Genomic DNA, 72,089 nt, shown 5'->3' with positions numbered 1-72,089 from the left:
AATGTATCATACCTAATTTTCTTTTCCCAGTGGCTCACTAAACTCAAAATTCCACATGGTAGGAAAGTGAGCCAATTTCTCTCAAATCCAGAGGTTTCTGACTTCACCATCTGTGAAAAGAATTTAAATAGAACAGTTCCCCATCCTTGTAGCTGAGTAAAGGCTGATAATTTAAACACACTGGATTTTTAAGAAATGCAAAGGAGAAGAAGAAAGAAAGAGTGAGAGAGAGAAAAAAAGAAAAAGGTTAACATGATGTGAGCTAGAAACCTAGCTCTAAGGTAGGACTAATATATGTAACTGTGTGTGGAAGTTTAACATCTCTTCAGGTAATGTGAAATAGGATCCAATCCTCATTACAAATCTCCCATAAAATTCAGGCTTTCTCAAATTGTTTCAACGATTCCTTCAAGAAATTTTTTGAAATTCTACTAAGTGCCAGTTACTGTTCAAAATGCTGACAATGTTATCAGTGAACAAAACAAAATCTCTTCCCTACCAAGAATTTATATTCTAGTGAATGACAAGGATATAAATATCAGATATATTAATTGAGCAACTACTATTTGGTGTCTATCTGATTTAATCCTAAAAATAACCCTAAGATGTATAAATATTATTATCCCTATTTTATGGATGAAGAAAGTGAGGCTAAGCAAGAGCTGAATAACTTCCTCAGGGTCACAGGTCATGTACCTAGTAAGAGTTGCAGCTTGGATTCTATACAGGTTGCTTCTCTCTCTTTCTCTCTCTCTCTTTTTTAGGAGGTACCAGGGATAGAACCAGGGACATCATATAAGCAAAGCTGGTGCTCAACCACTGAGCATACCTACTTCCTGGAGCTTGAATTCTAAATCACATTTGACTGATTGCTAAGAAGTATGGATAAAATTGACTTTAAGTACCAGAGTTGCTAAATTTACGTAGTCAAGGTGTTATGTGTTGTAGTGAAAAGTCAAGCTGGGCCAGGTTTGGCTCTTGGTACCTTAAATTAATTTTATAGCATGAGTTTTATTTTATGTATACCTGTTAGGGAGAATTTGGCTGAGTATCAGCTTTCACATTAAACCCTTTACCTATTAAACAAATATAACTTATGGCAGCTTCCTGCAGTGTTGGTAACCATCTATAAAGACAGCATTTTGCTCATCTGCAAAGCAGAATTTCAAAACATTTATAAAACTCTTCAAGTGAAAAGTTATTGATCAGAAAAGACTGGTTACTGCTTCCTCCCTCTGAGCTCTCTGGTTTTCCTTCAGTTTGGTTCTCACCTATCAGCTCTAAGAGGCATCTGAGCCTTGGTCCCCAGAAGCCACCAGTGTGGCAGTACTAGGGCTCACCGCTAGGTGGAAGACTAGAAGCTGTGGGTGCCATCGTTTTAGAGGTTTCAAAATTGTGGGGATTCCTTTATATGGACAAGTGCACTGATGTTTCAGAAGGATTCATGAGAATTTCACAAAGGGGGTGGGATTTTATATTCTAGTGGAGGAAGGGAAAATATTTTGAAATATCCAAGTCAGTCAACAAGCTACACATATAATTAGAGAATTAGAGCTATGAAACCCCTGGGGGAATCTGTAATAACTAGTAGCACTTTCCCTCCTCTAAGGGCAGTTTCTTTTCAGAAGTCATGTATTATAACATGTGTTTGTAAGTGTGACTTGTGGAACCAACCTGCCTGGGTTAGAATCCTGGCCTACAAATTTCTAATTGTGTGACCTTGGGTGGGTCTGTAACCTCTTGTGCTGTAGTTTCCTTACGTAAAGTGGGAATAGTATTTCCCCCATAGCATTGTTGTGAGTGCTGAATGAGTTTTTATAGAGAGAGAGATAGATGTGTGCATAAATATATTGAGAGCTAGGAAGGACTTGTATTCCATGCACATACAAAGAGCTTATAAGAGGCCTTGGCAATGGTTAGGGCTATAGTTAGTAAGTGCTGTGCCTACCTGCTTTTATAGTCTGCTTGACTTAAAGACAGATATGAAGATTGAGATTCCCTGTTGTAATAGTAATAATAATGATTCACTTATACTGAATATTTAATGTGAAAATGGGACACATCTTATTTAATTCTCACAACCACCTTATGAAGTAGATACCATTTTAAATTTCATTTAAATGTAAAGAAAACAAGGTTGAGAGGTTTAAATAACTTGTCAAAGACGCAAACTTAGATCTGTTTGTTCTTCTGGAATCCATTTTCTGTCATGCTCTATTGTCTCCTCGTTTTAACCATGAAAGACTGTCAGGGAGAATGTTATAGCATTGGAGATGGGATGTGGCACTAAAAGAAAATCGGCAAATGGGTAGAGGAGGAAATTGAACAGCTCTCTTAATTTTACAGTCAAAAGCAATTGAAGTGTTGATGTTATCAGCAGAGTTCTGTGGTCTCTAAACTTTGAAAATCTGAAGTAGCACACATTAGAAGTCCAGTCAGATTATGTTTCCCATTTCTAAAGTTCACTTCACTAATATTTATAAGAGCAGGAAGAAGGAATTAAAAAGGCAGAGATTTTGAAACCAGAGTTACTGGAATAGAACTCGAATTTGATCAGAGAAATGTAAATGCAGATGGAGCGATCAGAAATCTGATGATGAAGGGAAGAGGGAGAGAAGGGGATCTGTGATCAGGACAGGCAGGTGGACAGCTTTAGAGCAGCAGGTGGTCCTCTAAAATTGGTGAAGATACCCTCTGTGGTCAATCCCATCTAGCTCTAACAAGTCACTATCCTCCTTGAAAATAGAACTAGCTCCACTTACAGAAGAATTGAGAAAATATTGACAGTTTATTCAGTCCTTTGGGGCCGATGGAAAAAAATAATAGGTTTATAAAAACTGCCGATGTATTATGCTAGGAAAACTTCTGCAAGGATGCACAGATGGGTTTCAAATTGGACAACTCTGTTGCTGCATATTAAAAGCCTTTGATTTTAATATCCAATAATGAATAAAACTACTGGTGGGTGTCCTCCTGAGTCATAATGTAATCAGAGTAGAATAGCTGAGTCTGGCTCTCATTTCTTTTCACTATTGAATATTTGCTCTCAGCCAGATGTACCTAAGCTGAGAACACAACAATGAATCATTGTCTATGTAGTGGAGGAGACCAAGGGGATTTTGTCAGAAGGGAAACAAGAACTGATTAGAGTCAAATGAAACCGTGGTTTTGAAATTATTGGATATTGGATTTTTCTAGAAAAAATAAACCCTAGACATCCATGGTCCTCCAAGTAATCTGAAACTTGTCTTCAATAAAACACAGTTTATGAAGAAGAATCACTCCAGCTCTCTACCTGAAGGACCAACTCCATCCTGATCATAGATCATTCTAAAGGCAGGGCTTAGCATTTGGATTTAGTAGTACCTACCTTTGCAGATAACTCTGTGCTGGCAGCTGATCACCCAGTCTAGTTTCTGAGTTAGTTTTTCTCTTTATGATCCTGGAGACTTGTCATCTGAAAGGCATGTGGTATTTATAGGTACTTTGCATTCTATATCTTTCTTAGTTGGCAAACTTCATTGTTTTAGTTGAATTGGTTTGAGACCAAATTCCCATTACCTTAGGTTTCTATTCCAACTTACAATCATTGCGTAGCCCCAATTCTTTACCCTGTCCTCTGTCCACACTGTTCTCAATGTGATTTTGCAAATCCTCCACCCTTAGATTGTGGGCTTTTTTTTTTTTTTTCACTTTTTTCCCCCAACAGATTGTGGAAGAAGCATATGTATATAATGTCAGTTAGAAATTTAGACCTTGGGTCATGAATACTTTGGCTTTCTCAATTGCTCCTCTGCCTACATGGAGCAGAGCCGAGTAAGCTCACTGTCCCATCCAAAGTTCCAGAGAGAGTTCAGCCAAAATCAGCAAAGCTGACCTGAAACTGAAATGATTGAGCTCCACTGACAAGCAAAACAGCCTGAAAGACCTGATAACACTTGGGAAATTTAAAAGATAGTTGTTTCAAGCCACTAAGATTTGGAGTTTTTTGTTACATGGTAATAGCTAACAGATACAAATGCCATGGCTTATCCCAGTTCTGAGCTTTGATATAGCCCCTGCCTGAATGGAAGTTTGAATCCGCAGCTCCTAGAAGAGTATCTGGAATTCAGTGCTTCCCATACATAACTAAATAAATGAACTCACATTGATGAACACAGATTGTTTTTTAATTTTGTTAGATCTAAGTTTATTTTTCTTCTTAATCAGCATCCTATTTGCACTCTTTATATTCTTAATCTGTTCTCCTCTCTGTTTCTTTATCACTTTCATATAGACAGAAATTATTAAACTTGAAGATAAGGAGCAATAACCCAAAAGCAAATGAGAATGGGAGATTTGCCTTGATCTTATGAATCTGATGATGAAATTCTAAATCACAATTCTTAAGCATATTACTATGTAACATCAAATCCTTATATTTTTATTTATGCGATTTCAAATAGTTGCTACCTGTCCTATGCTTTATTTACTATGATAATCTTTTAATTTTCCTGGAAACTTCATTCAAAAGACCAGTCATTAGAAGTAATTATAAATCTTTTATTCAGTGACATATGGAATTCAGGCTGTTATTAAATTTTACCCTGCCTTCTAACACTGTAGGAACTTCACCAAAGGAACCACTTTTTATTTTAATGACTATCATTAACACCAATTACAAAGCATTTATAACTCTTGCTTTTGTGAGCATGAAATCTTCAAAAAGAGCATAGTACAAAGGTAAGATGCATAAGACTAGACAGACACCACTATTCTTGTGTATTTTTTCTCCTTCAGGATAAAATCCATCAAGACCCATATTAGCTTTGTGCTGTAGACAGCATTCTAAAGCAGTGAGTACAATGGCATAAAAAAACTATTGTGTTCTACAGGAAGACTGTGGATGCTGTTCACACAGTGTAGTTGAATACTGGCTATGCATTCCTCCTTTCAATAGAGACTGGTGGGTTAGACTCGAAATGGGCAGCCCCAAAAAGATAGAAGAAGAAGTGGTCTTAATTGTCATATTCGGCAGGGGCCATTTAATAAGGTTTGGCACTGGGTTGTGTTCCTTGTCTCCTGAGATGTAAAAGCATCACCTATCATGGCCTGGGTGTGAATGCAAACATGCTGTGTAATCCTTCTTCTTGTTTCATCCTCTCTTAATTATTGCATCTTCATACATTCTAACATTCTAATAAAAAATATTCCATTCCTAAATTAAGCATTACCAAGTAGGTTAGGGAAGGGTCATCATTGCACAATCTGTCCTCATTTATTTCAATGCTTCAATAACTCGACTATATTATTTTGGGTATTAGGTGGCCCCTGTACTGCTTCATCCTTACCTTCTATTAATTCAACAATGCTTCTTTTCACACACACTTGAGTTCTTGAAATATTCAAACCCCTGGAAAGAGACTTTAAAGGGTACAAAAGAGAAGTCTTGATACCCTTCTTAAAGGAACATGTCTCTCTAGAAGGAGGGATGTTAGAAGAAACCTGATGAAGAAAAGTATTACTATTACTAAGGTAAGAAAAGAAGACTTAAGTAAAGGCCTGGAATTCTAGGGGGAACTTTAGAGGGGCTTGTGTCATTAACAATTTGTTAAGCTCTTTATTTAATTTTATATACTTTCCTTTAGCTTGGTTATATTTGCAGATAAAAATACCAATAAAATGGAAGTATATTCATAAGGGTTCAAAGGGAGAGACATGGGGGATAGTTACAAAAAAAAAAAAAAAAGACTGGATGTTCTTAGGAAGCTAAAGACAGTTCATTTCCAGAAAAGCAATTAAATTGGCACCTAAGTATAAACAAGACCCATGCTGAGAATAGAAGATATTCAGGCATGATTCTTCTCACCAAAGAATAAAAATCAGGCCTGTGTATAGACGTCATCAATTAGCTTTCTCCTATACCCTACTTTAAATGCAATCTGTCCACATTAACTTTTTTTTAATTGAATATTTGATCAATTAGAACATTGTTTCATTTAATATGAAACAAATATCTGTCTGTCCTATACAATTGATTTTTTAAAATTTAAATCCAGGTCTTTATATAATTTCTGAGTAAATTTGATCTGTATAATTCCAATCTATCAAAATTATTTTTTAAAATTGCGATTTTGTGTCAATTATTTATTCTTCCTTGAAAGGTATTTATATCACCATTGATTCAATCACTCAACAAATATTTATTGAATGCCTACTATGTGCTGGACACTATTTTGGATTTTGAAGATGTAACTGTAAACAAGACAAAGTTGCCTGATTCCTGGAATTAAGTTATGGGAAAGGAGACTGATAATATAGACAGGAAATAGATACTATGCTGGGTGGTAATTTAAAAAAATTGCAGAGACAAAGTATGGGAAAGGGAGTGCTGACATTTCTAGGCCCTGGGACCAACCTAGGAGTTTTGAAGGAATGACAAAAAACATCAGCCACTATAGCAGAGTGAAGGAGAGAGGTAGGAAATTAATACAAAGATAGAGGAAAAAGCCATAATCTTCAGGGCCCTGTGGCTCATGAACAGGCTTTAGCTTTTAGCCTGTGTAAAATAAGAAGTCATTGGAGGGTTCTGAGACAAGTTGTGCCATAACCTAATCTACCTTTTAAAAGATCACTCTGGTTGCTGTGTTGAGACAAGACTAAGTGGAAACAATCAGAGCTGTTGAAAGACTATTGCAGTAACCCAACCACAAGTTGATATTGCCTTAGACCAGGTGGTAAGAATGAAAGTGATGAGAAGTGGTTACATTCTGAATGTGTTTTCAAGGTGAAATAAAAAGATTTCCTGCTGACTGGATGTTAGGTATGAGAGAAAAAGAAGTCCATGTTGAGTCCATCGTTTGGGGTCTGCACAATTGAAAGGATGTAGCTGTTATTTGCAGAGGTGGGGAAATTGCAGAGAGCAAATTTGAGTGTGGGGATCAGGAGGTGAGTGGTAGATAAATTATATACATAGGCTATATTATATTTATCTTAGCAGCCATATAAGTGGAGATGTCATGTAAAGTGTTGAATAAATGAGTCTAGAGTTCAGGGGGAGAAGTCCTGGTTAGAAATATAAATCTGGAAGTCATAAGCATATGGGTGGTTTTCAAAATCAAGGAACTGAATGGAAGCATGTAGGAAGAGTGTAGATAGAACAAAGATGCTATACCAGGACAAAGCTCTGGAGAATGCCAGTGTTGAGGGATCCAGGAGCTGAAGAAGATTCAGCAAGAGACTTAGGGGCAGTCGAGGATTTGCTACATGTTCTCCCTACTTGATCAGGGGGCTCACTATTTTAGTTAGCTAATGACTGCCAAGGTAATAAACCAGAAGTGGGTTGGTTTTTACAATAAGGATGTATTAACTTATAAGTTTATAGTTCCAAGGCAGAGAAAAATGTCCAAATCATGGCATCAGGCGAACCTCTCTCCCTGAAGACATGGCTGCCAGTGATTCTGGACTCCTGTCACATGGCAGGGCACAATAGCGGCATATGCTGTCTCTCCCTTCTCCTCCAGGTCTCGTTGCTTTCAGCTTCTAGTTCCTTCCAGCTTTCTCTCTGCTCCTGTGGCTTTCTCTCTCCCAGGTTCCACAGATTTCAGCTTCTGGCTTCTGGGACTTTCTCTCTCAGCTTCTGTGGGTTTCTCTCTGTCTCTGTGGCTTCCTCTCTCCATATTCATCCCATTTATAAAGGACTCCAGTAAGAAGATTAAGACCCATCCTGGGTCATGCCCTACTGAACTACCTATCAAAAGGATAGGGTTCCCATCTGCAATAGTTTCACACCCACAGGAATGCATTAGCTCTAAGGACAGGATCTTTTCCTTAAAAAGCCTCAAACTGCCACACTCACTGTGCCTTCAGTTTTGTTTTTTTTTTTTAAGATTTAATTATATTTGTTTAAAATAGAACATAATAAAAATACACATAACCATCTGTGCTTTATTGAATCCTTGATATTTTTTAAACACCACCACATCACAGCACAAGTAGAAACCTCTTTATACCCTGATTCCTATCCACTCCATTCCCCCTTCCTCCAGGGCTCATAACTCTTTTGAAGCTAATGTTTATTGTTCTCATGTTTTTCATTCTTTCACATATAAGTATATGTAAACTTTAAATTGTTTAGTGTATATGTGTGTATATGTACAACTATAAACAGAATGTATTTTCCAGGTTTTTTTTTTTAACTTTTTGTACAATCTGTACATTGTCTTCAACACATTTTCTTTTTCACCTAAATTTTAGTATATTACTACATGTACTTTTAAATCATTTATGATTCTGTAGCACATTTCATTTTAATAATATACCACAACAAAATAAAACAAAAAAAAAATAAATAAAAATATAAACAAAAAATATGTAAAACAAGAATATATCACAAAAATTTTTTCCAAACATTTTATGCTGGACATTTAGATTTATCTGATAATTTGCTACTTCCCACAATGATGCTATAAATCTTTCCTTATGCACAAATGTGTGCCTTTTTCTCTAGGACATAAATCTAGAAGTGGAATTGTTAGTGATACGGTATGTGCATCTTTCACAGTATTAAATATCACCAAATTGCTCTTCAATTCATACTCCTAACAATAGTCTACAAGAATTCCCTTTGCTGGATATTCAGGGAAATCTTTAAATCAGGTATGAAAATAGCATCCCAATGTTGTTTTTAATATTCCTTTTCCTGATTACACATGCAGTTAAATTCATTCATTTTCTCAAATGTTTATTAGCCTTTTGGGGTGCCTCTACTGTGAGTGGCCTGATCATATCATTGCCCACCTTGCTATTTGGTTTGTTAATGTTTTACAACTGAAAAAATCCACATTCACCTTTTTTTTTCTTTCCTGAGAGAAAAAAAAAGGATCTGGTGGTAGTTTTGAACTTTTTCAGAAGGCAATGGTTGATAGGAACTCTTGAGCTAGAGCATACATACTTTTTATTTTGTCATAGTCCCAACCACCCTTTACTCATTACCACCGATCTATTTATTTATCTGCCTGATCCTTAAAAGCATTTGAATTTGAGTTTCTTATCCTAGAACCATCTGAACCAGGTTAGGAATCCATGATTTGAGTGGATTACTCTTGAAAATATTGCTTGACAAGTTAAGCATTGGCTTAAATGATACATTGGTTTAAATGATACATACAGGGATGCCAGTCTTAAAATTTATGTTATAAACATATCCCTGTTTTAAGTAATTCCAAAGCATGAAAATCCAAATTTTTACAAACAATTTAAAGGGTGATTATTCTCCATGTTCTACCTAAATAATTCTGTATATGGATATGTTAAAATGTTCCTAAAACTTACTATGGGAATTCTTTTGCAAAGCCAGCTCTCCTAATGCACTTAAATATTATTCAGCCAAAATATATTTAACAATGTACCATTGCAAGCCACTTTTAAAAAGTGTCTACTGCATAAAGGGAATTAAATGTAAACTTTGTGACAACATTTTCACCTCATTTAAAAAATGCGTCCATAAGCACCTGCCTTCCTTGAGTGATGGCAACTCTGGCAGAATAATAGCACAACTAGAAATGTGAGGGAGAGAGAAAATGTGAGAGGTTTTGAGTGGAGATCAACAAAAAATATATTCTGGAGCAATTCTTCACTGATGAGGATCTGGGATGCAAGGCTGATCTGAAGGAAGTGAATTATTTCCCCAGAGCACTATGTCTGTTCTTCTGGTATCTGCTACACATAAATATTAATGCCTGTTTCCGATAACACAGTCTCAATGACTATGCTCACTTTGGGCAGGGGTAATGCAGAAAAACAAAAAGATATAATCCATTATTAATGTCCTAATGTTCTTTATACAAAATATGAATCTTTGAAATGATTATACCTAAACTTACTCAATTTCTACTTGGATTGATATTAGAATATATTATTATTAGAGCAAAGTATGAAAAAAACCCTAAGTTCAAATTGGACATTCTTATTATCATGTACTTTTTCTTCCTTCAACAAATATTTTAGCACCTACTAGAAATAAAAGCCAAACATCTGTTTTGTAGAGATGATACCAAGCTCACATAGCCCATGTTTTGTTTATTGTCACCCATGAGCATGTATTCAGATCTCTCCTCAGATACTGCTTCCCCAGCACATCGTACTACTCTTAGAAGCTTAATGTTCAGTTTCCTTTGGTCTCTCTTTCTGTCATCACTCAGCCAATCCCAAACAGTGGCAGAATTAGGAGGACTGTGAAATGTGGGGAGTACATTCTCTAAAAGTGGTGCCATTTCAAAAAGATACATAAATAAAGACAATATGTTGATACTGTGCTGCTTAGTAATATGATAAAATAATTAGAGGAAACAGTGTGGAAAAAAGGATCAGCATATTGAAGATTTAGTGTAAACAAGAGTGGAAGTCCCATGGGGTAGGAAGTGAGTTTAGTCAAAAGTTGGCAGTTTTTTCTTTGCTAGAGCATCCTCAACCTAGCCTGGCCTTGAACTAAAGACCCATATCTAGTGAGTCTCACTTATTGGTCAAAAGGTAAACCCTTGTTAAATGTGCCTGCACTTATTAGGATCTGGTATTGGATGGTTGGGTTTTAAGTATTCCCCTCTACCTTTCAGAAAAGTGACTGTACAGAGGTTTTCTCATTTCTATACATACTGTGGGTTTATCTAGAAACTCTGAAGCATTCCTGGGTATTTAAAAAATCTATCATTTGTATTCTATGTAGCATATCCATACAGCAAGGTTTGGAAATCACTATTCAAAGCAAACTCCTCTACAAATATGAATGACCTAACTTTAATGTTCAGACAATACAGAGGCTTTTCTTTTAGATGGGAAACAAATGTTTCAATATTCAACTATTTTGAACTTAATATATTATAGAGTAATATACATGTATACATTAGCATACATGTCTAAATCCTGATGTTTATCAATTTCTGAATTGCCATATTAAGGACTGTGTAAAATCTATGGATGTCAAAAGTGGGAAAAGAAATGAAGGCCTGTTTCAACTTTCCAAAATCTTCAGACACTTAAGCATTCAAAAATATTTACACTGATAGGTCAAAGAAACAATAGACCATTGTTAGTTCCCACACAAGAGACAGATGCCTGTTAGCATCCTCTATTACCCTACGTGATTGTGTCCCATACTTGGTTGAGGGAGCATGCTCATCTCTGATAGCTTTTATTTTATCCCACAGAAGGATTATTGGTCCATTTCTTGTCATACTCCAAATACTTGTACCTCAATTTGTACAAACAAGACTTCAGAAAGGCACTGCTGTGTAGACATTATTTGAAACAAGGCTGTTTGGGTGCAGTAGCTTGATTTTTACTCTATAATTCCAACAATGCTTCTCAAAGTCAATAGAAGACACAGAAAAACAAAATGGGAAGAAAGCCAAAGGAAAGGAAAGTGGAAGGATACAGAGGGAAGTACACAAACAGCAGATAATAAAGCAATTGTGAAGATCAAGGAGAGCAGCAATGGCAATATTGAATTAGCATTGAATTGGGCTGGTGGCAGAAGCAAGATGCCCATGGCCCCATAACTGACAGTGAAGCTTACCAGTTCCTTAATGGAGAAAAGCCAGAAGTAAAAAAACAAAAAGAAAACAACAACAAAACTGAGTGTTGTGTTTCCCAAAATGCATTTGATTTAGTATCTGAATAAATAACTGCCTGTATAGAAATGCTTGACAGAAGGTAAACAGCATCATTTTTAAAAGGATGGCTGAGGTTTTAGAGAAGAAGGGATAATCTTTAGCAACCAAAAGTTCTCAGGAGGGGAACGGACTTTGGCCCAGTGGTTAGGGCGTCCGTCTACCACATGGGAGGTCTGCGGTTCAAGCCCTGGGCCTCCTTGACCCGTGTGGAGCTGGCCCATGTGCAGTGCTGATGCGCGCAAGGAATGCTGTGCTACACAGGGGTGTCCCCCGCGTAGGGGAGCCCCACACGCAAGGAGTGCACCCATAAGGAGAGCCGCCCAGCGCGAAGGAGGGAGCAGCCTGCCGAGGAATGGCCCCGCCCACACTTCCCCTGCCGCTGACGACAACAGAAGCAGACAGAGAAACAAGACGCAGCAAAAAGACACAGAAAACAGACAACCGGGGAAGGGGAGGGAAATTAATAAATAAAAATAAATCTTTAAAAAAAAAAAAAAAGTTCCCAGGAATCATGAATCCAGAAAGATAAATAAATGCTGGAGCAGGTATTTATTATGGAGACATCTGAAAATAGCTGGTAGTCTAGAACTTAGGTTTTAAAGTGCCATCATGTGGGACAAAAGGCAAACGTGCAGGCCAGAAGAGAGACCTCCAGAAGGAAATCGATGGGGATACTGACTAACTTGCTTAACTCAGTTTTGGCTCCAGGCAAAGCAGGCAAACAAATAAGCATATAAATAAATAAGCTCTCTCCATGTGTAGCAATTTGAGACTATTTTATGAACCCCATAAAGAGAAAGATTATGTTTGTAAATGAATCTATTCCACCTGGTGTGGTAGTTTTGATTGCATTAGATTCAGCTAAGGGGCCTTTGATTGGATTACTTGATAGGATTGCTTTGGGGCTTTTGATTCGACTAAGTCAGTGAGGACTTACTTAGGTTGAGGCCCCATCCCCTTGCTGAGTCTGATATAAATGAACTCACATGGACAGACAAACAGAGGAAAAAGGAAGCCACCATGTTTGATCCTGCCATGTAAGAGAGGATCACTTAAGCACGAAGCCGCCAAGAGCCCGGGCCCATGAGCAGTCTAAGAGACCAACCCTGCTATATCCCTAATAGCTTAATATGGGAAGAGAGAACTGAGCCTCTCTTGAGCCCAGAGACACAAGACTGATGCCTGGTTGTGCAAAGCTGAGCTCCAAGAGACAGTAGATTCTGGAGAAGTAGGCTGAAACCTCCGCAGAGATCAGAGGCCATCTTGCTTCATCACTTGGCAAAACACTAGGATCAACAGTAGCTGACTTTGATGAGAAATCATCTCTGATGGTACACAGTTTCGAATTTTCATGGCCGTGGAACTATAAGATTTTATCCCAAATTTATTCCCATTATAAGAGTCAACAGATTTCTGGTACTTTGCATTGGCACCCCTTCGGCAAACTAAAACTCCATGGAAAATGACTAACCATATAACCATATACATCCCCCAAATAAATTTGGAGCTAGAATTCATAGTAATTGTATTATCAAAAAACAAACAAACAAAACCCTCAAGTAAACGTTAATTATATGTAGTCCCAGATTGGTAGCATGCAGAAGTCAAAGTAACTATTCCCTGGAGGAACACACATTAAGCCAAGTCTTCAACAAATTCACCAAAGTAATGCTCTCAGCAAAATGGAGTTCTCAAAAAAGAAATCATTGACACAAAGAAAATAACCCACCATGATTCAATGTTAGTAGAAAAAAAAAGAACATAGACTCAGATGTTCAAACATGATAAATAATGGAAAATTAGGCACAGAATATAATTATGTTTTATGTATTTCAAGAAATAGATATGGACATATAATGAAGGAAAAAAGAATATTAAATTAATAGATTTAAGAAACAAAACAGAAGTAAAAAATATGAGTGCAATTAGAAATTCTACAGATGGATTAAAATGCAGATTAGACATAAGAAAAGGATGACCTGATAGACCAGAAGATAAACCATAAGAAATTGCACAAAAGGCAGCACATGGAGACAAAGAGAAGAAAAATTTGAAAGATAATTTAGAGACCTGAAGATTAGAGTCTAACTTGTCTTATCCCAGGTCCAAAAAGAATGGATGAAATAATGACTAATATTTTCCCCAAATGGTTCAAAGTCACTAAGCCTCAGATTGAAGGCACCAAATGAATCTAGAACAGGATAAATGAAATCCACACCTAGAGGCAACAGAGTGAATCTAGAGAATACAAACAGAATTTAAATGCAGAAAGAGAAAATAGACAAGGATAACAGTTAAACTGATGTAACAGCAATGATAGGAACTGAGAAAAATACGAGGGAGAAAATCTTCAAAGTTTTGAGAGAAAACAATTATTCTAGAATTGCATACCCATCAAAATGATCATTTTTATGGAGTGAGGGCAAAATAAATATGTTTTCAAACATTAACAACACTAAAGCTGAGTTTTCCAATAACAAACCTTCACTCAATGAACTTCTAAACTATACTTCAAGAAGAAGAAAAATGATCCTTGAAGCAAAGGTTGAAATTTAAGAAAGAATTCTGAGCAAAAATCTGGGAACACTGAAGGTAAACTAAAACACAGTGACTATATGAATAATAATAATGATATCTAAATGTGGAATTAAAAATATAGACAAAAATTTACTGCCTCTCAAAGAGGGTGGGACTTGTGCTAAGACAGTGAGACATATAAAGGTCTAATAATTTAGACAATTTCATATTGGAATAGGACTAGATAAATAAACACTGAACCAGGAAAGAGCACACAGAAACAGACTCATATATATACATAGAAACTTGATAATTGGCGGAGGTACTAAGGCAGATCTGTGGGAGAAAGATGGAACATGCAATAGATTGGTTTTACAGATGGAAAAAGAGTGAAATTGGACCATGACTAAAAATAAACACAAAATTCAATTCTACATGGACCGATATGTGGAAGACAAAACTCCGAAACTCTTATGCCAATATAGGAGAACATCTTTATGACCTCGAATCAGAAAAATACTTCATTAAGACATTTTAAAAGGCACAACACAAGGGAAAAGATGGAGGAAATTGTTGAAAATTTATATTAGGGTTGATTTTCAACAATGACAGCAAAAGGAGAATAAAAATATAAGCATCAGAGGTGAAAGAAGTTATTTGCAAAATATGTAACTAAGAATAAGAATGCAGAATACATAAAGAACTGCTATAAATCAACACTAAAATGTCAAACCAAGAGAAAAGAAAAAAGGCAGTTTCCAGAAGAGGAAGCATGAATGGCTTATAAACTTCAAGATGTTTAACTTTATTAAAATCAAGGGAAGCAAAGTAACATCACAGTGAATATTATTTTACATCCAGGGGATCCAGAGAAACATAAAATACCTGCCCATTGCCAATGTTGGAGAGAATATGGGGTAATGAGAACTCCCACAGGATACTGGTGAAAGGGAAAACTGACACCTCTGTGGAAAGAATTTGCCATTATTCAGTCAAGTTTAAGAACCCATTGACCCAACAATAACTTTCTTAGGAATATACCCTAAGAGAAACTTAAATATGTGCACTTAAAATCAGAATTTTCATGTTAACATTATTCATAACTCCAAACCAGAAACAACCAAAAGTAACTTTGGCAATAAATTGTGGCATAAGTTATACAGTGGAATTTCACATAAAATGAAAAGAAATGCCCTGCAGCTAAATATACCATTATGAATGAATCTCAAAAAACATAATGTTGAGCAAGAACAGCAGGGAAAGAATACACCCAGTTGCTGTCTATTTTTATAGGATTGAAAACAGGCAAAACTAAATCTGGTGTTTAGGAATACAGAGTTTTACAATATATAAAAGACCAGAAAATATTACATACATTCCCTAGATGCAATTTCTTAAGATAGGTAGTGTTTACCTAGGGAGTTTTATTATTTTTCTGTGAATTGTCCTTATATACTATATGTAGTCTTCTGGACTAAAATGGAAAAATGAGGTAAATATTGGAATCTAAGTGTTATGTTAACATAAGTTAGTCATATGGTAAATAAACTCATTTCATAGTGTCTTTAGAGTATGGCTATAATAATTATAAATCTGCTATTTCCATACACTCCCAAGTGAAAGACTGCTCTTTCCCCACATAGTTAGAATTAGGAGACTTCTCATTCCTTTCCTGTCAAGCCTCACTGCCCCTGTGGCACAAAGACTTACATTCCGCTCTCAGCCTAAGCCAACAAAGCAGGAGGCTCTCCTGAGATGCAGACCCCAAGTAATGCTGCTGCCCCTTGTTGATTTTATGCATGCTTAGCCTTAAAGGGCCAGGGTGCCTGGGTGAGACCTATTCAAACACCAAACTTGCACAGATCCTAGAGTTCTATTCTCCTTAGAAACTCAGACACTTGTTTCTGGGTCTGGCTTCTTAGACTGAATTTTTCTTCCCTTGGGATGGATTCTTTACAGACAGGCCCTCCCCTCCATAACTCTACTTACCAAAAATCCAAAGGCACGGTTGGGCAGCCAAGGAAAAGGGCGCAGCTGAAGTCAAACAGCACCCTGCTTTCAAGAACATAAACTTCAAAAGGCTGGAAGCAAATATGTTAGATTCCCCTTTCTCTCCTGATCCTCATTCAGTTTACTGTAAGAATATCTTGGATATTGAGGAGTTCTTTGCTGTAAAAGGAATCTCCCTGGATAACAAAGATGAAGATTTCTATGCTGAATTTGTGACAGCAAATCCAAAACAATCCATTCCTCTTACCACTCTCTCCCTCCACCAGAAGAAGCCTCAGCTTCCAAGTATTTTAGTTTACTTAAATAGATGCCACAGAGGGGAGGTCCACTGATTTCCCATACCCAGGTTTACTTGTGCCTTGTAAGAAAACCCTACAACAATATCTATTATCTGGAAATACCTTTCTTGGTATAGAGAAATGAAGCAAGGTCTAGATTTTTGTTTGTATCAATTAGATATTTTTCACCTTCATCTCGGTCAGGCATTGACTTGTTTAGTCTTTTTTTTTTTTAAATTGTTGTGGTTGTTAAAAGAGACAAAGGTATATTTTTAAAATATTTTAAAAGATAAAGACATGTGCATATCTACATGTTTCTTGATAAAATATATATACATATGAACTTGGATACTTTTACTTCTTTAGAATGTATTAATGGTTTATGGAAAAGCTTTTTTCCTATTTTCCTTCAAGTGCTTTTCTTTTTTTTTTCATTTAAAGAATGTTTTGAAGTATATCATTCATATATGAACATACATAAATAATAAGTGTATAGTAAAATCTGTGAATTTACAGAACCAACAAACATATCATCATACAGGGCTCCCAAATATCACCCTGCCACCAACACCTTGCATTGTTGTGAAACATTTGTTACAAACTAGGAAAGAGAATTGTCAAAATATTACTAACTACAGCCCATATCTTACATTTCATATATTTCCCCCAACCCGCTCTATTGTTAACACTCTGTTAGTATTATGTATTCATGAGAGAATGTTCTCATATTTTTTCTATTAACTGCAGTCCATTTTCTACCACAAGATTCACTGTGATATACAGCCCCATGCCTTGTACAATCCACTCAAAGTATACATTCATTTTCATCACACAGTTGTGCTATCATTACCTCAACCAATTTTAGAACATTTTCATTACTCCAAAAGAAAAAATCCCATACTCCCTTATATCTGTCATAATTGTCTAAGAATTAATATACCTTCTTTGCCATTGCTGCAAAATAATACATTTCTGTTAACAATCATCCATGTTATACTATCTGTAATTTTACATGTATCTACATATTCTTAAAACTATGTAAAAGAGCATTTTTATATTTATGCTAATAACCACAATCTTCATCTACCACCAAAATCAGTATGTTATACAGTCCCTAGGTTACCCTCTAGCTTCCTTTCAATTGACGTTTACATCCCTAGAATATACCTTTCAGCCACAATCCCATTGCTAAATCAGCAGTGTTAATTATACTCACTATAATGTGTTACCATCAACTCTAGTCATCTCCACACTGTTACAATAAACCTTACAAAAATTCTACATACATTAAGCATTAGTTCACATTCTCAATCCACATTCATTTTTAAACTATTATTGACATTTATCATTCATACATGAACATATGTAAATAATAACTCTATAGTAAAAGTTGTGAACTTACAAAGCAAACATGCATATCATCATACAGGGCTTCCATACATCACCCCACCCCAACACCTTACATTGTTGTGAAACAAATGTTACAAATTATGAAAGATCATTGTCAAAATATTACTAACTATATCTAATATCTTACATTTGGTATATTTTCCCCAATGCCCCCAGTTATTAACACCCTGTATTAGTATTATATGTTTGTTATAGTTCACGAGAGAAAGTTCTTATATTTGTTCTATTAACCACAGTCCATCTTCCAACCACAGGATTCTTTGTGTCATACAGTCCCATGCTTTGTACTAGCCACTCAATGTGTATACTTTAGTGGCTTTCATTTTCAGACAGATGTGCTGTCATCACCTCAATCAATTTTATGAACATTTTTATTTTTCCAAAAGGAAAAATCTGGTACCTCTTATGCCCTCCTATTGCTGTCCTTAGAATTGAAATACCTTCTTTACCACTGCTGCAAAAAATACTGCAAAATTACTATTAACTATCATCCATAAGTTATATTAGTTATAATTTTCCTGCATATCACCATATTCTTACCACTTTGTAAAAGAACATTCTTCTATTAATAGCCACAACCTTCACACCAGAATTGCTGTTATACATACTCTAGATTATTCTCTAGCTTACTTTCAATTAACTTACTATATCCACAGACTACTCCTTTCAGTCATGATCACATTTATAAATCAGCAACCTAGTTATACTCACTATAATGTGTTACCAACAACTCTATTCATTTCTACACATTTACAATAAACCTTATTGAAAATTCTACATTAAACATCAGCTCCCATTCTCATCCTATAGTCTAACCCATAGTAACATATACACTAGAATTTATCTCCATGAGCTTATTCATCATTTTTAGTTCATATTAGTAAGACCATACAATAATTGTCCTTCTTATATTACTCAACGTAATGTCCTCAAGGTTCATCTATGTTTGCTGTGATCCTTCTTCCTTTTGAGCCTCACATTGGGTGCCAGTTGCTGCCATCAGCTCACAATAGGTTGGCTCGAAGGGACGGAAATGCACAACTTTACAAAATAAAGGACAAAGAAAGAGACACAAGAGAGGAGATAAAAGTGGGATCAGGAGACTCGCAGTTTCTGGAACTGAGAGAGCCTCGACTCTATTTTCCACCTCGTATTTATTGGAAACCAGCAAGCAGCTGTTTGCTATTAGAACTGCAATATCATCTCTAATAATAGGGAACAACTGCAACATTTAACAACTGCAACATCTACAGTAGATGAATAGGTGTAACATTACATTACATAAGGAACAGGTAAGCCAGTTTCCCACAACACATGTTGTCATATGCATCCCAATTTCATTTCTTCTTACAGCTGAATAGTATTCAATTGTATGTATATACAGCATTTTGTTTATCCATTCACTAGTTGACGGACACTTGGGTTTCCATATTTTAGCAATTGTGAATAATGCTGCTATGGACATCGGTATGCAAATGTCAGTTTGTGCCCTTATTTTCACTTCCTCTGAATATATTCCTAGTAACGGGATTGCTGGATCAAATGGCAGTTCTATATTTAGTTTCTTGAGAAACTGACAAAGTGCCTTCCACAAACGTTGCACCCTTCTAAATTCCCACCAACAGTCAGCCTGTGTTTTCCAAATGTTTCCTTCTATTCCTACCTTTTAGAGTGTTTTTATCAAGAAGGGATGCTGTATTTTGTCAAGTTCCTTTTCTGGGTCAGTCAAGATGATCGTGTGATTTTTCTTCTTCATTTTATTAATGTGGTGTACTACACTAATGAATTTTCTTGTGTTGAACCACCCTTGCATACCTAGGATAAAAACTACTTGATCTTGGTGTATAATTCCTTTAATGTGCTTTTGGATTCAGTTTGCAAATATTTTGTTGAGGATTTTTGCATCTATATTCATTAGACAAATTGGTTTGTGATTTTCTTTTATCATAGTATCTGTATCTGGCTTTGGCATTAAGATGATGCTGGCTTCATGGAATGAGTTTGGTAACATTCCTTCCTGTTCAATTTTTTGCAAGAGCTTGTGCAAGATTGGTATTTTATCATCTGTGAATAATTTTTAGTATTGAGCTGTGAGGACATCTGGTTCTGAACTTTTAATTTTGGGGAGGTTTTTGATGACTGTTTCAATTTATTTACTTGTTATTGTTTTGTTGAGATCTTCTATTTCTTCTAGGGTCAGTGTAGGTGGTTCGTATGTTTCTAGGACTTTGTCCATTTGCCTATGTAGTCTAGTTTGTTGGCATACAGTTGTTCATAGCATATTCTCATGATCTCTCTTATTTCTACAGGGTCATTGGCGACACCCCCCTCCCCCACTCATTTCTCATTTTGTTTATTTGCATCTTCTTTTTTGGTCTGTCTAGCTAAGGGCTTGTCAATTTTGTTATCTTCTCAAAGAACCAACTTTTGATTTTGTTGATCTATTATTTTTTTGTTCTGAATTTCACTTATTTCTGCCCTGATTTTTATTATTTCTTTCCTTCTCCTTGCTTAGGGATTAGTATGCTGCTTTTTCAAGTTCTTCCACATATGTATTTAGGTCTTTGATTTTAGCTTTTCCTTCTTCTTTAATGTAAGCATTGAGGGCTATAAATTTCCCTCTCATCACAGCCTTTGCTATATCCCATAGGTTTTGATATATTGTGTTTCCATTTTCATTCGTCTTTAAATATTTACTGATTTCTCTTGCAATTTCTTCTTTAATCCACATATTATTTAAGTGTGTGTTGTTTAATCTCCACATATTTGAGAATTTTCCCTTTTTCCATCTGTTGTCATTTTCCAGTCTCATTCCATTATTATCAGAGAAAGTGCTTTGTAAAATTTCAATCTTTAAAATTTTTTTGCAATCTCTACAATATTTCTTTTTTTCATTTTTAAAGAAGCTTTAGATTACATAAGTGTTGCATAAAAAAAGTAGGGATAGGAAGCAGACTTGGTTTAAGCAGTTGGGCACCAGCCTACCACATGGAAAGTCCCCGGTTCGGTACCTGTTACCTCCTAAAGATAAGTAAGACAGTGAGCTGACACAACTGGCTGGCATGGCAAGCTGACACACCAAGGAAACATGATGAGAGACACAACAATCAGAGAGCAGAGATGGTTCAAGCAATTAGGTGCCCCCCTCACTCATGGGAGAACCTAGATTCAGTTCCTGGTGCCTTCTAAAAAAATAAGCATACAACCAACAGATATAGTGAATAGATAGCAAGTGCAAACAACGAGGGGAGGAGAGAATGAAATAAATAAATCTTTAAAAAAATATATAGGGAATTCCCACATACCCCATCCCCAACCCCTCCCACTCCTTGTCCCATTAGCAACGATCTTTCATTAGTATGGTACATTTGTTACAATTGATGAATACATATTGAAGCATTGCTACTAACCATGGTTTACAGTTTGTACTGCACAATTTTATAGGTTTTGACAAAATGTAAAATGGCTGTAACTGTCATTGCTATATTAATTCTTATACTTATTTTTATCTTTTTATTTTGATATATGTTATTTTCTATTTCTGATAGCATTGTGATGGCCATGTCTGGTAGATGTGGTAGAGTTCACCACCACTTAATGGCAGATGGTTATAGAGAACATGGAAAGAGTGGAAGCTACAAAGCTACAAAGAATCCCCAAATCTCTTGCTGCCCCCTCAAAAATTATTAGCTGTGCACTTATTGGAAATGTTTCATTTGAATATGGATGACCTTCTGTCTCTGTAATCCCCTCAACCCTTAAGATTTTCTCTGTGAAGTCTCACATGAACATCACTTTGGCTTGCAATGAGGAGTTAGTCTTATTCCTTCTCCAGTTTCTAAAAAAGCAAGGTACCTTCTCAACTGCTATTCCCAGGACAGTGGTTTCCACAATTTTAGTCAAAAACCCTATTCTTGGTTTGAAGTAGAGACCCATAAAAAGTGTATATGCCACAAATATTTAAAGAAAATCAAAAAGGTATTTTGAGAATTTGAGGCAAAATTGCTGTTGTGCAGCTAAAAATCATGGAAATCTAACAACATATATAGAAAATGACAATAGTATAATGCATTTATTTCTCAAGTAGTATATTACTGTTTTTTATATTTTTTATTATTTTTAAAATACATAGATCACACACAATGTTACATTAAAAAATATAAGAGGTTCCCATATACCCCACTCCTCACACACCCCACTCCTTCCCCATCAACAACTTCTTTCATTAGTGTGGTACATTCAAGGATATTACTGTTTTGAAGCAGAATCTTCCCAAATGGATATCACCGTGCCTAACATCCTCCCCAATTTGGAAATAAAAAGCCTGCAGCCCTATGCTGACATCATCTGTTTTATGCAGACTAATCGTTCTTTCCATGGTTATTTGTCAACATCACGGTCCTAATTTGCATATTTCAGTAATGAGAAAGTCAACTCTGATCTTCAAAACATATTTCTGCCTTGAGCTATGTTTTCTATTTTTATGCTTTCTTCATAAAATTAGGAATTTTCCATAATAAAGAGCAGTATCATTTGAAACACTCTCATTGAGGAGATGCATCTGTTTATACTAGCTTTTTTCAACAAATATAGGAAGTGCATTAAAAATGCAAAATATGATCTCGATGTTTGCCTCACAGAAACTGCTAAATATTATCATCCATAATGCAGGAGGATTGATAACTTTGGGCATATTTTCTTTTACTCAATTACTTCCTTTCTCAAACTCAAAAAACTAGAGGCGGTTTGTCGGTCTTTGAGCCACTGGCATAATCAGCATCAAGTAAACAACAGAAAAGGGGAAGGACTGAACAAGATTAATGTAAGCAACCATTTGCGTAGGACTAAATCTCCCCCTTTCCCAAATAACCTTCCTTGAGGCTTAGGTACCACATTTTCCTTTCTATTTAATTGGTTTGTATTAATAGATTTAAGTGTTTAGGTATATTTCTTTTGAAAAATTTTTTCTTTTTAATTATAGAATAATTCTTATTCTTTAATGAACATTTGGAAAATACAAACAGTTAAGGAAAAATATTAACATTTCTTGACTATCCCACCCGCCTCCCAGAGACAAATAGATTTTGGTGTATCTCTTTTCAGACATTTTCAGACAGTGTGTGTTTAAGTATGAGTGCACATTGGGTTTTGTTTTCAAAACAAAATTGGATGCCTTATTTAATATTTCATTTCTACTGGATTAATTTGAATTGTGTTTGATTTTTTTAATGAACCAGTCCATTGTTCCTCATCTTGAATTTTAAAAATTGGCTTTGCTGAAGGAATTTCATTTTCACTCATCTGAAATTACAAACATATCCCTTCTGTGTCTGGTTTAAGCATGAAATTAAGGTAAAGATGAGAAAAAGTAAAAGTTCCCTGAGCAAAATTGAAGAAGAAAACGTGCATTGTCATGACTAAAGCAACATTATTCACAAATCCTCTGTGGTTTGTTGTTTTGCTTTTGTGCTAAATTTCCCCCCTTTTTCTTTTTCACTACAGTATTATATTAGAATTTAGGGCCAAGAGACAGGTCAGAAAGGATTACAAGCAGGATTACTGCAGTGATCTTTTCTCATTACTGTAAATGTTTGCTTGTTTGTCCAACAAATGTTTATTGTGTGCCTATTACATGTTATTGGCTATAGCATAAATGCCAATGCCTCATGTATATGCAGGCATGTGACAATTCACTAATTCCTAACCTCCTGCCTCTCCCCCTCACCAAAGGCCACCAGGAACTCACTCAGAGTTGCATCAGGGAATCCACATAACATGAGAAACTTCAGGGCACCTCAGTAAGAGTGTTAGAAACAACCTTTTATAGGCTTTGTACTTGGGATGAGTGGTTTGGGAGAGGGTCTAAGACAGTGGGAGTTTGCTCTTATGTTCAATGTTCTTAGAAAAAGAGGGCAATTCTATGTTTGAGTATTTTTTAGATAAAATTAAGAAGTGCCTTGTTTTGTTTTATTTTATCATGGTCTTAGTAAATTTGTCTCAGGTTGGAGATCATTTATATCCAACAGGAGGAAAAAGGGGCCTGTAAGCTTTAGGGAAGCTTATAAAACTGAAGTCTACCTGTCGCCATCAGATCAGTTCTAGGCATCAGAGACCCTGGCCAGGGACTCTTCTTCCTGCCTGGCACAGAACCCCCGGAATTAGTTCTTCCACTTGGCTTTGCTTGGGCTGCTCACTTTCCACCCTTTTCTCTGGTGTGCCTGCTTCTCCAGCGGCTTCTTTCCAGCAGTGTCACCTGCTCCTGAGTGGGCACAGAATCAGTCCCACCTGATCCCAAGATATACTGCAAGCGTACTTCACTGGAACTTGCTCCTCTTTTTCTCACATTCTCCAGAATTTAGCAATCGTAGTCACATTTATTCACCATTGTATGTACTACTATCCCTTTCTCTCCACTGTCAAGTCCTTAGGCGGGATTAACTTTCACAGACAGTGTTGGCCTTCTGGTCTTGCTGCTGCCACTGCTTTCAGAGTGAACTTTCACAAATGCAAATCTAAGACTATCACTCCTCACCTTTCACTCTCCACAGCACTTAAGATAAAATACCAACCTTGCTTAGATACCTTTCCTGTGTCCACCTTCCTTTCGCCTTATTCTCAGAAACCTAGCCACCCTGCAGTTCATTTTCTGCTATTTGAATCCATACACGTATTTCCTCACATCTTGGCCTTTGCACACGCTCTTCTCTCAACCTGGAACCCATCCCTCCTCCTCCCTCCCTCGGACCCCCAGAGTACAACTCTTCTCTCTTAAAACCTCAGCCTCACCCTGCCTCACGTGAGAATGCCCTCAGGAGCTCCAGCCGCTTGCTGTTTACTCCCACAACACATTATAATCCCTCTGTAGAACACTATGTCCTTTCATTGTGGTCTTTCAATGCCCACTTTTCCCAGAAGACTGAAAGGAGCTGGTCTGTGCTGTTCATTGCTCTTCCCCAGGGCCCAGCATGCTGTGGATGTGGATCAAAATATTTGTTGAGTATATGAACCTATAAATTAAATTTGACATGCAAATAAAAGTTATAATAAGTACTCCTGGAACTTAGTACTAGTGTTAGTACTTAGGCTTATTTTAAATTTTATAAGCAGCATTATATAGGCTATTCAGGGAAATTGATACATTAAATATTGCTTTGTGGGAAAGTAGGACCTGAATTCACTCATAAATGACTTTTTGGAACAAACCCTAGCTATAATAGGTGGGGGCAGCTCATGATCTCTCATACATTTTCATATTAAAAGCCATTTTGTGTTGTACCATTTAATTTTTATACTTTTCATTTCCTAAATGGATCACAGGTGCCTTGATCTCTTTCATTTATTTGTATTTCCCACAAATCTAAGCAGTTTCTGACACATATCAGGATTGGGATAAATGGTTGGTCTATTATATTTGATATCTGCCCTTATTAAATTGGGCATGTTTAATAAGTTAATCAGCTTCCATGGGAAAGAATAAAAGCCATCTGTCTCCTCTTTGGTTTTGTGAATTATTGTTCATTATTCATTTGGTCAATGTTTATAGGACGCCTACCACTTGCCTGGCTCTGCATTAAGTGTTTGATATACAGTGTGAATGAAGAGCAGTTATCTTCCTTTGAGGAGTTCATAAGTAAGTAGATAACAGTAATGTGCAATAAATGCTAACAATTTAAGCACAGAAGAAGCATTAACCTTGTCAAAGAGAATATGCGATACAAAGAGAGTAAAGTCTTGAAGGGTAGGAAGAAAGTGTGCCCTGGTGATTGTTTTCAAAGGCATGGAGGTAAACAAGAGCAGAAGATTGATTGGTACCTAGGGTGAAGATAGGATAATTGCAGAAAATAAATCTGGAAAGGTAGGCTAGGGTTCGCCTAGGATTGTGAGCCATATTAATCAGTTAAGATTTCATCCTTTTGGGTGGTAAGTAGATGCCATGATGTGCTGTCCAGATTCCCCTTCAAGAATAAATTATTTACTCCCACAGCTGCTAGGAGTGCTGCCAAAAAAGTCCTCAGCCCTCAACTGTTAGCCTTCACTTTGGATTGCTTCCAGCTGGAGAGTTCTCATCCAACCACTAAGATTGAAGAGGGTGGATAAAGACTTGGCCCCTTCACCCCAACTGAGAACATCTCAGAAAGGTTCTCTCTGCCTCAAAATTGCCTTAGGGTCAGCTGAGGTCCCAGGGAGATGACTTCTCAGATTCACTTCTCCCTCTGCCTAATTCTGCGTTCTTTCCTTCACTTCCATAATTGTTGATCCTAAAAAAGCACTCCTTAATAAAACCCATGCCCAGTAATGTCAGTTCCCAAGTGTGATTACTGGGGAATGTAGCATGCAACAAGTGCTGAGAGGGAGTCATCAAACAAGGGAGTGACATAATGAAATATATACTTCTTCAACAGGAGCCTTCCCTGCACATATGAAAATAATTAGGCTTTAAATAAAAATACATATCAATCAATTTATTTCATGAGGAACTATTCCTGTAGGGCCAGAAAAGCTGGAGCTGGCAGCTGCAAGATTATGTAGTATTGATATTTTTAAACAACGGATCCTTTTTCTTCATTATTGACATCACGGTCATTTTCAACAGGCTTTTTTTTAAACTTTAGAATGCATTCAACTTTGACACAGAGCCAAGTAAAATCTTGCTATTCAGATTTGATTTCTTAGAAGTAAAATTTATTCCTGATTTTTTGGAACATCATCCTGGCTATACAATGGGAAAACAAGACATTTCAACATTTACAGTAGTTCTTTTGTTTTGCTATGACAAAATTAATGCTTACATTCATTAGATGCTCTAGTTTTGTTCTGTAAGATGACTGAAAATGCATTCATATAATTCTGTCTTTCAAATGTTCAAATCCTACAGACAGATTAGGGAAGCCAAAGGAGAATCATACTGAGTAAGGATTGCAGTGGACTTTTTATATTCCCAGTATTTTCTTCCACCTCTACTGGATATTATCAGATTATCTTAACAGCATTCATTCAGTCTATGGTTATTGAGAACCTGTTACAAGGAAGGCACTGAGAGTAGTCATAAATAGAACCCATCCAAACCTCTAATGAAAGACCAACTGCTGGCTTTTCCTCCTAGTGTATTACTGGGAGTGCTCATAAGCTCCTGCAAGTCTGAATGCTGAGTACAGCCACCACACGAGGGTTCCTGTTTCTTTCCTCTTGTACTCTCTGGCTCCCAAATGCTGAACACCACCACTTTTTTTTTATGATCTTTGCCAAAAACTGCAGACACTAGTCTCCGCCAGGCACCACTGCAGTTCCCTGGCACCCTGAAGAACCTGTAGGAAATATTCTCTCCTGTCATTTTCTACAGACTTTTTCTACCCCCAATTTGAGGCACCAGTGCCCTGTGGTTTGCCAAAACTCTACAGCATTTAGTTTAAGAAGAGAAATAACCCAAACATGGCCTCCCTCTAAGCCAAACTTAGCATATAAAGGCATTGCCTCCCCACCAGCATGGGACATGACTCCCAAAGATGAGCCTCCCTGGCACCAAGGGATTACTACCAATCCAACTAGCAATGCAACTGGAAAAAGACCTTGACCAAGAGGGGGAAAGAGTAAGGACAAATGAGTTTATATGCCTTCAAAGTGAGTCGGGAGATCATCCCAGAAGTTATGCTTGTGCATGTTTCAGCAGAATCCCGTTGACTGCCACAGTAAATATTGCCTCAAATAGTGGGGCTACTGAGGGCTCTGGAAACATCCAGACAGTATAGGTTGACAGCTCAGGAGTTTGGCATCCTGCCAGTGGGCCCTGCTTTGGACTTTATGCTCCCCAGTGTGACAGAGTTGGAATCAGTCATGATTTCCCTATTCATGGTTCTTCTGCCCCTTCTATTTGAACCTATAATTGGTACTAGAGTTGATAGGTTTATGTTGAAGAGACTTAAATCTTTGGGCTTTCCATGTGCCAGCTGGGCCCTGAATCTCAACAGAGTTGCAACACCTACTCTCCAGTTCATTGGACTCACCCAGGACAACTAACAAGGAAATAATGGTGGATAATGACCATTTCAAGGAACAGAGAGAGTCTACAACTGCCAGTAAGATAGTCCCATCCATCTGCCCCATGGGATTTAAGCTTCCTCTCAATTAGAGGAATTCCTGAATCCTCAGTATTGGGGAATGAATGATGGACTAAAGTAGACTTAGTATTATTCTGCTATAGACTTATTGTAACAAGGGAAGAAATTTTGTCATTGATGTAGAGGCAGTGGCCTCCAGAGGTTCTGAGGGGAGGGAGAGGGAAAAATAGGTGTAATATGGAGACATTTTCAGGACATTGGAATTGTCCTGAATGACACTGCAATGACGGATACAGGCCATTATATATCTTGTCATAACTTACAAAGTTGTGTGGGAGAGAGTTCATAATGTAAACTATAATCCACACTTAGTGGCAATGCGCCAATATGTGTTCATCAATTGTAACAAATGTACCGCACTAATGAAGGATGCTGTTAATATGGGAAAGTGTGGGAGGTGTAGGGAGAAGGGCATATGGGAATCCCCAATATTTTTAATATAATATTTATATAATCTAAGTATCTTTTCCAAAAATTAAAAATAAATAAATAAATAAAGAGGAATGCCTCTTTCCCTGTTCTGTGGTATACTCTATAATGGGGATTCCTATTTTTACTCTCTTAGACATTAGTCCCAGTGAGGATATGAGCTGGGACATTGGCACGATGCTGAATACAGATGTGTTTCTCCCCTTTAATATCTAAAGCTTTGTCAATCTTCTCATGCCTGACTCATGCTTCCCTTGGAATATGTTTCCTTTAAGGAATTCTCTTGGTTCCTTATGCATGTAGACTCCCATGGGTCTATTCCACAGTTCACCAGAAAGTTCTGAATCCTGTAGTGGTAACAATTTAGACTCAGGACATGATAAAACAAAAAATGAAGACACATCTACCTTTAGAAATTCTAGAATTTTCCTAATTGCTAGCATAGCTTAAGATGAGTTAAAGCCATTAAAATTTTGGATATGGCAAAAAAGAAGAGAATAAATTGTTGATATTTCTAAATAATACATTTTTTTCAGTGCATTGTAAATACTAGATTTTTATTAATATATTTAAAAAGAATATATGGTTCCACGCTGTTCCAAATTTCAAGAATCAACTCACCACCTCCTGTTATCGAGATATAAATATTTGAGGGGATTTATTTAATGAGTACCTAGAAAGTTTATTTAGTACTTTAGACTATTTCTTGAAAATGGACTAAAGTAAAACATTAAAAGGGTCACCACCTTAAATGGATTTAAAATTTGTAACACAAAGTCAGGCAAATACCCATATAAATTGTACCATAGGAAAAAATTATAATTCCCAACAGAAAAAAACCCTATTCATCATTCAATATATCATTTAATTTGAGGGACAGAAAAATGTACTCACTAATTGATGAATAAATTTACATTTTAAAGTAATTTAATTTTCATTAAAATAATTTGGATGACTCATGTAAAACATAAGAGTTAACTGAACAGATAATTTCAGGTATAAATTTTCCAGAAATCAAAATATATTGCCAGGTACAACATATTTTTATTCCTGAAATGAATTTTGAGCACTTTAAAATGATAATTATGTTGCAAAAATCATAAAATATCAACATATATAAATAATTAAATTTCAATAAGACTTTCCTTCCTTTGTAATCCTGAGTTTAACTTATACCTCCAAGGCACTTTTATTGTTCATAAAACCATTCTATTTCATTCAGGATTGTTTCTTCACACCTTGAAGTTCTCTGGCAAAAAATTATGCAAGACATTAGAGAGGGGGAGAAAGGTCTAAATTCTACTTGAATAGACAGCAACACCAGTATTAGCTATCTATATTTCCAAATTCCAGACAATTAGGACCACCTTATTTTCAAAGACACATAAGGAAGTCTGCAACCCGCTTTATAACCAATTCCAGCTACTAGCAAACCTTATGCAAGTCTGACAAAAACTCTTGTTGCAATACATGATTAACACAATGTTGTTTTTCTTTAAAGAAAATAGCCTGACATTAACACCTCATCTTTTCTTGAGTGATTAGGAGTTTAAGGTCTAGGAGGAGAGAAGTGAAAGACTTGGCAATGTCTAACAGAGGTCAAGGTCTTTAAGAAAAAAGTAGCAGAACACTAAGAAATATTTTGTTAGGCTTCAATGTGGGAATAATCTGAAAAGAGGTTTGAATGCCTAGGATTGAAAGTCGCATTTTTCAAAACTTGGAATTGCATAGCCCTATGTGAAATATCTGGACTAGTATCTCTATGGCCCAGGACCTTTTACAGCAAAATGAGCTTTCCGAGTCAATTCTGTTCAGATTTCTAGAAAAGTCTATGTTAGACCATACCACTTCAATATATGGTGAGAAGACAGCTCATTCATACCTTTAGCACACATAGAAAAAGTTAAAAAACAGAGACCAAAGTGACACAAAATTTAAGTTCTGCACTCTAAGGATTGTATCTTTCAGAGACCACTAAGTTTAAAATGTGTATGGCTTTTAAGGTTTTGTTTTGTTTTGGTTTGGCTTGGTTTGGTTTGTTTTTTTGGCAGGGAGAGGGGTACATAAACACATATGCACATATTTGTACCATATATGTCTTCTGTCCTCCAGGTTTTGAGAATAATCTTAGCAATGTGAGCTATAAATTTTGCTTTTGCTATATCTGACTTCAACCTGCAGCCCTGTGTAAAAATTAAATATTGTAATTTGTAGGGCTTCATGTTATTTTAATTTAGTAATAGTATCTGAACTTAGGGATATTTAAAGGTAAATGAGGGTCTCTTGTTTTCTCTTTAAATGTCTCATTATTATAAAACCAACAACTTAAAATTAACTAAACATTAGTCTAATGTTTACAGCATAACATAACATAATGGAAATATATTATGAAAGTTATTAAAAACACTTCTATTTCATCATTTAAGTATTCTATATATGCTAAAAATTTAAAGTTAGCTGAATGCTTACTAACATTTGAAATCTATTTTACGTATTCCTGAAAAACACTTCTATTTTGTCAGATAATTTTTTAAATGTTTAAGAATCTATCCATGAACTAGCCAAAAGTTTTCAGAATCCAATAAACTAATAAGCACTGTACTTTGATTACAAAGTCTAGAAAATATGCAATTAAGTAGATAAGCGGTAATAAATGTGATAATCATAAAATGTTTATCTAATATTAATGTAACAATATATTTCTGACCTCTAAGAACATTCTATATATACTGCAATGGTACCTACTTTTTTACACAATAACTTTTATCTTTGTAACAAGTCCTATGTTTTTTTAAAGCTTGCATGCATGCCATCATTATTTCAATCATATTGAACATATATTAAAATTGAGATATTGAAAATTATTTTGAATTTTAAAATATAGCATTAACATTGGTGTTGGCTTACAATAAATGGTAAAAAAAGAAAATCTTTTATAATTTTGCCCATTTCCATCAATATAGTTAACATTATTATTTGAGATGCTTGTCTGTAGTTTTTATTTTTTATTTTTTTAAAGATTTATTTATTTATTTCTCTCCCCTTCCCCGCCCTGGTTATTTGCTGTGTCTTCTTCTTTGTCCGCTTTTGTTGTTGTCAACAGCACAGGAATCTGTGTTTATGTTGCGTCATCTTGTATGTCAGCTCTCCGTGTGGGCGGCACCATTCCTGGGCAGGCTGCACTTTCTTTTCTTTCCCGCTGGGCGGCTCTCCTTACAGGGCGCACTCCTTGAACGTGGGGCTCCCCCACGGGGGGGACACCCCTGCGTGGCACAGCACTCCTTGCACGCATCAGCACTGCGCGTGGGCCAGCTCCACATGGGTCAGGGAGGCCCGGGGTTTGAACCGCAGACCTCCCATGTGGTAGACGGACGCCCTAACCACTGGGCCAAGTCTGCTTCCCCATCTGTACTTTTTAATTGAAAAGTTTTTTTAAGAAAGTAATTATTCCTTCATGCTTACATTAAATTCTTCAGTTTTACTTCCTCATCATACTATTTTATTTAATAATAATTTTATTATTTGCAACATTTAAATTACCTTGATTTTTGTGGGCCTCTGTGATGATGTTCGGTTTACACAGATTTGAATCTTTTAAGATGTATGTATTGAGCTTCAATCACCGAGGCTAGATGTGTTTTATTTTATATGTATTTATATTTATATTATTTGCCCATAATTATCACATCTTTTTTTAAATAGGGAGACTATTTTAACATATTTATGTGAATTTCCAGGAATCCAGGATATTTAACAGATTTAAATACACATTTGATAGCAATTCACAATGAATCTTACTGTAGTTGACTGCACATTAATGATAATTCTTATAACAATAAGTTGTGTTATTGAATGTCATATTTTATGTATCGCCTTGATTTTTTGTTTGAACATGATAGACCATTATTGCAATTATTATCTTAATTGTTATGCTTTCGTTTCTATATAGAGCTCTCATTTCTTAAGCCAGTTCATTAGTTTAGAGGACCAAGCAATATAATTGTACAAAATATTTTAATCTACAAAATAAATACGATAAAGATGAGAAAACCTTCTTGATGAATTCTGACTGCTACAGAGCAGATTCTTTTGGCTGCAACATACCCTTAATACACTGCCATATAATGACTTATTTCTCCTGCCCAAATCTAAGACCTACCTCTGAGTGTCCTTGGGCATGCTACTTAGCTTCTCTGTGCCTCAGTTTCCTCATCTAAAAAAATAGTAATGCCTATTTATAAGATTGCTGTAAAAATTTTTATTAGTTTTCTTTACCATAAATTATCACAAATTCAAGATCTTAAAATAATATTCATTTATTATCTTACAAATCTCTAGTCCAGAATTTGGGATAAAGCATGGCTCAAATGGGTGCTCTGCTTAGAGTCTCACCATACCAAAATCAAGGTGTTGGCAGGGCTGTGCTCTTTCTTGGAGGCTCTGGGAATGAATCTGCTTCTGAGCTCTCTTGAGTTGCTGGCCAAGTTCAGTTCCTCCAGTTGTAGGACTGAGGTCTCGGCTTCATTGCTAACTGTCATTGGGGAGTCTTTGACCCCACAGGCTGTCCTCGTCCCTCCTCAGGCTTCCACGTGGCCTCCCTCCAGCCAAGATGGGCCAAGTTGCTCTCATGCTTTGAATCTCTCAGATTTTCCCTTATGCTGTATTTCTCTAGCCTCCAACCAAAGTTCTCTATTTTTAAGGTATGGTGTGATTAGATTGGCCCCACCCAGATCATCCAAAATAATCTCCCTATTTTAAGGTTTCTAACCTTAATTGTACCCGTAAAGTCCCATTTGCCATGTAAGTAACATATTCACAAATTCTGTGTTTTAGGCATGGACATCTTTGTGCTGCCTACCACAAGACTAAATAGATTTAAATGTGTGATCCATATTGGCTCTAATTTTATTGTAATAATAGTGCAATTTCAAACATACAGTGTGTCATGACACCATCTGAGCCCAAGCATTTTGTACAAATCGGTTGTTACTATTTCTTAATATAACTGACCACTGTAGCAGCCCATAACATTTAAAAAGATACATTGCTGTCATGCAGGCATCATTGTGATGTCAAATTAGTCATATTTTAACATACTTAAAAGCTAAAGTCAAATTATAATATATCTTTCAATTGTGATTTATAACTTTAGAAGAGGAGTTTTATATTCATAGCTATGAAAATAATTCAATCTGACTACTCAAAAGACTTTGGGGGATTGTTATCACTTTGACTTTAGGAAGTAAAAGCAATCAGGCAGGCTTGTCAATACATTCAAGAAAAACTGTTATCTTAGGTACCTGCTTAATCAGAAACTCAAACGCAGGCATGTTTGTAAATCTGTGGTAGTCCATAGTTATTGGAGAGTCATCCTGATGTTCTAGGATGGGACTCTATTGATATATTCAAATGATTTTAAAATGACAACACAAACTTTAAAATATCTCATAGGGAGTGAGCAGATCCCTGATAACACATGGACCCCAATTGGAAAAAAATATTTAGGCTTGAACAATATTTTCTGTAGAAATATAATGTGCTGCAGTTGCTTAGATGAATCATTTACTTGGACTTAGGCTATTTGAAGAAAGAAACTGTGTTTTTTTACATTTTGGAATCCTTTCATTCTATATACTTACCATATAAAATTGGTTAAGTGAAACTCAACACTTTGCTTAATAATGACAGCAAAGAAAGAAAAAGGAAACTATAATTCGGTATCATAAATGTTAGGATTTTCATTTTGGCTTACATGTGAAGATGATTAGTTCAATTTCACAGACTAAAAATCAAAATGAAATAAACAGGACAATTTCTGAATTGCTGTTACATTTCCTGTCTCATCAAAATATAAAAATCTGTATACCGAATGCTATATATTTTCCTAATGCTCTTCTAGCATTTGATTTTCTGTTTATTGCTGAAAAAGTCTGTGTTACTTTGATGTGGTAAATAAAGAGACCAAATCTATCCAGCTTGTTGAAAGCTAGCGAGAGAGCAAGTAAATGGGAAAAATACACACACACACAGTCCTCCTGATCCATATAGTCCTCACAGACTTGTAGATTGACATCTTTCAAATCCTTTAAGTAACAAGGTGGTTGATAAATAAATACATACCTCATTAAAACAATGGTGAATTGATTCATTCTGAAAATAATCTCTAGGGTGAGAAAAACTAAGACTTACCCTGGTTCTCATCTGAAATCTACTAAATTGAAATGTTCAAATAGAAAAACAGAACATTAATAATGAAAAAGGAAACTTGAAAGAAAGAAACAAATAAATAAAGAAGAAAACAAACTGTTCAGAACATGCCCTGGGAGCCATTTATATGAGGTGTACCGAGTATACCTCAGTATTTAAATTATTTGTCCCTTAATTATCTGGGCTGCTACTTGTCACCTGGTACCATGTTTTAAGCAGAATGCAGGCTAGATCAGAGCAAAATAGTGATCAATGGGAAGTAGAGTCACAATGCAGTTCTGATGCATATAAAACAAGGAAGATTTAGGGTGTATCACTTTGTTGAAAAGTGTTTTCTTCCACAGATGTGGCCTTTATTTAAAAGCACAGTGTATGATTATAGAGTAATTAGGAAGTTAGTGCCTGGTAGAATAAAGAAAAATAACCTGGGGGACACAACCACATTATATCCCACTGCACCTTACTTATCTTTGTAATAGAACTATGGCCCATGAACAGTGATTCTATCTCCTCATAAAGGGGATCCCAAGGATTAAGCAAGTTTAGGAGAGAGGGGAGAAGAAATCCAAGGTACAGTTTAGGGTGATGTTAGACATTCACGTGTAAGTATCAAATAATTATTTATTCAAATCAAACTCAAGAAAAAGTTAAGGCTGGAGATATAAATTTGGGGTCAGCATATAAATGATGTTTAAAGTCACTGGGAAAGAATGAGATCAGACTGGGAGTTAAGTGTAGGAAAGAGAAGACAATTGAAGACTGAGCCTTATGGCTCTCCAACATTAAGAGTCAGGAAGAGAAAGGGAATCAAAAAAGGATGGCAATGAGCAACAAAAAGTAAGAGGAAAAAAAGAGATAATGAAACCCTGCCAGACCAGTAAAGCAGTGTTTTAAGTTGGGAGTGATAATAGGGCCAAATGATGCTCAGAGGCCAAGTTGATATGTGACACCACAGAGGTAACTGCTGACTTGACAAGAGCAGATTCAGTGAATGACAGGAATTGAAGAGATAAAGATAAATGTTGGATATAGAGAGGGGACGTGGCTCTTTAGAGACACTTTGCCATAAAGAGGGAAAGATAAAAGTAGTGGCAGCTGAACGGGAATCTCCTATCAAGGGCCAGAATTTCATTTAATTTTTTTAGATTGGAGATTTTACAGGATTTGTGCATGCTCCATGGGGAAGGATTGCGGGCGCGGCTGCTGCTGTGTTCTGAGTCGGGGCTGCGGCCAGGTGCGGGGCTGCGGAGGAGCCCGGTCAGCAGCGGGGCGCTCAGGGCCTAGGCAGAAGGCCTGAGCGGGGCTCTCAGGGTGTGGAGGACGCGCAGTAAGGAGAAGGCTGCGGAGACAGGCTTGAATGCGCAAGACAAGTCCGTTTTATTAAGGAAGTGCAGTGGGTTATATAGAGAATGAGGAGGGCGGGGTAGAGCAGGAGGAGTGAGGGCTACGGGGCGGCTGGGGATTGGCAGAAGCTTGTGGGCGGACTTGTGGTCTTGTGCCGTTAGTTGTTACTAGGGAAGTGGGCAGATTTCAGGTTATGGTGCAACAAAGGATAATTGATGAGGCAGCAAAGAAGAACAGTAATTGAAAGCACAAAGTTCTGGAGCAGGCAAAATGGCAATGGAAGTCAGGTACTGTTGAGGTGCTCGGCTGGGCCATAGCTGTGCTGCCGTAGTCCAACATCACAGCTTGTTTTCTCCCTGGTTTCTCTTAATCTACCAGAGTGGCTTGATCCTGGTGGCTTTGAAGACGAGCCATCAGACTTGGCCGAAAACCACCTCCCTCCTCCAACTTTCAGACCTTATCACAACTCCAGCTCATTTGCCACTTTTTTTCTTATAATGTATTCTGTCTTTTGGCCTCAATTATTGAAACTATTCATGCCTTTCCTACAGAAATATTATCTGGCCCTATGTAAATCAGTCATTACAAACTTCACAATGGAAGGTACTTACAAGCTATATCTGCTATCAATTTCAGCCCAGCATGGAAAACCAAGGTGCCCATTATATGAGACAATGCAAATGGCAGAAAACATAGTGATCTTGGGGGAATAATGGAATTCAGTGGTCACACTAGAATATGCTTTCTTTTTTTCTTTTTAAAACCTTTTTTTTTTTAAAGATACTTAGATTACATGCTACATTAAAAATATAGGGGATTCCCATATACATGCTCCCTACCCCTCCCAAATTTTCCTACATTAACAACAGCCTTCACTGGTGTGGTACATTTGATACAATTGATGAACACCTCTTGGAGCATTGCCACTAAGCGTGGATTATAGTTTGCATTGTAGTTTACACTCTCTCCTGCACATTTTTGTAAGTTTATTACAAGACATATAATGACCTATATCTTTCATGGCAGTATCATTTGGGCCAATCCCCAAGTCCCATAAATGTCCCCAAATTACATCTATTTTTCCTTCTCCCTGTCTTCAGCACTTCCAGTAGCCACTATCTCCACATCAATGATATAAGTTCTTCCATTGCTAGAATCACAATAAGTCTAAAGTAGAATAATAGTAAGTCTACTCTAGTCCATCATTCATTCCTCAATCCTGAGGATTCTGGGGTGGTGCCTAGCCTTGATTTTAAAAGTATCCTCCTATATATAGGAATATTCTCCTGTTTGACCAAGGACCCAGTTTTGGTGGGAAGTACATGAAATGGTAATTAGAATGGGGACAAACCCCAGCCAGGGAGATAACCTTCTGAATAATGAGTGACACTATTGCGCCAATTTGATCACTTAGACAAGCAGGAAGCTGAATTTATACTACCAAGCCTCAGTGGGGAAGGGGGCAATGCAGGAAAGAAAGCAAGAGAGGAAGGGAATTAGCTCATGACTCATAAGGATTTCCTGTCTCGGTTAGGTCTGGATTACAGAGACAGAGGCTAATACGTGACTCTCAGTCACTATCAGTTTTGCTGTTTAGTCTCACAACTGATTAGAGATGTCAAGGAGAAGCTAAACTTATAAATAACTGATCTTAAGCCAGAAATGATATAATTTATGAATATTGGAATGTGTGATGATGTTGGGATGATTTGCAATAAAATCTTCCATAATGAAATCAGAAATCATGTAAACTGAAGTCACAGCTAAAAGGTCAGAATTAATGATTTTTCTTCCTTTAGAGGCAATATTCTTGGACCTTTAAAATTCATGGAAACATCAGAGTCAACAAATCTCAATTTATAAAAGGGGTTGAAAAAAATGTTACCTGTTGAAAGCATATCTTTTTTCTTTTCGTTTCAAGGGAAAAGGTCCAGATAGCCTGAGAAAGAAGATTCAGAAGTCCATATTGCTGCTATAATTCACATCATGACATTTAACTGTCAGCTATTATTTCTAAGCTATTAACTTTTATGAAAGCTATTTAGATGATGATGTGATGGTTAATAATATTGGTTTCAAAACGTCTGTGGATAAAGAACAAATCCTCCTGGCAGCTTCTTAAATTCTGCAGTCTTTCCAATATATATTTTTTTTCTTTTTTAAGGAGAAAGTTGGTCCATAGTTTGCTATTGTCACATTTTCTTTCACTTGGAAGATTCTTTTCCTTTTTCGACATTAAACACCTTCACGGAATTGTCCTCTGAGAGCACTATAAGAGGACTATCAAAATTCAGATTGGAATATCCCTGCATATAGCTCGAGTACAGTGAAATCAGGGATGCACTGGTGCCTGGCACATAGTAGAGCTTCAGTAACAAGCTCCTAAGAAGAGTTAGAGTAGCTAAAGCAGATGCTTTAACTCAATAGTGAGATGATAGTGCAGGAATTAGGAATGAAAAGCCAAAGGCGAAATCCAAACAAAATATGCCTCTTATTGCATTTCCTATTTGGAGTCCTTTCACAGTTTCTACTTATAATGCTACTGTGGATAGGTTCCAAAATTCCTAAGCTCAGGCCAGTTATTAATTAATTCCTTGAGGAAAATCAGTTTTATTTATTTATTTTTTAATCAAAATGTATCTAAATCTTTTTCTTAGAGTTGTTTAAGTTTCATCTAGCTAGCCTAGCAATTCAAACTCTGGGATATTTAAGGGCATTATCTAGGGATATTTTTAAGGATACTTAGGGATTTTATAAACCATACAAAGTGTTGTTACACTTTAGTGTTGTTACATTCTAACACTTTAAATTTATTTTTCAAGTATTACTCCATTAAAACATTTCATCTCTCTGATCTGATTTCTCCCTGAGGTGAATATATATATATATATATATATATATATATATATATATGTACCTCTTTATGTAAAGGATCAATAGAAAAGCAATTCTCAGAAGGAAAATCATTAAATTCTCCTCCCCGGAGGTAACTAGAGCTCTGCTCAAGAAGGCATGAAATAGTTCTATTTCTTATTAGTAACTCAAAACAATTCTTATTTTTTAATGTGCCTGTATCTCCAGGTTTAAGTTAAAATGCTCGCATTCCTGTTGGCTACTGTCTCTCTCTCCAAAGAGAAATGGAGCCTAGGTTTCAGGAAAATCACACTCAGGAGATCTAATTCCTCTGCCCATGGGGGAAGTATCATGAAAACAATTGCAGACTTCAGGAGGGGTCAATACGGAGGGCAGCGCAGAGCCAAGGAAACCAGCCCTAACACCTATAGTGCAGCAGAGGTAATTTCAAGGGATTGCCAAGCAGCATTCAGAAGACAGACAGAAATAACCGTATTTGTCATAAAAATAAGACCTGCCGGCAGCAGAGTGGTCTCTGTTTAATGAGGGCATCATTTTTGTTCCACTTTTAATACTATCTCAAAATTGTATAGAAATACAACCTAACACTCAATAGTAACTTTAACTTTCTAAAATACTTTTATAGTGATCTTAATATTATCCTGAGAAACTAACTATAAGAGACATTTTTATATGGGATCCCCCATGTACAGAACAATGAAGTGACTGTTTTAAAATCCTGTGGAAATTTAGTGTCAGGGTCCTATCCAGGCATCGTGATTCTGAAATTCAGGTTCTGTGTATAATTAATATTACCCTTTTGCAAGGCAAGAATTTAGACTTCTCATCTATGCCCTCATGACAGAAACATTTGGAAAATACAGACTTACTAATTATCTACATCCTCAAGCCAAATTTTAATCTTCAGCATTTATTTTCATAGAGGAATGTGGTCATATTTTTACAAAAATTAATTCAAAGAAAAAATTTATTGGCAATGATGGACTCTAATGAGCAAATATTAAGCTGCTACATTAGTTCTCCAAAATAGTGCCCTTTATATTTCTTCCTTAAAAGTAACATTTTTTTTAGAGAAGAATTTGATATGATTAGTCCTTGCCATGAAAAGTAATGGGGAACTAATTATATAAAGTCAAATGAGTAGCTTAGCTTTGTTGTGTGGCAGGCTGTTAGGCTTATTTATGAAAAGCTCATATGTGGCCATAAGTGGACACTCTTGGACCCTACAGGCCCAGGTAAGGAAAAGTGGAATGTGGGTGAGGATGGCCAGCTGTCCACAGGACCCATTTCCTCTTCCTTCTATGCTACTAGCTAATGCAGATAGCCACACAACTTAATAACTCTAGCCAATGGAATCTAAGCAAAAGTGACATACACCAATCTGGGGCCTCATGCTTGAGCTGGTTCACCAGTTGGCACTTGCTTGTGATAGCAGGCAACTTTACTTCAACGAATGTGTGTAATCCCCAGCAAATGCACAGAAAAAGGAGACTTGGCATGAGAATGACTCAACAAGACTCCAGAACTGGGAGTCTTAGATTTAATGTGGACATTAAATCTAAGTGTCATGCTTTTGCTGAGTAGCCAGATTATTGTCTTGCATGGAATCATTACCATATGCCTGCTATTGCAGTCCTCCCAAGAGGAGCAAAACTGAAAGCCTGGTGCAGTCCTGTATCCTGCCCTCTCCAGGACCAGTGTGTGGAGTATCACCATCACCCTGGATGCATTCTCACCAGGAATGAAAGGAGACACCTAGAGGCCAGGATCATTCAAATGTCTCTATTGTTGATGCTCCTCTCAGATAGCTTTGAGCCTTGACAAAGCTTGTGAGGGGACTACAGGTATGGATATCACTTCTAACATCAGTAAGCTGAGTTCCAGGCTTCTCCCATCATTCATATGGGTAACCAATAGGTAGATGAAGTGGAAAGTATGGAACAGTAATCAAAAGGCAACTTCACTTTCATTCACTGTTCTTTAAAAATATGCTTTTGGGCTCCTGTGTCCTCTGTCTCTGGATGAAATTTTGGGAAAATCATAATTTTTCTGAGCACTTTTATATAAAACATAAGTTCAATTCAGCAATTGCTATAGCCAATTTAGAATTGTAATTAAAACTTTAAAATTCATTTAAAGTAAAGATACACCTCCAATCTACCCAGTTCTTCTGCAGGCTTAGCTGTCAGTAATGGGAGAGAGAGGCCATTCCTCTCTTACTTCCTTGTACTTAAAAACTAACTACATGTACTTAGACTTAAAGGAACAGAAGTTCTAGCAATATTATAATATGGAAATATAATAACGGGTATCTACCCAATCAAAAGGTAGAAAATTAATTTGGCTTAAAGTCTACACTTAGAGAAAAATTAGATGAAATGTTTTTCTCTGTTAATGGTTATAATCATACCTTAACTACTACCAGTTAAAAATTATTGAATATCAGCCAAATAATCATTTTAAATCCTGGCCCTTAAATCCTAATTTCATCAAGAACATTGTTTGATTTTAGGAAAAAATAATATATTTTCTTACTGAATTACAATTCAGTGTGGAAATGTGTTACCTCAGGCAACCACAAAGATAATTTTTAAAATGAAATTTATTCTACACCATAAAAAAATAACTAAAAATGTTCCAGATCACAGAAATGGTATAATCAAGAACTGAAACATATTTCAAATACATTAAATTCCAAAGTATGCACATTCTACTTCTATATACAAACTTGTATTCAAGAAAGCCAACACCATTTCTTGAAATCTAAATTTCATAATAAGACAAAAACATTTTGGAAAATGTTGATAATTATTGAAGCTGGGTGAGGGGTATGTGGGTGTTCATTACACATCTCTCCTTTTTTGTGTACATTTGAAAATGTACACAAAAAAATGTATAACTTTGTTATTTCAACATAAAGAAACGTATTCTTGAGCCAATTTATTTTACTACTAGTAAGAAATCAGAGTGAGTCTCTGGAAGTCAACTTCTAAACGAATGTAGGATAACAAAAAGAGGATGAAAAATATGAGCTGGAGATATAATTGCCAATAAAGGGGAAGACCATTTCTACAAAGTGTGGGAGATCTGTATCACCCTAACACCAGGTTAATGGGTTTGTCTACATAGCACAAAAGCCAGAAAAACCTGAAATTAGAACATCAAGCTACCTTCTTCAAGGTGAAATACCCCAAATATGTAAATTGAGCTACTGTGTTGAATTGCATTTAAATAGCCATTTGTAGTTCAACCGCTTCACAACAAATAATCTATACAAAAGGATTCATTTTGATTATAAGGAATTTCTAAATGCAATAAGGATAGCACTGTCCTTAGAACATTACCTAATAAAAGCTTCCAGGAGACCTGGATTCTAATTCTGAATGTGACCTCTGCCAGCCACTATATCTGAGGGTTGGGTTTCTCCTTTGGAAAATATGAGAATGGGAAGGAAGAAGCAGTAAGGGAGAAACATAAAAGTTATTTCAAGCAGAGGGAGGAACAGACAAAAATGCAGAGCCATGAAGGAGCTACAAGCAGGTGATAAATTGGTACACTGGATATATGTTGAAAAATAGGGAGAGGGACATATGCAGAAGTTTAGAGCAGAAAGGCTTTTGTATATCAGGGGAAGAAAAGCTCTTATCTTGAAGGTGCTGGAGAAGCATAGGTAGTTTTAGCAGTGGAGTGATCAGGGCAATGGTGTACTATATAGAAAGAGTACACCATAGTAATGTGAATGGACTAGAGGAGAGTGAGGGGAAGGGACTTAAGACTTGATTACTACTTGGAGGGATGAGTCAAAGATAAATTCCAAATTTCTGCCTCAGATGATGTAGCAGACAGAAATAATGCCCTCCCCGCCCCAACCCCCCCCCTCCCCTGGCAAATCTATATCCTAATTCCCAGAACCTGCAAATATGTTATGTTGTATGGCAAAGGGGAATAGAGTTTTCAGTTGGAATCAAAGTTGCTAATTAACAATCTTAAAATAGGGAGATTATTCTGTATTATCCAGGTAGATTCTTAAAAGAGGGAGGCAGAAGAGGAGAGTCAAGGTCAGAATGATGCATCGTGGGAAAGACTCATCAAGCCATTGCTGGCCCTGAAGATGGAGGAGGGGACCATAAGGCAAGGAATGCAGACAGCCTCTTGAGGGTGGGAAAGGCAAGGAAATAGATTCTCCCAAGAGTCTCTAGAAAGGAACACATCCATGCTGACATTTTTATTTTAGCCTAGTCAGACCCATTTCAGAATTCTGACCTCTGGAACTGTAATATAAATTTGTGTTGCTTTAAGCCTCTTTTGTGGTAATTAATTGCAACAGCAATTGGAAACCAATACAAATACTCAGTAAGTAATGGTATGCTTCAGGACAATGAGGCATGTCTGAGAAGGGTCAGGCTTCCTGGTGGTACAAATGTTGTCTAGTTTTGACTGGGCTTCTACTGTGGCTGCATAAGTAGCTCCTTAAAAAGGCACCTAGGTAAGAGGAAGAAGGAGAACTGAAATCCAGCCTGAGATCATTTTCTTAGCCTTACACCCTTCCTTGCAACTGCATTTTTCTGTAAGGAAAGGGAATCTTTTGCAATTCATTTTTGTGGAGGTGTACCCTTTTCTAATTTGCCCAAAGATGTCTCCAGTGGCAAATCTGAGTTTGGGTTATATTGCATTGGGTATCTGCAATAAAAGCAATGAACCATCCAAATCTGTGAGGAAGCAGAAATTCTGATGAAGTAAAAGTTGTACAGAAGAGAATGCGGACACTATTAAAATGAGGTTACTAGTAGAAAGAGAAGTGGAGAGAAGCAGACACATAGAGAATACAGGATTTTTTTTTAAGTTTATTCATTCCAGTACTTTGAGATCCCCAAAGCTGCCCTGGATCCAGATCAAACTATGAATTCCATTGTTTAATATTAGGTCAGCTTGTAGAACTGTGGTTTTTGAAATTTTATCTCTGTTACTGCTGTGTCAAACTTAATAAACATCTAATACTTAAGTTAAAGGTAGTTTCTGTTCCTTGCAACTAAAAATTGTAAGAAATAACCATATATATTCAGATTAATATCTCTAATATCTCTTCTTTCTTTTGTTTTGTTTATTTCCTTATTTCTTCCCCCATCCCTTCTATGCTCTCTGTGTCCATTCACTATGTATCCTTCTGTGTCTGTTTGTATTCTCATTAGGCGGCTCTGGGAACCTATCCTGGGACCTTCTGGAGTGGGAGAGAGGTGATCATTTTCTTGCTCCACCACAGCTCCCTAGTTCACTATGTCTCATATTCTCTTCTCTATGTCTCTTTTTTGTTGTGTCATCTTGCTGCATCAGCTCTCTGTGTGGGTGGCTCCACTCCTGGGAAGTCTGCCCTCCTGCACAGGGCTGCACTCCTTGCGCACAGCAGGACTCCACATGGGCCAGCTCGCCACACAGGCCAGGAAGCCCTGATTATCGAACCCTGGACCTCCTATGTGGTAGGCAGAAGCTCTATCTGTTGCGCCATATCTGCTTCTCTCTTTGGTCTTTAAAATCTTTTTGTCAGACTTCTCTTGTAGAAGAAATCATAAAAAATGTACCTTTTAAAGAATAATAAAGTGAACAAACATATAACAGCCACCTCGTTTGACCTAATAGAACACTGGCAGTGCCTTAGAAGATGCCTTCATGTTCCTCCTCTATCGCATCCCTCTTCATCTGATCCCCTCCACGTATAGCCACAAACCTAACTTTTGTGATAACCAGTGCTTTGTTCCTTGGTAGTTTCTACATCTGTAGATGGATCCCTAAATGATAAGGTATATAGTCTTATCAACTTCTGAACTTTATATAAATGGAATAATACTATATATATATACTTTGTTGACTTGCTTCTTTCACTTAACAAGACGTGAGATTCAGTTATGTTGAAATGTTTGACTATGGTTCATTTATTTTGTTGCTAATCTTTGGTAATATAAATATACCAACGATCTATTAATTGTTGATTGTCCAACAATGTGCTGTTGATGAATTTTTGACTTGTGTTCATTTTCCAGTTATTACAAGAAATGCCACTTTATTAAGGGTATACAAGTTAATCTAGGATAAATCTAAGAGTGGAATTGCTGGGCTATAGGGTATATATATTTTGGTGGTTTGGAACTGTATATCCCCCAGAGAACATGTATTTAAATCCATTCCTGTAAGTAAGATCTTTTGATAAGTTTACTTCTGTTGAGTTATAGCCCGCCTCAATCAAGTTGGGTCTTAATCCTACTACTGGAGTCCTTTATAAGCAGGATGAAATTTAGGCATAGAGAAAGTCACAGAAGCAGCAACCAGAAGCTGAAATCAATGGAACCCAGAAGAGAAGAGAGACCAGAAGAGGCTACCATGTGACAAACTAAGGACCAAGGATAGTGGGCAATCAGTCCCAGAATGCCAGTCTTTGTGGAGAAAGCATCACCTTGATGACACCTTGATTTGGGCTTTCTTTTAGCCTCAAAACCATAAGCTAATAAATTCTCATTGTTTAACCCTACCTATTGCACAGTATTTGCTTAAATCAGCCTAAGACTCTGAAATATGCATGTTCAACATTTTTAGAGAATGTCAAATTGGGTTCCAAAGATTTTGTACCAATTTACACTCTTATCAGAGATGTAAGAAATTCACATAGCTTTATATATTTACCATTCTTAATGCTTTAGGCTTTTATTGTTTGTCAATCTTGTGGGCATATTTTCAATTTTTCAATGAAGCAATGTCTATGATGATAAGGACTAGGAAAAGAGAAATTGTGATCAAATGAACCTGATCATCTTCTTGAAATAAATGAAATATATTTTAGTTGGAATAACCTCATACAAAAATTCTTTCTTGGAATAATAAAAAGTAGCATGTTAAATTACATAGCTTAGGAAACATGTTAATTTACTTCTCCAAGTAACAAGTGGAATAGGGACTATGCTAAGAGAAAGATACTCCAGCAAAAATATAATATTCATATAGACTTTATTTTCCCTATTAGAAAATGATTGGAGGGAGCCAAAATTTCCTGAGCACTATTTGCCAGTGTCCTATAAACATTAAATCCCTTATTCCTAAAAAAATAAAAAATAAAATAAAGTATGTGCCAGATGTGTTGACTTGGAGCTATGTACCCCAGTAAAACATGTTCTTAATCTTAAATCCATTTCTGTGGGTGTGAACCCCTTGTAAATAGTAACTTTTGATGATATTACTTCAGTTAAGATGTGGCCCAACTGAATCAGGATAGGTCTTAGTCCTATGAGTCCTATTACTTATTCCATCATAAGCAGAATGACATTTAGACACACAGAGAAAAAGCCATGGGAAGAAGCCAGAAGTAAATGGAACCCAAAGAAGCTAATCCATTGCATGGTATTTGTTTTGGTAACCAGGAAACAAAGAGTTTTGGGTACTGGAAAGCAGTGTACTGCTCTTTCAGATACATAAAATATGGAAGCAGCTTTAGAATTGGGTAATGGGTAGAGGCTGAAAAAATTGTGCAGTGCTTGCTAGAAGAAGATTGCTTTGAAGAGATAATTGGTAGAAACATGGATGCTAAAGGTACTTCTGGTGAAGCCTTAGAAGGAAATGATGAATGTATTATTGGAAATTGGAAGAAAAGCAATCCCAATTATCACCTGCACTTTCAGATGGGGAAATAGTATAAGAAGTTAAATAGTGTGTCTAAGATCACACAGCTCATGATAAAGTTAGGATTGGAACCCAGGTCTGTCTATCTCCAATGACTACAATTTCCCTACTAAGCTACACTGGTCCCAAAATAGAACACAAAGTTTGTCATGGATGCTTTGCTTGCCCTCAGAACTGAAGGACCTTTCCCTCAGCTGCTGGGAGTGCTGATGGCAGCTGGAAGCACTCAGGTCTTGCCCTTTAGCAATCGCCAAGAATTGCCCTCAGCTGGAGAAAATTGCTTTGCCTGAGATTATTTCTCCTCTCTGGGGCAGTCAGCATCTAATCATTGAGGTCACTGAGGCAATATAAAGTACTGGACATGACTTGTTGTGAATGGATCACTGCCCAACTACTACTACTCCCTCCACCCAACCTTCTTCATTCTCTTCCCCTCCACACATTCTCTAATATATTTTCTGTGTGCAAGTCTCCATCTCAGCAACTGTGCACCAGAGAATGCAAACTGTGATGAAGACAGTTCCTTCTGTTTTTTTTTTTTTTAAGATTAATGATATAATAAGGAATGAGTCAGGAATCATAAATTTCCTTATATTGTAAGACAATATATAATTTGAGTGCTCATAGCTCTATTTTAAAATGTTGATGGTAATTTAACTGAAAAGGTTAATAGATCCTATGCCCAATCTTCAATAAATGGATGGATTTCTAACAAAAAAAAAAAAAAAATGGAGACAAAGTAGGATCTTTAAAAAAAAAAATCTGAATATGCACTTTCATGCTCTCTCTTTCTGATCTTTTTCTCTCCCCCTCTCACTTTCTGTAGCAATGTGCCTTGTATTTTAGAGAAGATCGTTCATTTTTTCATTTCTTCTTTTCCACCTTTTAAAGGGAGCATTTACAACAGTCAATTTGATTGAGGTTATCTTCATGCCCTTGTTTATTAAATTCTGAAAGCAATCATTCTCTTTCTGTTGTGATAGTAACAACTTTTTTAGATTTCTATCCCCTGAGATTCCTAATCTATTTTCCCAACCACCTTAGTTGGCCTTAGAAACCCCAGGATAAGTTTTGTAAATGCCAAAGTTGCTTATTTAAAAAAGATTGATTTGAACCTAAGTAGGATAGGTGCTCACTTATCTGACATAATGGGAATCAGTAGTCATTCAGTTCATCAAAAAAAAAAAACAAAAAAAAAAAACAGAACAGTTTATAGTGGAGTCATAAATTAATACATGCCTTTTAAATATTTAAACTTAAAAATACAAACATATGTTCATTTGCCAATCTTTTCATGTGGCGCTAAGGCCTTTTCATTATTCATTAAGTGTGGATCAGGAAATCTGAGTTCCATATCATCTTTCTTCAACTAAACTGTATTATCCTCAATTTCCAGTTTCACTTTCTTTAATATGGATAAAAAACCACAAAGAATCTGTGAAGCAACTAGAATGATCCTCCCACCTATCCACCCCACACACACCAACTTTTACAGTATTCTTATCCATACCTAATATAGCAAGTACTATTTTAAACAACACAGTTTTTTTTAGTACTTCCAAAGTAGGTGTGGTAGCTTGGAGCTATGCACCCCAGAAAAACATGTTCTTAAACTTAATCCATTTCTGTAGGTGTGAACCCATTGTAAATAGGAACTTTTGATGATATAAAATGGTCTATATCTGTCATTGGAATGCCAATCAGGATGATTTCCCAAGTTCCAAAAATGTCCCCATATTACACCTGTTTTTCCCTCTCCTTGCCACCAGAGTCTCCAGTGGCCACTGCCTCCACATCAGTGTTGTAATTTCTTTCATTACTAGAATCACAATAAGTCTATACTAGAATACCATTAAGTCCACTCTAGTCCATATTTCATTCCCCAGTCCTCAGGATTCTGGGGATAGTGATGTCCACTCCACCTCTAATTGAAAGGGGGCTTCAATTCCATACAGCCAATGGATGGGACTTTCTTGCTTGCAGTTGTAGGCTCTCTCATTTCCTCAGCGTGGTAGTTGTCAACCCTCACCTCCTCAGTTGTCCTGTGTGAATCCAATGAACCTGAGAGCAGGTGTTGCAACTCCACTGAGGCTCTGGGCCCAGTTGGCACAAGGACAGCCCAAAGATTCCAGTATCTTGGACATACACCTACCAACTCCAGCACTGACTATAGGTTCAAATAGGAGAGACAGATGAGCTGTGTGTAGGGAAGCCGTTAACTGAGTCCAACTCTGTCACTCTCAGGAGCACAAACACCAAAGCAGGGCCCACTGGGCCCACTGGGCACTAAACTCCAAAGTTGTCTGTCCTGACCTTAGGACCTGGGTGTCTCCAGAACTTTCAGAGCCCCACTATTTGGGATAGTATCCATTTTGGCAGAGTATGAGATCCTCTGAGATTTTGCATAAGGATCACCTGTGGAATGACCTCCCAGCATTTGCTATAGAAACCAGAAAACTAGAACAGTAACTTAGGCTCCACAGAAACAAAACCTCTTCAATCTAATTAAATATCAATTTCACCATCACATACAGTTAACACAAACAGTTTTGGTTACAAATAAAACTGACACTTCCATATGACCCAGCAGTTTCACTGCTGGGTATATACCCAGAACAACTGAAAACAAGAACACAAACTGATATATGCACACCAATGTTCATAGTGGAATTATTCACAATTGCCAAATTTGGAATCAACCCAAATGCCCATCAACAGATGAATGAATAAGTAAAATGTGGTATATACATACAATGAAATACTAGTCAGCTATAAGAAGGAATACAGTACAAACACATGGGATAACATGGATGAATCTTGAGGATCTTATGTTGAGTGAAGCAAGCCAGGCATTGAAGGACAAATACTACATGTCCTCTATGGTGTGAAATAAGCAAACCAAGCTGTCTCAGAGAGCTAGAGACTGGATGATAAGCTTATGGGAAATTGGGAGGGAGAGGAAGGTAGCAAGCTGACGCCTACTTGGGTGAAATCTATGATAAGCAGGAGGTAAGTATTTGTACAGGGAAGAGATAAGATGGAGGCATAGGGATACCTTTGGGTGGGGCTTTGTGGGCTTGAGGGAGGCTAGGGTTGGGAGGATGGGTCAGATGGCCCAAGAAAATGGGGGTAAGGCTCAGGGGAACAGTTGAACATGAGAGAATGTCAAGTATGTGGTTGAAACTATAATATTGAGACAACTGTTTAGAAAATATAATAAGGAAGGATTACTTGTTTAAGGTGCTTAAGCGGGCGGGGGGGGCATCTGGTATAGGGGCAGGCTTCTAGGGAATGTGTACATGCTCATTTTGTCATAGTGTGTTATATCATTGGGTGGAGACCCATACAATGAGTGTGAAGGTATATCTACATCCTGGGGAGGCCTGATGTTCTTAAACAGAGGCAGTTGTGTCTCTCAATAGAATTGGTGGCTCCCAATGGGTTAGGGCCATCTAGTATGTAAAGCCCTCAGCATTGTTGTAAGTATCTGTGAATCTGGTCCTTCAAATAGTAGATTGATTGCTACTGTGGGCCCTGAGGGGAGGGGGACAGAGGTATAGAATAGATGGAAGCAGGGTAACTGGGGACAAAGGAAGTGTTCCACAAGATCTCACAATGATGGATATAAAAGTCTATAGGCTAAAATGTAAACCATAATGTAAAACATAAGGTAATTAAAAATTTAAAAAATTGTACAGTCTAAAATATAAACTATAATGTAAACCAAAATGGAACCATTTTTGATAGCTACGTTTCAATATTTGTACATCAGCTGCAGCAAATATAACATGAACATGTGAAAAATCATTGCTGGAAAGGGGAAAAAGGGCTTGATGTTGGATATATGGGAGTCCCCTATATTGTATATGTGAATTACTGTGATCTAAAACTTTTTTGAAGACAAAATTAAAAATTAGGGAAAAAAAAAGGATATAGACACTAAGAAATGAAGAAATTTCCTCACCACTGTACATACAGGGCAACACCTACTACATTGATGAAAGGCAAAACATCAAAAACAAAGTTTTATATTATCTTTCATTTCTTCGTACCCCAGTTTATTTTTACTTTATTTTAGTTTTTCTAAATTAGTATGTCTTCTATTTCTAATCTTTAAGCTTATCACTATACTTCATTTTTCTATTAATTGAATTTGGCAATATATTAGGCTTCATTTTTTAAGAAGTTTTAGACCACAGAGAGGTTCAACTATGGCAGGGAAGGAACACTATTGTAGGGTGTTATTGATGGGGGGCACATGGTTGGTAGGGAGTTCTCCAGAGCATGTATATAGGGCACATAAAAATGTTTGGTTATATTTTGGGTATTTTTTTAGTAGTTATAGACACAAACAACAACTGAGAGAGTGCTGAGTTCCAACCCAGGGGAGCTCTGTCACATTCCCTCATGGAACAGTAACAATCCCCCAAGTGCAACAGCGAAGACTAACAAAGAAGGATGGTCCAATGATGAGCACTTGATACTGATGACTATGCTTATGACCCTGTGTGCCTGAAATATGAACTAGGCCTAGAGCTGCAGAGTGCCTAAGAGTTACTTTCTGAGAGCCTCCATATTGCTCAAATGTGGCCACTCTCTAAGCCAAACTCTGCATGTAAAAGCATTATCTTCCCGCCAGCATGGGACATGACTCCCAGGGATGAACTTTTCTGGTGCCAAGAGATTACTACCAATCACTAACTGGTGATGCAACTAGAAAGAGACCTTGAATAAAAGGGTTAACTGAGACCAGCAGAATTTCTCAACCTATATGTAGGATCATGTGTTAAAAACTGCTTTTTGACCTTGAATAAAAGTGGAAAATGGCAAAGACAAATGAGTTTATATGGCTAAGAATCTTCAAAAAAGAGTCAGGAGGTCATCAGAGGGGTCAAGCTTAAGCATGCCTCAGTAGGACCCCAGAGACAACCAAAGTAGATACAACCCCAGGTACTGGTTCTCCTGAGGGCTACAGAGACCTACAGGGCCTATGGTCATGGCAGATGGCTCTAAAGTTCAGTGCTGTGTCAGTGGGTCCTACTTTGGAATTTTTGTTCCTGAGTGTGATATAGTTGGACTCGGATATGACCTTTCTAAACATGCCTCTTCTGTCACTTTTACTGAACCTGTGGTTGGGGTTAGGGTTGGTGTATACTCTGCAGACTTGAGTCTCTGGACTGTTTTTGTGCCAGCTGGGCCCTGAGCCCCAGCAGAGTTGTACCTCCTATTCTCTGGTTCTTTGGACTTACCCAGGTCAACCAACAGGGAGGTGAAGATGATCAACCACCACGCCAGGGAACCGAGAATGCGTACAACTGCAAGCAGGAGAATTACATCCATCATCCATGTGTAATCTAAGCCCCCTCTTGATACACAGGTGGAGTGGACATCACCATCCCAGGGTCCACAGGATGGAGGAATAAAATATGGATTAGAGTAGACTTACTGATATTCTACTATAGAACTGTTGTGACTAGTAATGGAAGAAATTGTAGCAATGATGTGAGAAAGTGACCACGGTAGTTGCTGAGGGCAGGAAGAGGGAAGAAAAGATGTGATGTGGGGGCATTTTGGAGAGTTGGAGTTATCCTAAATGATATTGCAGGGACAGATGCTAGACATTATATATCCTGCCATAACCCACTGAACGGACTGGGGGAGAGTGTAAACTACAATGTAAACTATAATCCATGTCAGGCAGCAGTGCTCCAAAACGTATTCACCAAATACGATGAATGTACCACAATGATGAAAGAGGTTATTGATGTGGGAACAGTGGGGTGTGTGGGGTGTGGGGTATATGGGAACCTCTTATATTTTTTTAATGTAATATTTTTTTGTGATCTATGTATCTTCAAAAAAATACAATAAAAAATGATGGGGTGGGGGGTGGGGAGTGGGGTATATGGGAACCTCATTTTTTTAATTTAACATTTGTGTGATCTATTAACTTTTAAAAAACATAATTAAAAAATAAAATAAAATAAACCAAAAACTGACTCTAATGAGTATATAACTCAGTTAGAAATAGAAGTCTGCAGGTTCTCCAGAGAGCGGCCTATTAGCCATAAGGAGCTAGCATGCAGGGCCATCAATCTGTATGATTTACAGAGGGAGTGAAGAGTGGCAGCTAATATGGCGAGGTAGTTCATCCAAATTGATTAAGAAAATTTCTACTGAATTTCCAAGCCCAAAGTGTTAACTGAATTATTCTCATGTTATCTCTACTTTGTGAAAATTCACTCATTTAACTTTCCTAAAAAGTCATTTAATTTTCATAATTTGTATCCAAAACTCCTTCTTCCACCTATCTGCCTGAAATACCTATTACTTCTAGAATATTGTGGAAAGAATCCTGTTATATGTGTTCATCACAATAGCATATATTTTCATAGAATACTTAGAGGATGAGCCAGAGTATATGCATGTTTATGTGTGAATGAAGGGATATGTGTATGTTTGCTAACCAAATCTAGGAGTCTATAATACATATGCATTATGTAAGAAGTCATAATACAAAAAAAGTAATCTCTGAATTCTCCCAAAAAATGGCAGTGTTTCCTGGTGACTGACTGGGTTTTGGCATTCTTCTCTTCATTTCTCAGGCACTAAAGATGAACTCACAGACCAATTGTAGCCCTTTGGGAATTCTTTTATCACTAAATAGAATTGTATATACTATACCATGGTCAGTTACCACAGTTTTAGAAAGTACTATTTTTCCTAAAGAAATCAAGATGAATTGCCTTGCTTTGGTAATATTAGCACTTGCCAAATTCTTTCCTTGGAATTAAGAGGGAAAACATTTGAAGTACATTCTTCAGATACAATATTTTTTCTGAAAGTAGAACTAAATAGTCGCTAGGAGAAAGGAATGGTGTCTTCAATGCCTGCTGTTAATTTGCAATGAAATAATCATGGAATTTCACTGTAAATTTATCTTAGGCATTATCTATCACTTGCAAGTACAGAAACGGAGTGAGAGAAGAAAGTAATTCAGTGAAGATTATGCATGAATGATAAACTGATAATAAAACTTAGACTTTCTGACAAAATGCCACCTACAACTTGGAAAATTACTACAACCACAGAATCTTTCCACCAAAATATATTCTCTTGGATAAACCCTCAGAACATCTTGGTTTTAGATGAAGAAAATATAATTCTTATTTGAATTTAACTTCTTCAACATCAATAAATTATTAAAACTCTGAAAAACAGAAACACCCTCTGGTTTCTTAGAGCTATAGAACATAAAAAGAATTCTAACATATATATTAGTCAGGATATTCTAGGTTATAGTGTAGTAACAAACAACTCCAGAATCACAGTGTCTTAGCGTAATTAATGTTATTCTCATGTTTTATTTCTTTGTGAATCACTTTACATCTGGTAGACTGGTGGGAACTTCATCATTTTATAGCTGCATAATTTGCATAGATATGTGGTATCAGATGTTCACGATAAAAAGGCCTTACTCAGAGAATAAGAAACTGGAAATTGTAAATAGGCTTTTCAAAGTCTCATTCAGAAAGTATCACATTGATTTTATGTATTTTGACTAGTCAGAGCTGATCAAATTACCTGGCCAAAATGTACGGGAGTTGGGAAGTGCAAAAGAGCAAATAAAAATATTTGGTGAGCAAATATTTTTCACTTCTTATACATCTGCTAATTGAAAATTATAAAGCAAGAATGCATAGAGTCTGTTTTAGGTAAGTTTTCTGTTGGTGTTTCACATGCTTTCATAAATTCATAAATGTGGTCCCTTGACACTAATGGTATTGCCTGCATTTTCCTGTGGTTTACATACAAGACATCCACACAAAGGCTCATCATTTTCACTATGACAAAAAGACATTCTCAGCATAAAAAAGCAAAATATCTAATTAATAGATTTATAGGTGGATTACTTTCATAATTTCTTAATGAATTACAATTCACTGTTGGAATGTGTTACCTCAGACTACATATGTGTATGTTGACTACCATAGCAGTTCCACCAGTCATCTCAGCAGAGAGCAAATTTGGTGAGCCTGAAGGAAAGACTAATGGGACTTTCACAACTTTGAATAGGCATTTTCTTCCCCTAAAGATTAAATGGCCTCTACGACAGGCGAAAGATTGAGGTTAATGAGACAGTACATGACTGTCAGTTTCCACCAACATAGTTTCCAGTCTTAAAAAACCACCCATAGAAAGTTGCATCAAGTATGTTTATAAAATCTCAATAAATTCTACAGGATATGATTAAATTATTAAGCCTAATTTATATGTACTCCTTTAACAGTTTTTAGATACTTTAAAGTTGTCTAAGGACTCCAGCAAGGCATTTGAGCCCTTAACCAGGACTCTATTACTTAATCCCATGACAAGGGACCCAACATTATAAGAAACATGCGTGTTCCTCCTTTTATGCTCATTGTAACTGATTTTTTTTAAAAAAAGGAAAACCAAAAATATGAGATTCTTAAAATGGCTTAGAAGAGAAAAAGATCTCCATTGGCAGGAAGTAAGCAATACCTTAGTCTTTCAACATCTGCGGTATTTATATGATATCCAGATTTACCAAACCCTAAACTGGGGCATGCTGTGTGGTAAGTATATTTTTGCTGATATGATAATAAGGCAATTATACTAAACTGGGAATATACAAAAAAAAATAAGAATAACAAAGGGATAAACTATATAATCAAAAGATCAGGGAAAACAATTTTCAAACAATTTTATAGAAAATTTTTCTTGGTATATTTGCAAATTTCACATTGATTTTCAAAGTTTTTCAGAATGAGCCTTCAAGAAGCATTTATTTTGGTACAAAATTTCCATTGTCTCTAATTGCTAGAAGTCAGGCTCATATAATAGCAAGAGCTCTAGAATGACGGACCTGATTCCAGACTTGTGAATTACTAGTTCTTTTCATCTTGTAAAAGCCTCTTAATCACTCTGCCTCAGTTTCTTCCATTTTTGAAAGGAATAATAATTCCTATCTGTAAATTTATATAAGGATCAAAAAAACCAAAACGTTATTTGAATGAATTAAGTGCTAAAAATATGATATTGCACAGAAACCATTTATTAAGGTAAGTATTAAGAGTCAATCAATCAGGGAAGCAGATGTGACTCAAGCAATTGGGCTCCTATGTACCATATGGGAGGCCCTGAATTCAATTCCCAGGGCCTCCTGGTAAAAGCAAGCTGGCCCGTACCCATGGAGGGCTGACGGCCCATGCCCACGGATAGCAGCCAGCCTGCACCCATGTAGAGCTGGCCCAACAAGATGATGCAACAAAGGGAGACAAGCAGACACAGAAAATGTGCAGCAAATGGACACAGAGAGCAGACAGTGAGCACAAGTGGCAAGGGGGGTGGGGGCGGGAGGAATAAATAAATAAAATAAATCTTTAAAAAAAAAGAGTCGATCAATCAGCCAACCAAGATGGCAGTATAAGATGCTCCAGCATGCTCTTCCCCCACAGAATCATCAAGCAACTAGCACAATCTGGCAGAGCCATCTTCCTTAAAACTCTGGAAAACAAAGGGTTGTAGTAACTAGGCAGAAGTGAATCATGAAAATGCAGCTTTAAAAGACAGTAAAAATAGGAAAAGCTCATAGTGCCCCTACACTCCCCTACCCCTTCCTCCATGTGGAAACAGCCTGTACTCCCATTGCTGGCTCCTGGCCCTGTTCCAGAAGGAGCAGAGTAACCCTATGCACATGTTGCAGCCTCTGTATATAGGTATCAACCAATAGAGTGACAGCTGGAACGTATGAGTCAGGAAACTCATATCTGACTCACCCTCCTAGAATTTGCCCCGCAGACAGAAGCAGCTTGTGGACAGCTAGAGTAGTATAAGAAATAATTAACACAAAGTGGTCTAGGACAAAAGATTACCAACTTTGAGACACAGAAGAGAGAACCAGAGGAAAAATCAATTCCATAGGCAGTAGATGGGACTTTAGGGTTCCTATAAATGAGTGACTAAGGTCACCTGTGAGCACAACCCCAGGACAAAATGCCTGCATGGAAAAAATGGAGAGAATCCTGCACTTAAATTTAGAGTCAGGCTGATTTTCTTAACAGAAGTGCTAAACTCCAGCCAATGCAGAACCAATTTGCAAAGATTATGAAAGGTGTTTTTTTGCTCTGATTTGTTGTTAGTTCCTAGCATTCAAGGAAAACTCTGTCATATCACTAGGTAGATACAAAGTTAAGGAAGAAAAAGCTCAGGGATTGAATCCCAGAGTTAACACATTAAAACATTAAAATTCAATTGAAGATTACAAGGCAGAGAAACAGGAAATGATGGCCCATACAAAGGAACAAGATAATTCCAAAACCATCAACAAAGAAGACCAGACTTTAAACAATAATGACAAAGACTTTAAAAAAAAATTATTTTCAGTATATTCAAGGACAAAAAGGAAAACATGGAGAAAGAGCTAAAGGGAATTAGGGAAATGATGAATAAATAATATGAGGCTCTCAATGAAGATATATAATATTTAAAAAGGAATCAAACACATACTGGAGGTGAAGATCAGAATTACTGAAATGAAAAATTTGTTAGAAAGTTTCAACTGCAGATTGGAGATGAAAAAAGAAAAAATCAATGAACCTGAAGGCAAGACAATTGAAATAATTCAGACTGAGGAACAGAAAAATAAAGAATGAAAAAGTGAACAGAGCCAAAGAGATCTGTGGGACACCATCAAGTAAACCAATATATGCACTATTAGAGTCCCATAAGGTGAAGATGGATGGAAAGGGGCAGAAGAAATAGTCAAGGAAATAGAGAAAACTTCCCAAATTTAATTAAAGACATGAATATGCACATTCAAAGAAGTCCAACAAACCCCAAACAGGATAAACTAGAAGAGAAACATACCCAGTCACATAGTCAAACTGTTGAATATCAAGGATGAAGAAAGAGTTCTGAGAGTTGCAAGGAAAAGCAGGTGTTATGTAGATGGAAGTTAAGTGAAGTTAAATGCAGACTTCTCATCAGAAACCATGGAGGTAAGAAAACAATGGGATGAAATATTTAAAGTGTTGAAAGAAAACAATTGCCAACCACAAATTTTGTATCTGATGAAACTTTCAAAAATGAGGGAAAGATTCAATCATTCTCAGGTAAATACAGGCTGAATGAGTTCCTCACCACTATATCTGCCCTATAATCAATGCTAAAGGCAGTTCTTAATATGGAAAGGAAAGGGCACTAGACAGTGGATCAAAGCAGCAAAAAGAAATAAAGTTCTCCTGTAAAGATAACTATATGGGTAATTATAAATGCCAATACTATTTTGTTGCATTTGTGGCATCCAATTCCACTTTTTATTTCTTACACTTAAATATAAATATAAATGCATAAAAAGTAATTATGTATCTATGATTTGGGGCATACAATGTAAAAGATATAATGTTTAACAAGTACCACAGAGTGGGGCATGAAGGATTATAGGAGCAATGTGAACATATGCTATTGAAGTTAATGTGATATCAAATAAAACATGATTTTTACAGAGTTAGGATATTAAATTTAAGACCCCTCTGTAACCACAAAGAAAATATCTGAAAAATATGTGCAGAAGGAAATGAGAAGGTAATAAAAGTGGTACACTGCAAAAACATCAAATATGAAAATAGGTATTAATGGAAAAATAAAGGGACAAAAAGTCTTAAGTCTTCTAAAGACCAAATAGCAAAATGGCAGAAGAAAGTCCTGTATTATCAGTAATTATTTAGAATGTAAATGGGTTAAACTTCCCAGTGAAAATGCATCTATTAGGAGAATAAATTAAGAAGCATGACCAAACTATAAGCTATTTACAAGAAACTCACCCAAAATTTAAAGACAAGCAGGTTGAAAATGAAAGATAGGGGAAAAAATCTATATAAACAGTGACAAAAGAGGGCTGGGGTAGCTAAGGTAATATCAAATAATATAGACTTTAAGTAAAATACTGTTACAAGGGACAAAGTCAGTCAATTTACATTGATATAGAGGTCAATTCAATAAGAGGTCATAACAATTGTAGACATACATATACTTAATGGAAGAGTCCCAATATATGTGAAGTAGCTATTGACAGGTTTAAAGTTTCTACTTTAGTAGCAGGAGACTTCAATACACCACTCTCAATAATAGATGGAGCACCAAACTGAAGATCATTAAGGAAATAGATTGAAGGATACTATAAACCAACTACATCTAACAAACATATAGAATGCCTCATCCATCCAACAGCAGGAAAATACATATTCTCCTCTAATGCACATGGGTCATTCCTTGGGAAAGATATAAGGAAGGTCACAAAACAAGTCTCAAATTTTAAAAAAATGAAATCTTAGGAAGAGGATATGGCTCAATGGATAGAGCTTCCACCTACCATATAGGAGGTCAAGGGTTCGATACCCAGGGCCTCCTGGCTTTTGTAGCAAGCTGGTCCACGTGGAGTGCTGCCATGCACAAGGAGTGTCACCCCCATGCAAGGAGTGGCCCCCATGCAAGGAGTGCAGCCTACACAGGAGAGCAGACTGCCCAGGAGTGGTGCTACCCACATGGAGAGCTGACACAGCAAGATGATGCCACAACAAAAACAAAAAAGAGACACAGAGAAGAGACAATATGAGAAGCAGCTAACTAGGGAGCTGAGGTGGAGCAAGAGAATGATCACCTCTCTCCCACTCTAGAAGGTGCCAGGATGGGTTCCTGGAGCCACTTAATAAGAATACAACAGACACAGAAGAACACACAGTGAATGGACACAGAGCAGACAATGGAGGGAGAGGAGAGGGGAGAAATAAAGAAAAAAAATTGAAATCATACAATGTGTCTTCAATCACAATGGAATGAAGCTAGAAATGGAAAACAGAGGGAGAACTGGAAACTTCAAAAATACGTAGAAGTTAAACACCACATTCTTAAACAGCCAATGAACCAAAGAAGAAATCACAAGGAATATAAGGAAACATCTTGAGGCAAAGGAAAACAAAAACACAAACTAACAATACTAAAGGGATGCAGCAAAGGCAGTCCTAAGAGGGACATTTATAGCTCCAAATGCTCACATTAATAAAGAAAGATCTCAAGTTAGAGGCCTAACTTTACAACTGGAAGATCTTGAAAAAGAAGAACACACTAAACCCAAAGAGAGCAGAAGGAAAGGATAAAAAAAAGATTAGAATGGAGAAGTTAAAAAAAAACAATAGTGAGACTTAATAAAACCAAAAGCAAAATTTGTTCTTTGGGGAAAAAAATCAATGATATCAACAAAACTTTAGCTAGACTAAAAAGATTAAAAAAAAAGTAAGGATGCAAATAACAAAAATAAAAAATGAAAGGGGCATTACTACTGACCCCACAAAAATAAAAAATAAAAATGATTGTAACAGAATACTATGAACAACAGCGCACCAAAATATTAGAAAACCTAGATGAAATGAACAAATTCCTAGAAACAAAATACATATACCAACTCATGAAGAAATAGGAAATCTCAGCAGACCAATAATTAGTAAAGAGACTGATCAGTAATCAAAACCCTCCCAACAAAGAAAATCCCAGGACCACATGACCACAGATACAAGAAAGGGAAATTACAAACAAATATCTCTCATTATATAGATACAAAATCCTCATCAAAATACCAACAAACAGAATCCAGTTGCAGTAAGTAAATACTATGATCATGTGGGATTTATCCCAGATATGCAAAGGTGGTACAACATAAGCAAACTAATTAATGTAATATATCATACTAATGGAACAAAGGGAAAAAAAAACTATACATGATTGTTTCCATTGATGCAGAAAAGACATGACAAATCTGGCACCACTTCTTAATAAAAATACTTAGAAAACTAAGAATACAGGGAAATTTCTCCAAATGATAAAGAATGTAGTAAAAACCCACAGCTAACATCTCTATAGTAAAAGATGGAAAGTTTTTCCTCTAAATCAGGAATAAGCCAAGGATACACCCATGGTTACCACTGTTACTCAACATTGTACTGGAAGTTCTAGTCAGAGCAATTAGGGAAGCAAAAGAAATAAAAGGCATCCAAATTGGAAAGGAAGAAGTAAATCTCCCCCTATTTGCAGATGACAGTATCTTGAAAAATACATAACAAAGTTATACAACTAATAAATAAATCAGCAAACTGGTGGAATGCACTATCAATATGCAAAAATCAATAGTGTTCTATACATTAGCAATGAACAATATGAAGAAGAAATTAAGGGAAAAAAACCCATATAAAATAGCAACAAAAAGAATCAAATATCTAGGAATACATTTAACCAAGGATGTAAAGGACTAATACACAGAGAACTACAGAACATTAATAAATCAGTGAAGACCTAAATAAATGAAGCACATTCTGTGTTCATGGATTAGAAGATTAAATATCATTAAGATGTCAATCCTACCCAAAGTGATTTATAGATTTGACACAATCCCAATAAAAATCCCAACAGTCTTCTTTGCAGAAATGGAAAAGCCAGTCATCAAATTTATATGGATGGGTAGAGAGCTCAAATAGTCAAAAAAAACTTGAAAAAGCAGAACCAAAAGTTAGAGGACTCACTCTTCCCAATTTTAAATCTTAATACAATATTACAGCAATCAAAACAGCATGGTACTGGCACAAGGAAAGACATTTAGACAAATGGAATTGAACTGAGATTTCAGACATCAATACATCAACTCTCACATATAGATTTTTTTTTCATTTATTGAGGGAAAAATTTTAATGAATACTTACTATGTGACAAATACTGCATTAGACACTGGGACAGAGTAATGAACAACATATAATCCTGCCCTTAGGAAATGTATGGTCTGGTGGGAAATCCAGCTGATTAACAATTTCCATCCTGGAGAAAACCAAAGGGAGGTGAGTAAACACAGAAGATGAGCTCCAGTTCAGACTGGGGTTGGTAGGGAAGGTGACACTAGAAGTCTCAGGTTTTTTCTTAATTCCACTTGACCTGAAGCTTCTACTTTACCCCCCACCCCCACCCCCTTCCACCTCCAGCTCTCTACTCTGCTGCCAGAGGAGAACAAATCCAAAGCAATTCCTTCAAGTTCCTTTATGTACTTTCTGTCCCCATTTTTAAAATATATGTATTTTTTATTAGAGAAATTGTGAGCTTACAAAACAATCATGCATAATGTTCAGAACTCCCAGGCATCACCCCTCTACCAACACATTGCAACATTGTGGAATACAGCCAATACATTTTTGATGGCAGTGCTAAGTCCACTCAATGTATCTTCAACAAATGGTACTGGGAAAATAGGATATCCCTATGCAAAGAAATGAAAATGGACCTGTACTTCACATCATACACAAAAATTAACTCAAAATGGATCAAATACCTAGTATGAAAACCAAAGCTATAATTCCTAGAAGAAAACATAGGAAAGCAACTTCAGAACCTTGTGCTCGGCAATGGTTTCTTAAAACTCACACCAAAAGAACAAGCAACAAAGATGGGACTTTGTCAAAAGTAAAAACTTTTGTGCAATGGACTTTATCATGAAAGTAAAAAGACAAGCTACAGAATGTGAGAAAATATTTGAAAACCATATATCTGATAAGGGTTTACTATCCAGAATATGTAAAGGAAACTTACACTTCAACAACAGAAAAAGGAAACAACCCAATGTAAATTTGACAAATGACTTGAATAGACATTTCACCAAAGAAGATACACAAATTGCCAAAAAGCATGTGGAAAGAGGCTCTGCATCATTAGCTGTTAGGGAAATACAAACTAAAACTACAATTTGATTCCATTTTATACCCCCTAGAATGGCTACTAATACAAAAAAGAAATATAACAAGTGTAGTGAAGATGTGGAGAAATAGGAACAGTCAATAATTGTCGGTGGGAATGTACAATGGTGCAACCAATGTAGAAAACAGTTTGGTGGTTCCTCAGAAAATTAACTATAGAATTACCATATGAACTGGCAATTCTACTTCTAAACAGATGCTTGCAATTATGTTCATAGAAGCATTATTCACAAAAACTAAAAGATAGAAGCAACACAAGTGTTCGTCAATGGATGAATGGATATACAATACATGGTATACATACAATGGGATACTATTCAGCATGAAAAAAGTATGAAGTTCTAATACATGTGTAATCACATTGATGAAATAAGTCAGACACAAAAGGACAAATATTGTATAATATCACTGATATGAATTAACTAGAATAAGGAAATTCTTAGTGTCAGAAATTAGAATACAGGTCACCAAGGGCAGAGGTGGGGGTAGGGAATAGGTAATGCTTTATTAGTACAGAGTTTCTGGTTGGAGTGATGGAAAAGTTTAGGTAGTAGACAGTGGTAATGGTGGCACAATATTGTGAATGTGGCTGGCATTCATTTAAATGTGGTTGAAAGGGGAAATTTTGAGTTGTACATGTTAGAATGAAAAATTTTTAAAAAAAGCTGTACAAGACAAATAGTGAACCCTAATATAAGCTATGAACTGTGATTAGTGGTATAATTATAATGATGATGCTTCATCAGTTCATCAAAAGTGCCATGTGCAAAGTGTTGATGAAGGGGAGGAGTATGTGGGGAGAAGTCACATGGGAGCTCTTTATCTTCTGCATGGATTTTCGACAAACCTGCAATGTCATATATATATATACACACACACATACACACACACACATATGGTCAATCAAGGCCATATCAAATCAGGATGGAGCAAGCACAGCTGGGAGCATGACAAAACTATACCACTTGTCAACATTTCCTTTACTCCCTATCACACCTTATAAACCTGATCTCCGTTTTTTGGCTTATCCCATAGTTTCTTTGGAAATCCCCATATTCTGAGTCCTTTTACTGACACAATGGCACATTCTTCTCCTAAAATACTCCTCAGAGACATCTAGTTATCCCTTCCTACTCATGTCTTCTTCCACTTGAGTATAACCAGGCCTTCCTGATCTTTGGCACTGATTTCCCAAATTCTGAAAAGTCTAATGACAGAAATAGCTCCTAAGAATTAAAAAAAAAAAAAAAATAGATGAGCTCTCTTTTAACTAAATTTGCCTTGGGATGAGATATCCTGATTTTTTAAATGCTTAGTTCTATTTCCAAATTCATAACAAGTACAAATTAAGTAAGGATAATAGGACCTACAAATCTGTAAGTATGTTTCTTTTTGAACAGGGCAAAGAGCTTGGTAACAGAGCAGGCATGAATGATAAGAACCTTAGTAGGGCAGTGCCCATGGGAATAAAGAGAGGATATGACACATCCAATAGTCTTATGGAAAATGAAATCAACAATTCTGAGTGTGATGATATTTAATGGGGGAGTGAAAACCTTGTATTTCTAGGTATATAATTTGATGAACAGTGATAGTGTCAACCCCAGTATATTATGCCCACTTCTAAGCTTCTAAGCTACCAAACTATAGGTTTGTAAGTTTTCCTTGATATGACACAGTCCCTCCGAAATCTCAGTGTATTTGCACATGCTCAGGCCTTTGCATTAAATGTCACTTTCTGCTTACAACTGAAAGTGGGAGGATTGCATCCAGCATCCATGTGGAATCTGAGCCTCCTCTTGACATAGAGGTGCAATGGACACAACCAATCCAGTGTCCACATAGAAAAGGTGGCATTGGAGTGGGAAAAGTGGACATGGTGGCTGATGGGTATGGGGAAAGGCAGGAAGAGATGAGAGGTGGAGGCGTCTTTGGGACATGGAGCTGCCCTGGATGGTGCTTCAGGGGCAGTCACCAGACATTGTAAATCCTCCCAGGGCCCACTGGATGGAATGGGGGAGAGTATGGGCCATGATGTGGACCATTGACCATGAGGTGCAGAGGTGCCCAAAGATGTACTTACCAAATCCAATGGATGTGTCATGATGATGGGAACGAGTGTTGTTGGGGGGGGGGAGAGGGGGGGTGGGGGGGTGGGGTTGAATGGGACCTCACATATATATTTTTAGTGTAATATTATTACAAAGTCAATAAAAAAAAAAAAGAGGCAGGCAGACAAAAAAAAAAAAAAAGATGTACTTACCAAATGCAATGGATGTGTCATGATGATGGGAATGAGTGTTGCTGCGGGGGGAGAGGTGAGGTGGGGGTGGTGGGGTTGAATGGGACCTCATATATATATATTTTTAATGTAATATTATTACAAAGTCAATAAAAAAAAATGTCACTTTCATCTCCCTGTGTCTGTCTAGAAATCTCCTTCAAAGTATTATCAAAGTTTAACCTCTTCTGGGACACCCTTTGCACCTTCAGGCAGCTGCAAGTTCCTTTGTCTTGCTCCTTGACCTACTTCTACTTCCATATGGTACCTATACTCTTCACTCTAATTATGTACAAGTCCACCTTCTTGTCCTTGAAGACAAAGTTGTGTCTTACTCATCTTAATGCCCTAGGGCAGTGAACAATACCTGGAATGTGCAATCGATTTTATTCACAGATGTTTAGTGAATAAGTGAAAGGGAAGATAAGTTAGGTTTGAATTCTTGAGTATAAAGTTTGGAGGTGTTAATCATGCAGTGGAAAATAAGGGTCAAGAACACAAAGGGAAGAGAGATTGAAACTGGACACATATATGGGTGTGGAATTGAGTTGGGTCACTGTGAAAGAATGTGAACTAGAGAAAAAGAAAGATTAACAAATGTAAAATTAAAAAAAAAAAAGAATGGACAAAAGGAAAGGAGGCAGGAAAAGAGAGGAAGAGAGCCACTAAACTAGAAGGAGAATCAAGAAAGTTTTATAAAATCTAAGAGAGGAAGCTATTCTAGATGGAGGAAATTGTTTATGGTGTCAAGCAGTGCCATTTTCTTCTCTATAAATTGTGGAACATAACCTTTGTAAGAAAGAAATCTTCTTCTGGAGCAAAATAAGGCTCACCCAATTGTGGAGAAGAAAAGAATTTATCATCAATCTTGAAAGAAGGGGCACACAACCAGAAAACGTGGCTGGTACCCCGAACAAAGAAAAATGATGCAATTTATACCCCTAAGCCTATCATGCAAGCCCTTCCTCTGTTTCTTCATAGATTGGCTACTTCAGAGGTTACAGCCTATCTAAAAAGGTCTAACTTTCCCATGCAAAATGTTTTGATTAACGACTTCCCCATCCATTCCAACCATTTAGTTTTTACCTGCTCCCTTTTGCCAAATAAGGAATGGAATTTAGTGCTGAATTGATATTGACTTAGCTCTTTCTTATGCATCTTTTTTACTGGCTATAGGACTGGTATCCTTTGTTCCTGCTTAACCCAGGAGTGGGAGACTGAGGCAATAGGCTGCCAGGTTACATTAATTAATATTTTCTTCCTTTACATGAAAACTAAACTAATCTCTGTTTCTTACACCTTTAATACTCAGGACTATGTTGAGAACCAGAAGGGATAATATATGCAATAATGCTTAACACAAAGCCGGGGCAAAGTGGTTACTGAATATTTCAAAATAAAAGATGATGAGAACTGAAATAAGAACATTGAACCTGGCCATTAGGAAGTAGATGGCTCTGAGCATTGCAGGAACAGTTTCACTAGAAAGATAGGGGCAGAAGCTAAATTCCTGAGGGGTGAGCAATGAAAACAGAGTAAGAAAATAGACCAGCAAGAAGATAATTTCCTTCTCAGAACTGCATTGAAGGACTAGGGGTTGGTACCTTCAGGAGAAGGCAGGATTGTGTGGGAAATGTGTCTGTGGCCCTTTACTCCATCTTAAAAGTGCTATGTCTTCTAATCACCCATCTCTAATTCTGACTCCTCTGTTTCTTTCTTCCACTTCTAAAGACTTTGTGGTTACATTGGGCCCACTCAGATAATCCAGGATAATTTTCCTATTCAAAGGTCAGGTAATTAGCAAACGTAATTCTCCTTGCCATGCAATCTAACATATTCACAGGACATGGAATTAGGACATGGACATCTCTGGGGGAGGGCAGCATTGTTATCTTACCACATTCTATTTTATGAGTTATTCATGAAGAAGATGGCCCACCATTCCAAATAGGCCACACGCAAAATCTGACTATCCCTGAGGGAGCATTCTTTGGGCAGAAGCTTGGGACCAGAAGAATCTCTCTTCTTTTCCTCTCACCTCCTCCTCACTTCTCCCTTCCTATCCCCCCCTCCACTCTCCCATATCAGAAACTGTAAGGCAAGGCTCCAGCCAAGAGCAATCTTAGAGCAGACCAAAATCCAGAAGGAAGAATTGATGTCACTTGGATGGATGAGTACAGCAGTGCAAATTGCCCACTTGAAACCAGGTGAGATCATTTGGAGGCTTCATCTTTCCTATCTGTAAACTGGAGTTGGTGTTTACCTCTCAGGTTTGGGTTTGAGGTAAATGTAATGCTCAAAGCACACTGCCCTATCACATTCTGAACTGCCCGTGAGTGCAGGGATGTCATTGATTTCAGGTCTGTCCAGGCACAGAATCAAGACACATGTTTTCTTTCTCCACAGTATTTCAGAATATTAGTTCTGAAAAGAGACAGCAGGTTTTAAATCACTAGTCCATAGGCGTTGAACTATAAGTGGCTCATTGATGACATAGACCTAGGGTTTATTGATTAAGATATCTTTATCAATATTCAAGTGGATACAAAATGTTTTCTATAGTCTATAATAAGTTCTTCAGCAAAGGGAATGTGCATAATATTTAGGGAAGTCGGCATAGAGTGAAAATAGGTACTTAGTCATAATTCTTACTGACAAGCATCTAAAATTAAATCATATAATAGTAATAATAATGCTAAAACCCATAACATTTTCAATTACTATAATAATACCTTATCTTTAGCAAATCTGTTACATGTTTCAAAGCACTGCAATTTACATTTGTTCCCTTCTAACGCATTCATAGTTCTTGCCCTAACCTAATTTTCATTTGGTCTGTAAATTGATTTGTTTATGCTCCTTGGCCCTTGGGATTAATCAACTTTTCCAATTGTCCTGAATTTCCCTAATTAAATAAGGCTTTCCTAACACAATTTGTCCAGATATTATAAGTAATGTGGGCTTTAAATGGCAAATACATGTTTTCCTAGGAAATGTGTGACTTTTCTTTCCATGATATAATGTAATCAAGTTTAGATACCCCCTCACATTTAACATTATGCACAAAAGCAAACTATGCTACAACTCAATCTGATAAAAGTTCTGCACAATAACATTGGTGCTCACAGGTTTGGGAGTTTTGGAAACAGCTGCAATATTGCTAAATCCACTTGCCAAAGTAGGACTCTTTTAATAGGAACTGGATGTGGCTGAGTCGTAAGGTACAGTGAGTTCTGTTGAAGTAGCTTACCACTGGCTATGGCTACCCTCAACCAGCACAGCTAAAGAAATAGGCTCTTCTCTGAGTCCTAGGCCATATGAGCTAGAAATGGCACCCTATGTCCATCCTGTACCATATGGTTAACTTGTTTCCTAACCCAAGAATGGTCAGTTTGATGCTGTAGCTCCTTAGCTCTCCAACCTGAATGTGCTACTGTTTTCACAAAATAGACCCGTGATACCTTTGGCACAGTTTTCTGTGGGATCAACAGCCTAGGCTGGGGATGAGGAGAACAGTGGAGACTGGGATGAGGATGAGGAGGCAAGGCTGCCCGCTTCCTATTGATCAGAGTTCTTTGAGAAGTACATATGAGAGGGGCATTTTACATTCATTTTGTCAGAAACAGTCCCCTTTATTCTTAAGATTAAATTGAAAACGGATTCTTTCCGCTGCTCAGAAAATGGATGAAATGCCATTAGACATTCCTCTGGAAGGAGTGTCTCAAGGTGATACCATCTAATGGCTTCAAATTCAACATTACAGGGTTGAAGGCTAGAAAATGGTATGCTGTAATTTAAGTCATTTAAATAATTACCTAAAATAGCTTTACAAATGATCAACATGATACTAGGATTATTAATAAATTATACATCTTTTTACTTTATCTTAATTTTAAAAATTCTGACTTGTCAGTGATCCAAAAGACATTTAACTACTTGAAAATGTTGACACTTTTATCTCTTGCTCTGTTGTAGTCACTGAATTCTTATCAATACTGTGTCTAAGTTATGAGCAGGCATGTACATGTGCATGGCACACCCACATGTGCACACACATACACATATATGCAACAGTTTCCCGTGATATGGAGAAAACCATTAAATTTATTAATTTATTTTCATAATTAATTATTATGAGATTTTCTTATCAGTCCCTGGCATAATTTTTTTTCAATCTAAGAGAGTACACATAAAATACATTTATTTTAATATGACTCTTGGCCTCTGGACAGTTCAGATTGTATCATTAATACTTTTTCTTTTCTCTCCTACCTAAACTTACATAGTAATAGAATATTGTTTTGTCATGTTTTTTAAAGTTTTAACAACATAGAGATGTGAGAATCCTGTTATGGGAAGTTTCAGAAAAAATCTAAGGTCAATAAGACGATGGAAACTTGTAACAAACAGGGCATTAGGCCAGGAGACACAAAGTTTCACCAGCACCACACAGTAACTTCGGACAGGCCAAGCACAGCCTCGGGCCTCTGTGTGCCAGTCCTCCCACACAGCCATGCTGCCTATTACCTTTGTTTCTGATTGAGTTTCAGAAGCTTCCTGTCCAAACTGCATGTGATTATATTTCCATGATCCCTAGAGTAACAACAAAAAAGAAAGGAAAGCAATTGGACTCTACTAAAAGTTAACCAGAATATTAGAAATTCTTCTGTACTGATTAATCATCTTTCCACTACAGAACCTTCCTGTCTTTAATTTAAGAAATCCTGTTTGTGTCACATTTTAAGTGAGATTCCAGACAACAATGCCCCTCATTATGAAACAAAAATTAAGGAGAAACCCTGAGCACAAGGTGTTCATGTGAACGTTTGCTAATTATCCATGTAAATCTGGAGTGATGATTTGCTAAATTCCTAGCACATAAACAGGCAATTTGGGAACAGTATTTGTTCTCACCAAGAAACTATTTTTATTCAGAATATTTCTAAATATACTTTGAAGAACTGTCCAAGTCTAAGTTTGTTGAATAAAATATTGTTTGAAGTTCATTAATTTTTACCTGGAGCATGATAATCACTATGTTATATAGAAATTCTTTTGTAGCAGCTTTGAGATATGCTTTACATAATATACAATTCACCCACTTAAAGTGTATACTTCAATGTTTTTTAGTGTATTTATAGAGTTGCACAAGCTCCTTCATCCCCATTAGCCCCAGGGAGCTATTTATTTACTTTCTGTCTATATAGATTTGCCTATTCTAGACATTTCATATAGTATGTAGTCTTTTGTGATTAGTTTCTTTCACTTAGTATAATGTTTTCAAGGTTCATCCATTTTGTAACATATATCAGTACTTTGTTCCTTTTTATGGCCCAGTAATGTTCCGTTATAAAGATATTCCACATTTTGTTTGTCCATTCATCAGCTGATGGACATTTGAGTTATTTCTACCTTTTGACCTTAAATAAAGCTATGAGTATTTATGTGCACATTTGTGTGGACATATGCTTTCATTTTTCTATGATAATTCTATGTTTAACTTTTTGAGGGACAGTAAGACTTTTTCAAAGTGGCTGCTTCATTTTACATTACACAGAGATTTAATGCATCTGAATGCAGCCATGCCATCAATTGCTGCTTCAGTGCTCAGGTTCGGTATTTAGACTAAAATATCTAAACCTAATTCCTGGTCTCCTCCATAATCCAAACTCCAATGAAAATCAGAAGAGAAGAAATAACCCCAAGGGCCAAAACTGATATAAAATGGTCTACCCACTAAATTCATATTTACACACACTCAGAGTTAATCTACTCTTAGTTTGTGCACAGTAATAACAAGCTTCCTCTCTTGATTTTCTGGACCCCTGAAGATTAAAAGAAGAAAATTAGAAAATTCGTGAGACCTTCTGGAGACAGATGTATTGATGACAGCAAGCAAAGATAGCTCAATGTCTCAGAATGAGAAAAAAAACTGAGCACAGAATAATGAAAGAGGACTTAAGGACTAAACATTGGGAATCATCTAATCTCAGGGTAGAAATCCCTATAGACCCTAATTACTCTGAAATGCCAATGTATTGTAACATAGTACAGTTATTGACCATTAGATATATAGCTTTTGGTAATCAAAAAAAATGTAAAAGCATACCATTTAAGGAAAGCATGCTTTCCTTAAATGGTATGCTTTTACATTTTTTCAATAAATATTTGAAGGGTTACATCCAAGAGCTCACCTCATTCAATTTTTAAGAGTTCACCTTTAAAGTCATAGATTCCCATGTTTGATGAGACTTTGAGGGACATCTACTATTTAATGTGACACCACAGAAAAATCTAATAGGGAGATTATAGAGAACCAGTAGAAGGTTTATCACAGAACAGCAACTCTAGGTCTTATGTTCATCTTATATAAATCGCTAGATCTGAAACCAATAATATACAAAGATCTCTTTTAGGTCTTTGATCCTCTTTTACTTCTTTCTTAGAAGAAAGGCTCTATGAAATATGAAGGAATATTTCAAATTGCTTAAAAGGAAAGACGAAGACATTTTGAGAATTTTAGGAATACTCTTAAACTCGTAGACTCTTCATTTAGAAACAGTAGTTCAGGAAACATTAAATACCTACTAAGTGTCAAGTTTTGCAATACTCCTTTGAGAGCGAAGGATTCTTTTCCTCAAGGGCAGGGGTTCTTAACCTTTTTTGTTACATGGACCCCTTTGCCAGTCAGGTGAAAACCACAGACCCCTCACTAAGTCCACATTATACTATGATTTATTTAATAAATATATCACACCCACACCAACATGCCCCCACAAAAATAATGTTATTTCGAATTTCAATTCAAGCTATCAAACCCCTTGTTAAGCACCCTTGTTCAAGGTATGCAAATTAGTGGAAAGCAGGGAAAAATATAAGGGGTATTTATCATGCATCTTAAAAATGATTGAAGTCTATAGAGGTAAAAATACTTACAGTAGGGAAGCGGACTTGGCCCAATGGATAAAGCATCCGCCTACCACATGGGAGGTCCACAGTTCAAACCCCGGGCCTCCTTGACCCGTGTGGAGCTGGCCCATGTGCAGTGTTGATGCATGCAAGGAGTGCCGTGCCACGCAGGGGTATCCCCCGCATAGGGGAGCCCCACACGTTAGGAGTGCGCCCCGTAAGGAGAGCCACCCAGCGCGAAAGAAAAGGCAGCCTGCCCAAGAATGGCACCACACACACGGAGAGCTGACACAACAAGATGATGCAACAAAAAGAAACACAGACTTCTGGTTCCACTGATAAGGATAGAAGTGGTCACAGAAGAACACACAGCGAATGGACACCGAGAACAGACAACTGAGGGGGGGAGGGAGGGGAAAGGGAAGAGAAATTAAAAATAAATAAATAAATCTTAAAAAAATATATTAACAGTAAATCTCTCGTATTGATCATTTACTATTTATCAGGCATTGTGCTATGTGGTTTATAAACTTTTATAACTTAATTCTCACAACTCTATGTCAGACACAGAGAGGTTAAGGAACTTGCAAAGATCG

Source organism: Dasypus novemcinctus, chromosome 5, assembly GCF_030445035.2.
Source record: "Dasypus novemcinctus isolate mDasNov1 chromosome 5, mDasNov1.1.hap2, whole genome shotgun sequence".
Classification (NCBI taxonomy): domain Eukaryota; kingdom Metazoa; phylum Chordata; class Mammalia; order Cingulata; family Dasypodidae; genus Dasypus; species Dasypus novemcinctus.
The sequence above is the reverse complement of the archived record's forward strand: the minus strand, read 5'-3'. Positions refer to the sequence as shown.